Source organism: Apodemus sylvaticus, chromosome 4, assembly GCF_947179515.1.
Source record: "Apodemus sylvaticus chromosome 4, mApoSyl1.1, whole genome shotgun sequence".
NCBI lineage: Eukaryota > Metazoa > Chordata > Mammalia > Rodentia > Muridae > Apodemus > Apodemus sylvaticus.
The window spans coordinates 59,042,155-59,110,277 of NC_067475.1; the positions used below are offsets into that span (position 1 = coordinate 59,042,155).

Here is a 68,123-nt window from a genome sequence, read left to right on the forward strand (position 1 = left end):
ATGGGGGTTGAAGCAAGGAGGCAGAGTGTCACAGTGCCCTCTGTCTAATCTGGGAACGTGGACCCAGGATTTCCTTAAAAGCTGAAAGTGCCTGAAGGTGGACTTGGATTACAAATAAATGTTAATGAGTAGATAAATTTGCAAATGAAGGCTCTAGAAGTAAGGAAGACCAACTGTACTTGGTATGGCATTTCCCTCGGTAGACCAATTCATTTCAGTAATTTAGTTTCAGAGTTGTTTTTAGTCGCTTTGAGTAGTATAGTCTACTTTGAATGCAAAGGTTACAGACTATTCAAGTGATGATTTATAAAACCCAATAAGGAGTATTAAGAAAATAGCTGGGTGTAGTGGTGCATGCCTTTAGTCCCAGCACTTCTGGAGGCTGAGGTAGCTGATGATCTTTTGAGTTCCAGGCTAGCCAAGGCTATTACACAAAGAAATCCTGTCTCAAAAAACAATTCCCCTTGAGAAGCTAGGGGGTTATTTCATTCACATACAGTTAAGCTAACAGCTCAGACTGCTGCTGCTGCTGTTCATACTGCAATCAACCTTCTCGGAAGTCCAGTTCTTAAGAGAAAGATGTAACGGAAGCTCCAAGAAACCACTGCGCTGGTTTTGGAGGGGCAGCCATTCTAGACATCTAGAACATAAGCGTCAAAACAGTAACTTTCAAAGCAGAGCCTTCCAGAAGTAGGTCACATTGTCACCAAAACCACTCACCATCCAGAGCTTACCCAACCATCTGTGTTTTGTAAATGTTCAGGAGATGATCCAGAGAGAGGGGGCCGAGGTCCTCAGGTGGCCAGATTAATTGCTGGTCAGAATTGTTAATGTACGGTAGTGTGAAGAGCACAATTTAAAAAAAAAAAATGGCCAGGCGTTGGTGGCACACGCCTGTGATCCCAGCACTCTGGGAGGCAGAGGCCAGCCTGGTCTACAGAGTGAGTTCCAGGACAGCCAGGGCTACACAGAGAAACTCTGTCTGGAAAAAACCAAATCCAAAAAAACAAACAAAAAAAGGGGGGGGGGGGCTTTTTAGTTCTTCAGTTAGTCACGTGTCTGGTTATCTTGAGTAAATTATGTCATTGGATTCTGGTTATCAAGGGTAGCCTTGGGTGTGTTGAGATTCCTAAGCTATTTCTGTATGTCTAAGAGGCATTTTTACTGTGCTCATCATAGGTATATTTGTGGGATTTTGAAATGGTAAAGAGCAGCAATTTTGTTTTTAAGAACATCCTACTGTGTAACCCAAAGTGCCTCAAACTCATAGCAGTCCTGCCTCAGACTCCCAAGAAGTGGGATTACAGGCTTGGGCCACTGTGACCCACTAGCAACAGCAATTTTTAGAAGTCTATTTTCTTTCTTTCAGAGCCGTCATCAATAAAGGGGATGGGAAGGTCTGGAGGTGGTAAACTACTACTTTCCGCCAGTTCACATAATCAATTTGTAAGACGCAATTTTCCCATTTCCCTGTTGCTGATGTCTCGATTCTGAATACTTGGTATCTCCTGTTGCTAACGCCTGTCATTCCGTATTGGTTATGCCTTGTTGGAGGTTGGCTTAGGAGTAGGTAGTTAACCTAGTGGGAGCTTTACCCTCAGGGCGTTCCCTACCCTGGGTCAGACTGGGTTACCCTTGTGCGGAGCCACTTTGGGAAACAACAGTAACTTTGCTACATGTGGAACTCTGGTACTTTCAGCCTTTCTCATTTTCTCATTGTAGTGGGGCCTGGGGTTGTTTGGTTGTTTGTTGTTGTTGTTGTTTTGTTTCGTTCCAGGGGATTAATAGGTGCGGAAGGCTTGTTTTACATTTGTTATGGTAGCCCCACCCCTTAGTTTGTCTAAGCATATTGGTCAATTTCTCCTTTTTCCTGGTACTAAAGTCTCTGTTAACCATTTATTTCCTAACCTGCTTGGCTCTCGGGCGGTGCTAAAAGTTTTTTTTTGAGGGCTGGTCAATTATGATTTACTAATAAGTAGTGAAGAGTAACACAAACCGAGAGGAGTAAGTATGCAAATGCATAGCTCAAGGGCAAGAATCTCCAACCTTGAAGTATGAAGCCTGTGTGGCCCAGAAAAGTAAGGACTGGGTCTTGGTTGAAGCTTTTGTCCCGCTCTCCCACACGCACACCCCTTTATCTAGAGACACTTGCTCCCCCTCCACCCCCCAACTTTGACTTCTGCCTTCCACGGTGTTGGAAAGCCAGAGCAGGGAAATGGGGGAGGGGGCGTGCCGCTCGCTTCCGTACTGGTTTCTGTCCCTGGCAGTCTGGGGGAGGTGCTGGACGAGCGGCCCCAGTCCAGCTGCTGTCGACCCAGGGCCAGGGCCCTGCCCTTTGCTCTGCAGCTTTTTTAAGTCCCGAGGCTCTGGAGAGTGGGCGTGGGAGTAGCCCTTGCAGAGGCTCCAAGGTCCTCGAGGCTGTTTAGGGGGCCCCAGGCGATAGCCACGTTCGGATCCTGGCTCGCAGCCAGGGGAGGGAGCTTGGGGTAAGGGGAGGGCCCTGAGGGAGGGGTCAGACTCCTTAGGAAAGAGTTAATGCGAAGAGGGGGAGGGGATAGGACGAAGAGACCGAAAGGAAGGCTCAGGTAGGAGAAGGACGGAGGAGGGGAGGCAGGCGGGGAGAAGGTGGCTGGCCCGAGACGTCAGAGGTAGGGGGCTTTTCCCCTTTGCACCCTCACCCCAGACCAGCCAACTCTAAACCGCGGCGGCGACTTTCAGTTTCATTTCCACGGACCCTCCTGCCTGGGCCGCAGCCGCCGCCGCGATGCCCAGCAAGTTCAGCTGCCGAAAGCTCCGGGAGACCGGCCAGGGGTTCGAGAGTTTCCTGGCCGATCGTGGACTGGACCTGGAGACAGATCGTGAGCGGCTGCGGACGATTTACAACCGCGACTTCAAGCCCAGGTAGGGGCCGGCTCACCGCGGGCCCCAAGGCGTGGGGCCAGCGCCCCGGGTGGTGGGGCCACCTTCCCGCCGGCGCACAGGGATGCAGCCCCGGGCCGATCAGGCCGGTCTGGTCCTGGCAGACCTCCTCCGGCGCCTGCCCACGCCCAGCCAGCGCCACCCCTAGCCCGCCCGCTCTGCACAGCCCGGCCAGGCGGGGAGGGGTCGGTGCCCACGCGCGGCTCGTGGCCGCCCGGGCTCCGTGGTGGGGGAGGGGAGCCCCACAGGGAAGGCGCTGCGGGCGCGGGCTAAGCGGGGATCCCCGCCCCCTTGTAAGGAAAGACTGCCTGCAGGGTCCACGCTGCGGGAGAGCTGAAGAGGCCCAGGGTAGGCGGGAGAATCTCTGGAGCTTCAGGGAGAAAAGAACACAAACTGCGTAGGCAGTCAAACCTCCATTAGCACCTGTGGCTTCTCCATGGAGACCCAGGGCCAGGGACAGCCTCCTGGAGGCCCCTTTTCCCCATGGCTGAAGATATTTGGTTTCCTTTTCCTGTTACCACCCAAGTAAAAAATCAAAGAGACTTCTGTCAAACCATAGACGTGTGCTTCAGAAACGCCTCTATCAACAGGCTGCTGCCTTGGATGGAAGAAGCAATTAGCTGGAATGGGTGTAAAGAGGTGCACTAATAAACAGAGATTTCCCTTGCAACTGACCAAAATGCTAGTATGGGTGAGATTTGGCTGCTGTTAAGTGATTTGGGGCGAGGCTTAGACTGGATTAATAATGGTAGTGTGGCTTGAGGTTAGGGGAGAAGGTAGGGGTTGCCCGCGTTGACCAGAATATTACTGTTATCCACGAACATGTCTTGAACAGTAAAAGGCTTGAATGGCTTCTGAAAAACAGGCAAAGGTCTGTATTATGCTGTACATTGTGCTGAGCACTGGGGGAACACACAGATGAAAACTATTCAGCAAACAACTGGGTATAATATGCATACAGCATAGTCTATAGTAAGTCATCCAGCGGGATGAAATGATGCTAAGGAAAATGAAGGAAGGCAAAGAGCACTTACCACAGGATGGATAGTCAACACAGCTCCTCCCACACGATCACCCATGTCCACAAAGTGCCGTGTGGCTCTGGACACAAGGCCAGTACTTTGGAGGTAGGGGAAAGAGAGCCCTTCATGCCAAATACAGCGGATGGCTAGGGATTCATAGAGGACATCTGGGAGTTGTTTACTGAATGGAAACATCACACACCCAGAGCAATTCTTGTTATAATAGATCAGAAGTTTGCTTATGAAAAGAGGAGGGTGGTGAGGAAGTCGATCAGATCTACTGATTGGGAAGTTTCTCACTAAGCTAATTTATCAGGATTATTGTTTATTTTAGACAAGTTTATAACCATACTGGCTGGCCTCAAACTTTGGAACTAAAAGTGGTTCTCACTTGCCTCAGGCTCCCAAGTTCAGGAATAGCAGGTTTGACCTAAACTACCATGCCTGGCTGCTATACTGTTGGATTTTTATCTTTTTTTTTTTCCCTTAAGATTTATTTATTTGTTATATGTAAGTACACTGTAGCTGTCTTCAGACACCAGAAGAGAACATCAGAACTCTTTACTGATGGTTGTGAGCCTCCATGTGGGTGCTGGGTTTTAAACCCATGACCTTCGGAAGAGCAGTCAGCGCTCTTGAGCCATGTCTCCAGCCCCAGATTTTTATCTTTTGTTGTTGTTGGGGTCTGGTGGGTTTTTTAGGATTTATTTTTATGTGTACATGTGTGCACTGTGTATGTGCAAGTGCCCACAGAGGCCAAATGAGGGCATCGATTCCCCAGAGCTGGAGTCATAAGCAGTTCTGAGTTGCTGAATATGCTTGTGCTGCTAACTTGGATGGTCCGGAATCCAGCTCCAGGGAGTGAGCCATCCTCTCTCTGATCCTGACGGGATTTCAGGTAATCTGGGCTAGCCTTGAAATTACTAAGTAGCCAAGGTTGACCTTGAACATCTGATTTTTTTTCCTTCCTCCGACTCTTGGGTGCTAGAATGACAGGCACCCCTCCCACCACAGTGGCATTGCTCCTATTTTTTTCGGTTTACTTTACAGTGCTGGAGCTCGAACCCACGGCCTTGTCCTTGCTAGGCCAGCAAGAGCCCCACTACTGAGCAGCCTCTGTAGCCCTAAGGAAACGTTACCTGTTTGCACTTGTATTTTACCCAAATAAAGCTGGAGACTGACCTTGGCCTTGAAGGACAGATAAAAGATTGAGTGCACAGAGGAGGAAGAAAGCCTAGAGTGTGGGGTTTATGTCCTGACAGGAGACCTATTCAACAAAAATGAGGAATATCTGACTTGAATGTCTTAGATACTGTCATGGTGAGTAGAATGTTCCCAGAGTCCACCAGAAAGCAGAAGTAATAGGCGTTACCGCTGCCCTCCAGACCGAGATTTCCACTTGAATGGTGGCCTGTGCATCCCCACCCCTTTTAATGGGGTCTTTTGCATCCCGAACCTTGGTGGCCGTGAGTTCCTGCTTTCTCTTCTCTCGAGTACTAGGGTTCCACCCATGAGAGCTTTGTGTGTGCTAGGCGAACACTGCTACAAACTGAATTACATCCTCAGTCCTTCCTCTTCAGTGTGTGTGTGTGTGTGTGAAAGAGAGAGAGTTTTGTGTGTGCTAGGTGAACACTGCTACAAACTGAATTACATCCTCAATCCTTCCTCTTCAGTGAGAGAGAGTTTGTGTGTGTGTGTGTGTGTGTGTGTGTGTGTGCGTGTGTGTAAAAGAGAGTTTTGTGTGTGCTAGGTGAACACTGCGACATACTGATTTACATCCTCAGTCCTTCCTCTTCAGTGAGAGTGTGCGTGTGCGTGTGTGTGTGTGTGTGTGTGTGTGTATGTGTGTGTGAGAGAGAGAGAGAGCTTTGTGTGTGCCAGGTGACCACTGCTACAAACTGAATTAACATCCTCAGTCCTTCCTCTTCAGTGAGAGAGAGAGTGTGTGCGCGCTTGCGTGTGCATGTGGGTGGGTGGTGTGTGTGTGTGTGTGTGCTGGAGGGTGTGTGCCTCGAGTCAGATTTAGGGGTGTGGCTAAGAGTGAGAGAACGAAGTTCCAGTGACTCGGAGGAGCAACAATGAACAAATATAAACCTAAAGGGATCGCATTCTCTCTCTCTCTCTCTCTCTCTCTCTCTCTCTCTCTCTCTCTCTCTCTCTCACACACACACACACACACACTCACCTCTGGTCTGGTAAACCTTACCTGTGGAAGCGCAGGTAAGACCCTAGCGTTTCCTCACGGTGCTTTGGATCCCAGCCGGAGCCTCGGTCCAGAGTTGTGGTGTCTGGAATCTGTGGGCTGGCTCCAGGAATGAGTCGTCTCAGCACGTCGAGCCCAACCTTAGCTGTCAGACCAGGGTTTTTAAGTCGTTTTTAGCTCAGGCCTTCAGCACCACTTTATCTGACACTAGGCTTTATCACTCCACACACACTCCAGACTTGGTCTTCATGCTATTTCAGTCAATTAAAATTGAGGCATTCACTGAGTCAGGGCATTAACATTTCACACACACTCAATCTGGGCTGGGTTACATTTGTAATTTCTTTTATATTGCTTACATTTATTCCTCTGTGTGTGTGTGTGTATGTGTGTGTGTGTGTGTGTGTGTGTGTGTGTGTGTGCGCGCGCGCGTGCACGTTGAACTTGGCTCAACAGGTTTGATGGCAAAGCTCCATTCCCCCTCCAGCCATCTCATCTGATCTACTGTGCTCTTTAAACCCAGACCATGATTAATTGATTCTTCCTCTAGATTCTCACAGCTCTTTCTACAGTGGGTATATAGCCTATTTCCAACTAGATGACACTGCATCTCATTAGAAGTCCATTCCTGCCCTCCCCACCACACATTCAAGTCCCCTGCTTTGGAAGTACTGTATGTCTCAGCTCTCAGTCCTCAGCCTAGAGTTTGTATGTAGTAGATGCCCAGTCAGTGCTTACAGAATCCAATTGAATTCTAAGAGCACGGGCTAGAGCAAGCACGTCGCCCTTCTCGGGAGTTCTTGGGATCTTCTTGCTAGGAAGAATAGGAATTTATATTGAATGAACAGAAGGCAGGAGCTGGAGCCTACAGGAGGTGATGGAAGGAAGTGGTTTTGCTTTGTCAGTCTCCCCCACCCCCTCACCCTTTGGTAGGGTAGGGTGGTAAAACAAGGCCCTGTTAGGCTGGTCTGAAACTCATTGTGTAGCCCAGATTGGCCTAAATTTTGAGATAATTCTTTTGCCTCAGCCTTTAGACAATTTCCTGCCTCAACCTCTTGAGTACTACTACTGCGATTACAGATGGAAGCCTTCCTTTCAAACTAGAAGATTGACAGCTTGACCTAGTAGCTCATACCTATAATACCACCATTTGAGCTTAGGAGGCAGGATGATCAGGAATGTAAGGTTGTTCGTGGCATACAGCAAGTTTTAAGCCAACCTGAGTTGTATAAGACCATGTCTCAAAAAATCAAAAGCACCTGCCACCCAACGCTCGGGAAACATCAGAGAAGTGGGGTCAGAAATGTATGAGAGCCTGGAGATAGGAGGGAGGGGTGTTGTGGAATGCTGTCTTCCGGACCCGACAAGCCCATGAACTCACAAGAGGCTGTGTTACATCCACAAAAGTTCAGCATCAGTGGGGAAGGCCCCACTCCTAGCTAAGGGTTGATGGCTGCTGGATAAGGAAGGCTCATTTTTTTTCTTTGGGGCAATGGTAGCTGGTAGGTTGTCCACGTTCCAGTGGATGGCACCACAGGGGGCTTGATGGGTTATGTTTTAGGGTGGGCTGCAGTCTGAGGAGATGGCTCAGTTGCTAAGGGTACTTACTGACAAGCTGAGTTCCATCCCGGGACCTATTTGGTGGAAGGAGAGAACCAACGCCCAAGAGTTGCCCTCTTGCACACCCCTGCTGCTGCTCTGCACATACAATAAAGAAAAGTGAATGTTTACAAAGAAAGAAAGAAGACATGAACTGCAGAGGAAGATGTGTTGGTAGAAAGTTCAGGGAGGTGGAGTTGGGGGGAGGTGATCCAGGTATATTGTATACATGTATGAAATTCTCAAAGAACAAATTATATTATTCAAAAGCAGGGGCTGGAGAGATGGCTCGGGGATTAAGAGCACTTGTTGCTCTCACAGAAGACCTGTATTCAATTCCCAGAAGCCGTAGGGCAGCTCACAACTCCAGTTCTGGGACCTTTTGGTACCCTCCCTCTCCTGGTCTCTGCAGGCACCAAGCACACCAGAGTGGTGCAGATACATATATAGCAAAATACCTGTTCACATGAAATAAAAATAAATTTAAAAAATCAATAGGCAGAGAGGTCAGAGGGTAAGAGCAATGACTGCTCTTCCAGAGGTCCTGAGTTTAATTCCCAGCAACCACGTGGTGACTCACAAGCATCTCTAATGAGGTCTGATGCCCTCTTCTGGCATGCAGGTGTACATGCAGACAGAACAGTATATACAAAATAAATCTTTTTAAAGAAATCAAAAGTAAATCAACGAAATAAGATACTGACATAATAAAGGTTTTAGAAATAAAATACGGGGGAGAGCACCCTCTCAGGCAAAGGGGAAGGATGGTGAGGTGAGGAACTCTGGGAGGGGAGACCAGGAAGGGGGCAACATTTGGAATGTAAAATAAAATAATTTAATAAATTTTTAAAAAATAAAGGCAAGGGGGCTGGAGAGATGGCTCAGTGGTTAAGAGCACTGACTGCTCTTCTGGAGGTCCTGAGTTCAAATCCCAGCAACCACATGGTAGCTCATAACCATCTGTAATGAGATCTGATGCCCTCTTCTGGTGTGTCTGAAGACAGCTACACTGTACTGACATAAAATAAATAAATCTTTAAAGAAAATAATAGGGATGGCTCAGCGGGTAAGAGCACTGACTGCTTTTCCTAAGGACCTGAGTTCAAATCCCAGTGCCCACATGGTGGCTCACAAGCATCTGTAATGGGATCTGACGCCCTCTTCTGGTGTGTCTGCTACAGTGTACTTACATATAATAAATATTTAAAAAAAAAAAAAAGAAAAGAAAAGAATAAAGGCAAACTGAACCAAAAAGGAAAGAAAAAAACGCCATTGGCTTCTCTCATGGAGCCTGGTTTGCTGTCCTCCCTCCATTCCCAGGAAAAACTGCACTATTCTCAGGGCCCTATGTCTGTTCACAGCAGCTCACCAGGCAGTGATGGCACATGCCCAGCACTCTAGAGGCAGAGGTATCCCTGAGTTCAAGGCCAGCCTGGTCTACAGAATAACTTCCAGGACAGCCAGGGCTACAGAGAGAAACCTGTCTCAAAAAACATAACAAAACTAAACTGTCTACCTGAAACAATAGCTATATACTCTATTCTAGTATTGACTCTTGGTTGTGCACACATGCGTGTGCACACACACACACACACACATGAAAGAGGAGGAGGAAATCTAGGTCTGTGTAATAGAGGTTATGCTCAAACTGGCAGCAATCCTCCTGCCTCAGCTCTCAAACGTACTGGGATGCCATGCATGATGGCTCCTGTCTGTAATTCAGTGGTTGGGAGGTAGATGCAGAAAGGACACAGGTTTTAGGGTAGTGTGGGCTACATACCTAGGCTTTGTCTCAAAAATCCTAAATCAAAGCCAAGCCTGGTTTTGATCCACTAATGAGAACTGCAACCTGAATTGGTAAAACTAGATCTTCCTTAAGATCACTTCCAGATCTGATACCAGGTTGGGCTGGCTTTGGCTTTGGCTTTGGCCTTTTTTTTTTTTTAAAGCGGTCATTAGAGCAACAAACAACAGCAGACCAGGCAGGGCAGGTGGTGGAGACTGAGGCTGTCTGCCTAGTCAGGAAAGCCTGCTGAGGCACGCTGATGGGAATAGCTGCAGCTCCTTGGATGGGTGACTAGACTCAGCGTGGGCTGCTACTCAGTATTCAGTACTGGCTGCTGTCGCAAAAGTGAGAAATGGCTGAGTCATACACCTGGGTACTTAGCACAGCACCCAGTAAGTACTTGGAAAAGGGGTGCTGCTGGTAGAGGGGATGTTGATGCCCTTGCAACTACCATAAGGGTTAGCTAGGTTTGTGCAACATGGAGTTGTGAGTGATTGGATCTCTGATTGACCCAGCATGGGAGGAGATAGTCAAAGCCAGAAGTACAGTCAACAGAAACAGAGCCAAAAAAAAAAAAAAAAAAAAGACAGTAGATATGACCAGGCAGGTGTTAGAAGCAATACAGCAGACAAGCTAGGTAAAGTTTATGTACGATGTCATCTCACCATTGAGAATCGATTCAAGTTCAAGGCCAGTCAGAGCTACATAGTGAGACCCTGTGGGCTGTATGACTGATCAAGGAACTAAAAATTTAAATAAGATACTTTATAAAAAAAATTTTAAACTTGCCAGACATGCATGATATGCTTGGTGGAGACAGGAGGATCAGAACTTTGAGGCTATCCTAAGCTACAAGAGACCTAATCTGGAAATTTTTTTTTTTTTAAAAACAATGTAAAAAAGGTGCAAGTTTTTTCGATGTTAGGGACTAGGGAAAGGGCAGTCTGAAACTTGTACTAAAGAGAACAGAAACTTGTACAGCTGGTTTAGGAGGCAGTTTTGAACATTCTGTTGTGCTGGGTCTGGTGGCATATACCCATAAATTCATCATTTGAAAGGATGAGACAGGAGGATTGTGAGTTGGAGGTCAGTTTCTCTCTCCAAATGGAAATTACCTTTTTACCTAAGTTGTACAAGTGTATTTATTCTCTTTGGCCAACCCAGAAAGTCTACTAACAAGAGGGTATCTTGTTTAAAAGTACAAGGGGTGTGTGTGTGTGTGTGTGTGTGTGTGTGTGTGTGATTATTATAACATCAAAAGCTGTGGCAGCCTGCTTCTGTTATCGGAGAACTGACTACACCTTTAAATTAACGCTGTGGTCCTCTCTGCCGCTGTTCAGGAGGAAGATGACATCATAAAGCATTGTCACAGAATGATGCCTGTGTGTGTGTACAGAGTTAGGGGCGCTTATCAAGAATTGGATGTGCACTCTACTTTAGCAAGCGTTTGGAGTGAAGGCCTTTCACACTGTGTCCAATGCTGGCTCGTTTAAATGCCCTAACACTTCCAACGAATATCTTTCATTTCTCCTTGTGCATGCATACTTACACCTGGGTAGGTTCACATACATAGCACCACATCTTCTGTCTTTTTCAATCATGCTTTTCAATGTGGACTCCTCCATTTCAATATCCCATTTCCATTCCTCTTTATATTACACGTATTTAGTGTGTGCTTGTGTAGAGGTCACGGGTCAGCTTCTGGGAGTCAGCTCTTCCCTCCTGCCATCTATATGGGGCTCAGGGATAAACTCAGGTTGTCAGGATGGGCAGCAAGCACTGTGACTTTCAGCCATTTCCTCCAACCTTCTGGTTGGTTGGTTGGTTGGTTGGTTGGTTGGTTGGTTGGTTGGTTGATTGATTGGTTGGTTGGTTAGTTGGTTAGTTGGTTGATTGATTGGTTGGTTGGTTGGTTAGTTGTTTGTTTGGTTGGTTGGTTTTTTTGTTTTTGATGTGTAGCTTTAGCTACCCTGGAACTCTATGTAGTTACACTATGTAGATCAGGCTGGCCTCAAACTTCACAAAGATCCACATGTCTCTGCTCACAAGTGCTGGCATTAGCCTAGTTTGTTTTTGAGGGGGTATCTTACTGTATAATCACAACCTATTATACAGACTAGGCTAACCTTCCATTTGGGGTGGTCTTCAGCCTCTGCTGGGATTATGGGTGTGAGCCACCATGCCTGGTTCTAGAAGGTTCTCTTCTGATTCTTCTCCCTCTCGAAGCTTCTCTCTTCTCTTCCTGCCTGTGTTGGCCTTGACTGTTTGAAGACTACTAGAGCTCTCAGGGGAGGTCCCAAGCACGAGTCCTTGGTTTGTAACTAGTATCAAGAAACTCCCTAGTATTATTAGGTTCTGACCTTGAGTTTAGTGTGAGCCTCACATAACCAGAGCTGCCTTTGGACCACAGGCATCTCAAACCCAATGTGTCCAGTGTAGTCCGTCTGACTGCCTACCTCCTTCCTCAGCGAGAGTCCCAGAACCAAAGTCCTTGGTTTGGGTATTCTAGATGCCTCCCTCTTTCCACTCTCTAGTCTCCCTCCTGTCAGTCACCAAATTCTGCTCATTTGCATTCTGAATATGATCACATCTGCCCCCTCGTCTGTCTCATCACTGCCTCATTCAGGCCTATGGTATCTTTTAACCAGACAACTGCAGTGGCCTTCTTCTAACCAGTCTCCCTACCTACAGTCTTGCCTCCAGCATATCCATCCTCCAATCCTGGTGCCAGAGTGATCTGAAACACACATAGGATCTTGCCACTCCCCTGCTTAAAACCCACCAACTGCAGTGGTTCTGTAACCGCAGGGTAGCCTCTGACAAGGGCTGAAAGTAAGTCGTGACTGCTCCTCCCTCTTCCTACTAATATAAACACTAACAGCAGCAGCTTATGTCAACCAAGCGTTTCTCCCCGTGCTTTCAAATAACTTAACCATCCTTTAAAAAGAAATCATAGCCTCTTCAGTGTTGTCTGAATCGTACCGTTCTCCTTTCTAGGGATGAAGGAGAGAGGCAGAGAAACAGGTATGGGACACAGAGAGAGATGTTCTGAGCCACAAGGACCTAACTGTGCTCTTACAATCGACTGGGCTAATGTAGCCCAGTGATGGGTTACCAAGGGTCACCACACAGTTGCTAGGATACCAAGGATCACCACACAGTTGCTAGGATAGGCTGGAACAACCCAACAGTCCCAACAAACACTGAGGGAGGTTATCACTCCTCTAGATCTTGACTTTGTTCATCAAGTACAACATGCGTTTAGGTCCATCTCAGTCTCCTGGATACTAGAAAGCGAAGTAAGGGCTGATGAACGGCAGGGTCAAGGCCAGGCTCTTTGGCCTGTCAGAAAAAAACTATCTGGCTCTGCCCATCTCTGCCACCTCCTGTCATCCCTTTCTCTGAACGTTTCACTGTAGTACAAACCAACTGTATGTGACACTAACCATCCCTCTCCCTTACTGAGGCCTACTTTGGGCCAAGCACTGGACTAAATGGTTTCCTTCAATGTCAGTGCCTCAAGTAAGCCTCATGGTAGCCCTTAAAGGCAGGTCATCAGTCCCCATCTTATTTGTCTTTGGGGGTAGTGGAGAGTGGGGGTTGGGTTGGGTTGGGTGGTCTTTTGTTTCTCTGTTTTGTTTGTTTTTAATTTTTTGGGTTTGGGAACTAAGGGTTGAACCTTCACAAATGCTAGGTAGCACTCTTAGCTCTCTTCTCCACAGATCTCAATAGTTCAGGAAAGCCAAGTGCGGGTGGGGTGGCCCAGCCGAAGCAGCTGAGGTGCACAGCCCTGTTGTACTTACCCATCCGTTTGCTCGACTTGTGCTGCCTTTGCTCAAGCGATGCCCACTCATTCCTCAGAGACCCGCCCCTGCCTCAGACAGCCCTCGGTGCCCTGGCTTGGGCCAGTGAGCTGCTCTGGGCAGTCAGCAAGTAGGCCCCATCACCACGCTGGGATGGTTGGGTGCTCTCCGAGAGTTCCCCAAGGTCTGGGTCTAGGTCTGGTAGCTTGGACCCAGCCACCCAGCTGCAAGGGCAGTGCCCGGCACCTGACACGCCTCCGTAAGTGTGTGTGTGGAGGGGATTACGCTGAACTCCAGGTGCTGAGCGTGGGGCTCTCTTGCTGACCGCTTTTCCTGTCTTCACCTCTCTAGGCACAAAGCCAGGCTATTTGATCTCGGGAGAAGGATCCTTTCCCTTCCTGCCTGGGTTCCACCTGCACCCTTTGACTTCCGGCGGAAACTGCTGTCCGATCCGCCACCTTGCCCACACTCGGGACATCCCTGCTCTCTCTGGCCCCTTTTCGGCCCTCCCCACAGTCTGGGCCCTGTCCATTCCTGTGAGCCGTCTTTTTCAGCTTCCCCTGAGCCTTTGCTCTTTTCACTGCATTTTTTTTTAAATGTCCCCAAAATAGTTCCCTATTTAAAAAAAAAAAAGACTCTGTTTTTCTCTCTGTCTTCCCTCAGTCTTCCAGCCAACAGCCCACTATTGGACTTTTCTCCACAGTGCTGTTTAAGCCGATTATTTTGTGTTGGAAAGCCCCAGTGCCTTGCTTTAAGTTGTTAAAAATTCCTAGCATCCCTAGCTGGAGTCTCTGCCACGAGTCCCTTCCTGCCTCGAAGCAGGGCTGCGAGCCCCCCCCCCCCCCCAGCACAAAGCAGCCCTCAGGGCTTCCCCATGACCCTTCCCACAGCCACCCTGCCTTCCCTCACTTCCCAGTATCCTCTGCTTCTGGCAGCTATGGGACCCCTGCCCCTGGCTTCTCCTCCATGCTGTATGGAATGAAGATTGCAAATCTGGCCTTCGTTACCAAGACTCGGGTCAGGTTCTTCAAATTAGACCGCTGGGCTGATGTGCAGTTACCAGAAAAGAGGCGAATAAAGCCGGGATCGAACATCAGCAAACAACACAGATCACTGTTGGCCAGGATCTTTCACGACAGGTGCGTGAGTGTACGCCCTGGGAAGGGGCAGGGGGGGCAAGGGAACGTGGGTAAAGCCCCACCCCCTTAAGGGAGGAGGAGAGGCAGGGAATTAATCCCTGGTAGAGGTAGTTCCCAAGCACATCTGACACTTTGTCAAGTTCCTAAGCCTAAAACCTTTCCCAGGTCAATTTCAGTCCGAGGTCCACCCTCACCGTTCCGACTCCCACTCCTCCCCAGGGCTGAGTATCTTCATGGGAAGCATGGGGTGGACGTGGAGGTCCAGGGACCCCATGAAGCCCGAGACGGGCAGCTCCTTATCCGCCTGGATTTGAACCGCAAAGAGGTACTAACCCTACGGCTTCGGAACGGAGGAACCAAGCCTGTCACCCTCACTCACCTGTTCCCCCTCTGCTGGACACCCCAGTTTGTCTTCTACCATGGAGAACAGGACCTGCCATGCCCGCTGGGCCCGGGTAAGTGGCCTTCCGCAGTGCTGTTGGCCTCAGGCGGGCTCTGTACAGTGGGCTCCTCCTTCCTGGTGATGGGGTGCTAGGTCGGGTCGCTGCTTCACTCGGCTACCTTTTTCCAGGTGAAAGCTATGAACTCCATGTCTACTGTAAGACCAGCATCGTGGGCTACTTCCCAGCCACTGTCCTCTGGGAGCTGCTGGGACCCGGGGAGTCGGGAGCAGAAGGAGCAGAGACTTTCTACATTGCCCGCTTCCTGGCTGCCGTCGCACACAGCCCTCTGGCTGCACAGTTGAAACCCACAACTCCCTTCAAACGCCCCCCGCGGCTCACAAGTAACCCTGTGCAGACCAACCGGATCGAGGAGGGAGAGAGGCCCGACCGGTAACTAGCTAGGACTGCGTGGGCACTTGGGAAGACTGAGCCAGGAGACAGAGCCCCCTTCCCCGTCTGCTGGTTACTCCCTCGTCTGGGTCGCAGCCCTTTCATAGCAGAGGAGCAAGTTGCCAGAGTAGCAGATCCCAGCACGGTGTGAAGACTCTTCAGGGTTTACCCTGTGGAGGGAAATGGCCGTGTGTTGTAGGCCTTTTCCAGGGGCCCTGGCACTCTCTTCACACACACAAAGTTATAAAAGGATAAACATTATGCCATGTGTGAGAGACCCAGGATTATATCCCCAGCATCACACCCGATCAAAAGGCCATATAGATGCATGCCTATAATGCCACCACTAGGAACTCAAAAGCAGCAGGTCAGGGTCAACCCTGGCTATTGATGGAGTTTGAAGCCAGCCTGGGCTATATAATAACCTTTCTCAGAAAAAAAAAAAAAAGATGTCTGAAAGATTATATACCAAAAAGTTAAAGTTGACAGTCCCTGAATGAGAAGAATGTTACTTATTTGAAATATATTTCTTCAGAAGAAATATATATATATATTGCTTACATTTGTGTATTTTTAAGAGTCGGGGTATGTAGCCTAGGCCGGCCTGCAACTCATAAACCTTTAGCATTCTTTTCTACTGCTAAGTGTTGGCCTATGCCACCAAATCCAGCTCACAAAATAATTCTTTTAAATACTCCCAAGTATTGGGTTTTACAAAAATGAGAGTGGTCTAACCTATCACCAGGCAGCCGCATGAGCTGGGGAGTCCCGCATCCCTAGGTGGCTGCTGACCACACCACAGAAGTCAGTAGGCATGTCTCCTGCAGGCTCCATGGGGCATGTCCAGAGTCTTTGAGGATGAGGTGTTTCTGTGTTTAGGACGTGCTTTCTTCCTCCCACAGAGCCAAGGGCTATGAACTAGAGCTAAGCTTGGCCCTGGGGACCTATTACCCACCCGTCCGCCTCCGGCAGCTGCTCCCTACCCTTCTTCAGGGACCAAGTATCTTCACTTCCCCCAAGGAGGTTGCCGAGATCAAGTGAGTGCCAGCGCTTGTACAATGTGCTCCCGTGTCTTTCTATGAGCGCCTCCCTGTCTGTGCTCACGGACTGCTTCACCTGGAACAGTCCTTAGCACCCCAGCATGTTCAGTGTGGGTATGAACAACAGGGTAGAACTCCAGAGGAGCGGGACTGTCTGCCTCACCATGGTCCTGCTGCGACTCAACCGTCCTTACAGGGCCCAGCTGGAGACAACCCTGAAATCCAGGAACTATGAGGTGAAGCTCCGGCTGCTGCTGCACCTGGAGGAGCTGCAGATGGAACATGACATCCGGCACTATGACCTGGAGTCAGTACCCATGACCTGGGACCCTGTGGACAAGAACCCCAGGCTGCTCACACTGGAGGTTAGGCTCGGCCTGCCGTCGGGAGGGTGGGCCCCTGCCAGTCAGCTTAAAGGAGGTAACGGTAAATAGGCCAGCCCAACAAACATACAAGAATGATTCCTATTTCAGAGGGTATGGACAAGGGGCAGGGTGAGATTCCTGTTCCCCAAAACATGCCAGATCAGGGCAGTGTGTTTTCTTTTCTTTTCTTTTCTTTTCTTTTCTTTTCTTTTCTTTTCTTTTCTTTTCTTTCTTTTTTTTTTTTGTTTGTTTGTTTGTTTGTTTGTTTTTTGGATTTGTTTTTTTTTTTTCCGAGACAGGGTTTCTCTGTGTAGCCCTGGCTGTCCTGGAGCTCACTCTGTAGACCAGGCTGGCCTTGAACTCAGAAATCCGCCTGCTTCTGCCTCCCAATTGCTGGGATTAAAGACGTGCGCCACCACCGCCTGGCGTGTGTTTTCTTTCTACTTTATTTTAGGCAGGGTCCCATGTAGCCCAGACTAGTCCTCTTGTGTCTACCACCACAGTGCTGCGTTTATAGACATGGCCCACCAAACTCAGTTCATACGGGTAGTGGAATTTTATAATCTAGATTTTTGCTGCTGGCTATGTGACATTGATGAGTCCCTTGTTTTCCCAGCTTTATTAGATAATTCTGAGACCCCTTGCAAATGTTTACATTTTGGTTTTTAAGATCTTACCTTTCTATCTATTTTGTGTGTATACAACATATATAGCATACATGTAGAGGTCAAAGGACAGTTTGCAGGAGTCCGATTTCTCTCACCATCATGTAGGTCTCGGGTCAAGCTTAGCAGCAGACACCCTGCCCCACTGAGCCATCTCACCAGCCCTCATATTTTGAATATATACACACAAACTCAGACTCACTCATGAGAATGGATTAATGCACAAGAGTGCAGGTAGGAAGGGAGACAGCTAAGATGATGAGGTAAAGGTTATTACAAGGAGTGTGCACCAAGGTGCTAAAGGCAGAACTGGAACTGAACTGACCAAGAAGCAGCTAGCAGGACTGGGGACAGTGGCAGCATGTTAAAATCCTACTCTGGGGTTCTTGGGTTCCTTGTCTAGATGCCTCTAGCAGCCTGTGGTCCTTTCCCTGATTCGTGCTTTGCCTTGTAGAGGAAAGCTGGGGTGAGTTGGAGCTGTGGGGCCACAGCCTGGGGCTGAGGCCCTCCAGTGGTCACCCACTGGGTGCAAATGCTTGCTTTTGTTCATACCCTGCAGGTCCCTGGTGTGGCAGAGAGCCGCCCCTCCGTGCTGCGGGGCGACCACCTTTATGCCCTCTTGTCCTCTGAGACCCAGCAGGAGGACCCTGTCACCTACAAGGGGTTCGTGCACAAGGTAGAACTGGACCGTGTCAAGCTGAGCTTTTCTACAAGGTGAGCGTTAGAAGAACCAAATCAGGGAAGCAACCTCCTGGCTGTCGGACGTATTGCTGTTGGAGAGACTAGGACCCTGGGCAGAGAGTTCACAGGCTGTGTGAACTGCTTCCTCTCCCAGAAAACTTTGTAGGACCTTTTTGGGGAAAAGGGAGGGAGGGGGATTATGGGAGGTAGAGGGGGTCCTGATTTTTTACTACCCACTCCCCCTAACTACAACTCTGCCACTTGATTCTTTCCCAAAGCCTCCTGAGCCGATTCGTGGATGGGCTGACCTTCAAGGTGAACTTCACCTTCAACCGCCAGCCCCTTCGGGTCCAGCACCGGGCCCTGGAGTTGACTGGGCGCTGGGTGCTGTGGCCCATGCTCTTTCCTGTGGCCTCCCGTGGCGTCTCGCTGCTGCCCTCAGATGTGAAGTTCAAGTGAGACTGTGGGCAGGGAGGGGCCCTGGGGCTACTTGGGGTGTATGGATGTTGGGAATGGAGTCCTAGGAGCCTCTTGAGATACTGGATGGCTTCAAGTTCCTATTCCTGGACCCTTTGCCTGCCAGGCTGTATGATCGGAGTCTGGAGTCGAACCCTGAGCAGCTGCAGGCCATGAAGCACATTGTGAGGGGCACCACCCGGCCTGCCCCCTACATCATCTTTGGGCCTCCAGGTACCGGCAAGACTGTCACATTAGTGGAGGCCATCAAACAGGTGAGGCTGGAACATAATCCTGAGGTCTATACTGGCTTAGGCAGCCTCCAGCATATGTCTGCAACTGTACTGCCTCCTACAGTACAGAAGCTACTGAATGTTCCTTCACTTGAACTGTCACCCAAAGAGGATGTAGGGATTAGAGTCATGATGACTGTTGAGTGTTGGTGTGTATATATGCAGGCATGAATTTACTGATTTCCAACACTAAGGTGTCATCAGGACTAGCAGGCATCTGGGAGGCAAAAACAGTCTGAGTCGCCTGTCACAGAACATGTCTACCCAGACTATCTTTTTGTCTCAGGTAGTAAAGCACTTGCCCAAAGCCCACATCCTGGCCTGTACTCCATCCAACTCAGGGGCTGACCTCCTCTGTCAGCGGCTCCGGGTCCACCTGCCCAGTTCCATCTACCGGCTCCTGGCCCCCAGCAGGGACATCCGAATGGTGCCCGAGGACATTAAGGTATGTAAGGAGGGCCAGGGGACAGACGGTGGATGTCTGGGAGGGTCTCAGAGCACTTGACAACTTGTTGTGTGACTTTGGGTGGGTCAGGACCCCTCTGGGGACTTCAGTTGCAAAGGGAGGGGAGGCAGGTAAATAAGTGGTCCAGAGCCAAGGGGGAGACATGAAAAAGGGGAGAGCCAGGCTGACTTCCGATGCTTTTGTAACCCATAGACCTGCTGTAACTGGGATCCTAAGAAGGGAGAATATGTGTACCCTGCTAAGAAGCATCTGCAACAGTATCGGGTCTTAATTACCACCCTCATCACTGCCAGCAGGTAAGTAAAGGATGTGTGTATTAAGTGCTAAGAAAAGTATTCTAGGGAAAGAGGAAGGGCTTCTGAGGGCAGGGTAACCTGAAGGGCCAGAGTTCAGGTGTGGTAGCTGAGTGCCTGGGAATGACCCCTGCTTGGCCTGACACTCCCAGGTTGGCGTCAGCCCAGTTTCCCATCGATCACTTCACACACATCTTCATCGATGAGGCTGGCCACTGCATGGAGCCTGAGAGTCTGGTGGCCATAGCAGGTGAGGGGGCTCAGGATGGGTTCCAGGCACAGCACCCCACACTGATTTGGTGATCCCATCATTTGACCTTTCTCCTCCTGCCTCCCAGGGCTGATGGACGTCAAGGAAACGGGCAATCCTGGAGGGCAGCTGGTGCTGGCGGGAGACCCTCGGCAGCTGGGGCCCGTGCTTCGGTCACCGCTGGCCCAGAAGCATGGACTCGGTTACTCCCTGCTGGAGCGTCTGCTCACCTACAACTCCTTGTATAAGAAGGGCCCCAATGGCTATGACCCCCAGTTCATCACCAAACTGCTCCGCAACTACAGGTATCACCGTCCCCCCCCTGCTGCTCATCCCATGCCACCAAAGTGACTGTTAGCTGGAAAAGTGGGGTCTCTTTGTAGCCCCCTTTACAGCTGCTTGTTTTAGGACTTAGCAGGTTTTTGGGCCAACGGTTTATCTGCATATTGAAGGTCATCGGACCAGAAAGTGCCTGAATGGATCTAGGTTTCTACACAATCGAACAAGAAATGAGAAAGTCGGGGAGCATACAGCTTTCCTTAAAAACATTGTTGGTTGAATCACATAGACAACTGAGGCCTGTATACTTGTGGTTTTTATTTTTTGTTTGGTGCTAGGACTTGAGCCCAGGGCCTCACACGTTGCTTTCAAGTATCTGATGTCCTGATGTACATCCCCAGCTCTGTTTGTGTTGCCCACGCTGATCTTAAGTCTTGGCTCAAACAGTCCTGCCTTAGCCCCCGAGTAGCTAGGACTGTGGGTGCGTCCCACCCACACCAGCTTATGTGCTTTGGCGAGTTGTAGACGTGAGTGTGAGTCTGGTAACTGAGGGACTGGACCCACACTCAGCATCAGAGGCTTACAGAGAACTTGTGTTCAGCACCCACGTCAGGTGGCTTAGCCTCCTAACTCCAGTCCCTGGAGGATCTGACACCTTTGGCCTCCTTGGTCACACGCACACATCCACACACAGACACACCCACACAAAAATCATAATTAAAAATAATAATAAATCTTCTAAGAGTTTGGTAAATGTAAACTGGGCTGTGCCTGCACATGCCTGCAATCCCGGCGTTTGGACGTTGACTGAGTCAGGGAGGACTGAGTGTTTAAGGCTGAACTGTGCTACACAGTAAGATGCTGTCTAAAAAGGCAGGGTGAGATGGGTGGGTAAAAGAATAGCTATACATACCTAGTAACCCAAGTTGGATCTCCCAAACCAGTGAACTCACTTGGAAGGAGAGAATTACACCCATGGCATAGCATGACTGTCCACGCCACTCAGTGATGATTGTAAAAGTTCTGTAGATGCTTTTGTGTCAATACTTAATGGTTTGGGGGTATAACATAATTAACAGTGGTGATAATAGATGATAAAACTTAGTCCGGGCAGTGGTGGCACATGCCTTTAATCCCAGCACTTGGGAGTCAGAGGCAGGCGAATTTCTGAGTTCGAGGCCAGCCTGGTCTACAGAGTGAGTTCCAGAACAGCCAAGGCTACACAGAGAAACAAACATACAAAGATAAAACTTAAATCTGAGACTGGGTCCTAATTTCTTGGTTCCTTAAAAGGAATTTAAAAGGCTGCTTATTAGAGCCGCCTTGGGCTTAGCTGTCTGTGGCTCGCAGCCGCTGACACCAGTGAATGTTCCTGGGCATGGCTGGAGGGCCAGAGGCTGGGGTGGGGAGCCCATGAAGCAGAGCTCCCTAAGAAGTCTTCCTTTGACCCTGCTTTCTCCTCCTGCCACCCAGGTCTCACCCCACCATCCTGGACATCCCTAACCAGCTGTACTATGATGGAGAGCTGCAGGCCTGTGCTGACGTGGTGGATCGAGAACGCTTCTGCCGTTGGGAGGGGCTGCCTCAACAGGTGAGGCCTAGCAGGGCAGGGCTCCCTCCTGAAGGCACAGGGCCCTCCCTCTGTTCTTCTGGCCTGGAACCCCTGATTCCCTAGCTGGATTGGAGGGTGGGAGGCAGGGAGATGAGCCTGAAGGTTTCCTTCCATTTCGTGGTGTCCAGGGTTTCCCCATCATCTTCCACGGTGTAATGGGCAAAGATGAGAGAGAGGGCAATAGCCCATCCTTCTTCAACCCTGAGGAGGCTGCTACTGTGACATCGTATCTGAAACTGCTCCTGGCCCCTTCCTCCAAGAAGGGTAAAGCCCGCCTGAGCCCCCGAAGTGTGGGCGTCATCTCCCCGTACCGGAAGCAGGTCAGGCTCTTAGTCCAAAAGTCCTTCCCTCTTTGCCCGCCACACCCTGGCCAGCTGCCTGCCTCTGCCTCCCTCTTGTGTGAGGATGATGGCATGAGAGAAGCACCACCTATCCCTCCCTCCAGGTAGAAAAAATCCGTTACTGCATCACAAAACTTGACCGAGAACTTCGAGGACTGGATGACATCAAAGACTTGAAGGTAACGTAACTCCCTCGTGTGCCCCTTATCTCGACCTGTGCTGTGTCCTGTCCCACCGTTTACTCAGAGTGGAACTGGGGTTTCCCCCAGGTGATTCTGAGGTGGAACCTGGCAGCCTGCCCGTTAACAAGCACCCGTGTCTGTCTGTTATCAGTCAGGTGTGTGGCCTCTGCCTAAGGATAAAGTCCAAACTCCCTCAACCAACCCCGCCTGTCATGTGATAATGCCTGTCTTGCGATATCATCTCGAAGCCTCCTCTGTAGTTTAACTGTTCTGAAGGGGTGACTCAACATTGATGCAGGTTACAGAAATTTAATAATGCCACTTCTTGGGTCCCACCCAGCCAACTAGCATAGCAACCTGGAGGCAGAGCGAGGGCTCTAGTGGGGTTTCTGTTGTTAGTGTTTTTGTTTTTTGTTTTTGTTTTAAAAAGATTCACAGGTGATTCTGCAGTGTGGAGCCAGGGTTGAAAACGGCTGCTTTATGACTTACTGGCCTCTCCCTTGGAAATTCTGACCAAATTGGTGGCTCTCTCGGGGGATGAGAACTCTACTTGTTCTTTGTGCCGCCGTTTGCTTTGCTTTGAACAGTTTCCGGGCCCCTCCTCGCAGCCCCCCCATAACTGGCTCTGTCCTTCAGGTCTCCACAGCAGGCCTCCTGTTCTCTTCCGGGCTCTGCGATCCTCTTACTCATCCCCAAGTACCAGTACTCGTCTGTACCTCCCTGGCAGCTTTGTCCCCTAGAGCAAGTCTGTCACCGCGGTTCCTCTTAGGCCTTTCTGATCTAAAGCCCTGCCTCTGCACTCTAGGTGGGCTCTGTGGAAGAGTTCCAAGGGCAAGAACGCAGCGTCATCCTCATCTCCACCGTCCGAAGCAGCCAGAGCTTTGTACAGCTGGATCTAGACTTTAACCTCGGTTTCCTTAAGAACCCCAAGGTTTGCAGGCTCGTGGGTGGCGTGAATCCTTCCACGGGGCCTGTCCCTTCTATGACATCACTGCTTCTTCCTTCCAGAGGTTCAATGTTGCTGTGACCCGGGCCAAGGCTTTGCTCATCGTAGTGGGCAACCCCCTCCTTCTAGGCCACGACCCGGACTGGAAAACGTAAGCATTCCCACCCAGCCCATGTAGTGGCTCCTAGGGACCACGAGCCCCAATCCAGGGCAGGAGTGTCCTTACTGCGCACTGGGTTACTACTCCCTTCATGCTCAGATCTGTTGGTGTTCACAGTGTCTGCCCTGTATTAGTAAGTGAAGTGGAGCAACTCTGCCTCAGATGTAACAGTGCTGAGCGGGTGCCTCCAGACTCCGCTCCCCAGCAGTTTCCCATGCGTGCCGATGTCCTGTACCCCACAGATTCCTGGAGTTCTGTAAAGAAAACGGGGGATATACCGGATGCCCCTTTCCTGCCAAACTGGACCTGCAGCAGGGACAGGACTTGCTCCAAGGTCTGAGCAAACTCAGCCCCTCTACCTCAGGTACAGATGGGCCATGGTGGGCCAAGGAGGTGAAGTTTGGGAAGAGGTCAGGAGAACCAAGCATGTCTCTCTTCTCCCTAGGGCCCCGCCATCACCAGCATCTCCCCCAGGAGCGGGAGGGTGAAGGGGGCTTGCCCTTACAAGTGGAGCCAGAGTGGAGGAATGAGCTCTGAGGACAGAGCCGCCTGCCTTCTCACACCAGCCAAGCCTTACTGCTGCCTGTCCCTGACCCAGAGCCCAGCTCACCTGTCCCTGCAAGAGATGGGAAGGCTGGGAGTTTACAGCCCAGACCATTCTGCCCCTTCCTCTGCTAGGGGAGACCACCCAAGCTGCTAAAACTTGGAGGATGGGGGAGGAAGAAAGCTTTTACCCTCTCCTTTGCAGTCCTGGGGACTGAACCCAGAGCCTCAGATCAGCTAGGCAGGCACTCTACCGCTGAGCTGCTTCAAGAAAAACAAAATGCTGTTCTATGCAAAAGCCTCTTGCTCATGTCTCATCAGCCTGGTCTTGCTTCCTGTGCCCCCAAGATGACCCCCCAGGAGGGTATCTGCCCAGAGCCACGCCACTTCATAGCTCGTCTAAGGGAGGAAACCCAATGGACAAGGAAGCCACCCACAGGCTTCTATGTTTAGCCAATGGTACAGACCACTCCCCTCACCCACCCAGGCAGTCAGCCAAACATGACCTCATCGCTTACTCTAGACTCCACCCTGTCCCCTGCTGCCTCCGCCCCCAGTCCTGCCTCTGCAGACTGGGGCCCAGCCTAGCCAGCAACTTGGAAATGAAGAGAAAAAGATGGGACTCCAGGCTCACAGCCAAGGTAGGCCAGTAAAGACAGGAAGCTGCCACACACGATGCAACCTTTGACCTTTATTCATGTCCTGCCTTCCCAACAAAGTCAAATACAAGGCTACTACCCAAAGCAGAAACCCCAGTCCCTACCCTAGACTCCTTCAGTGAGCCGAAAATATATAAAGTGCTGGTGTGTAATATGGGGAAGGCCAGAGGGACTAAGAGCTCCACCCCTGGACTAGAGCATAGGGAGGAGGAGCCCTGCTCAGGAAGGGAAAGGCTCCAGCCTGGTTCCCAGAGGCAGGGAGGAAGGGCCTAGCAGGCCCCACTTGGGGCTGGAGAAACTCATGCAGTCCTGGGCAGAAAGGAACCAAAACACTGGCAGCATGGAGTCCTACAAGGATGGAGTTGGGGGGGTGGGTAATTTGTACCCCTGTGAAGGGAAAGGTGGGAGGTTGAGGAGGCTTTGGGGAATTCAGAGAATGGGACAGCCCCTCCGGCGCTTATTCTTCCGGACCTGTAGGCCCGCCCGAGTGGCCATCTCAAATACCTCCCGCACTCCTTCCTTAGTCTTGGCTGAACACTCGAGGTAGCCAAAGGCACTGATCCTGTTTGCCATGTCCCGGCCTTCCTCAGATCGAACCGGCTCCTGATAAGACAAGACACAGGGTCAAAAGAAGGGCTAGCTGAGCAGAGGTCCTAGGTGCAGCTACCACGGGCAGTATCCAGGCTGGAGACAGACCAGGTTGCCATTTCAGAATTCTGCCTGCTCCCTCCTTCCACTCAGCCTTACCCGGACAGTACCCATTCCTCCCCTGGGCAAGTGCCTAATGCTCAACGGGCTCCCTCCTCTCTCTCCTCAGCCTTCTAGTGCTGCGACCCTTTAATACAGTTCCTCATGTTGTGGGGACCCCCCCCCCATATAAAATGATTTTTGTTGCTACCTCATAACTGTAGTTTTGCTACTGTTATGGTGTAATACCGAATATGCAGGATATCTAACATAAAACCCCAAAGGGGTCATGTCCCACAGGCTGAGAACTGCTGCTCTAGTCTATCTTCATAGCTACCAGAATACTTTACTAACATACTGACTGGACGTCTCTCCCCAGTTAAAACTCTCAATTAGCCTCCCAAAATAAGCTTCCTTCATACCGTCCTCTAAATAAAAGTCCACTGGCTAGAGTCATGTAGCAAGTCTTTGAGTTCTTCCACGCTGTGTACAAGGCCCTCCCTCCCCAGGGCACACCCTCATTTTAGGATGTGGGTGAGGATGATTCTTAGTAGCCCCAGCCATAAAAAATAAACACCCTTGGGCATGTTGCTTACTCAGGACCCTTCTAGTTCCTCCCAGCATTGGGAGGGGAGGGGACAGCCCGCTAACACTGGCTATCAGCTGTTTGCATCTCTGCTGGAAAGTTCCCCAAGGAGCCTGCCCCACCGCAGGCCGGCGCTGCCCCGCCCACCTGTTTCATCTTGGCCAGCTCTCTCCGTGTGTGCTCATCTTGCCTCAGGTCCTTTTTATTCCCCACTAGGATGATGGGCACGTTGGGACAAAAGTGCTTCACCTCTGGGGTCCACTTCTCAGGAATGTTTTCTGCAGAGATATCCCCCAGATGTGTAGATTTAACAAGAGAAGTTAGGTCTTCTACAGCAGTCCTGGAGTCTACTGAACAGGCAGTACCTCGAACAGCTCAAAGCCCCTAGCAGTGGACCCCACCCCACCCCAAGGGCCACTGTCTCCATAGCAAAGGAGACTCGCAGGGACCTACATGCTCCCAAGACTCCTCCTCAGCCTCTGAAGGTGGCCGGTACCAAATACTCTCTGTCCCTCCAAAGTCTTACCCAGGCTGTCGGGACTGTCGATGGAGAAACACATGAGGATGACGTCAGTGTCCGGGTAGGAAAGCGGCCGCAGGCGGTCATAGTCTTCCTGCCCTGCCGTGTCCCACAGAGCAAGCTCCACCTGACACACAGGGCTGTTGAGCAGCTAGCCCGAGGGCCCTGACCCTACCTCCCCGAGGCCCTCTGAAATCACTGGGTCTATAAACTAGCTGAACATCTTTTTGCCACTCACTACGTGCTGGGTTGTATTGATCAGTCACAAAACCAATGATACACTTTTCGAAAAATCTAAGATGGGTTTGATCTTTGTGTAGTATGAGCGGCTGCCGTCAGTCAGCAGCGTTTAGTTCTCGGGGCAGCCCTTTGGGGGAGGTCTTGCCCTCACTCACATTTTGCAGTGGGGAGAAGCTAAGCCCGGAGGCAGAGGCGGAGGCAGGCAAAAGGGACTTGGCTCAGATTCCAGAGCCAGTATGTGGTCGAACCAGATAGTACATCCAGGTTTGCTAGGGCTACAGTTGCACTTCCTAATTTCTGCTGGTTCCAACAGGGAAATAAAGATATGGGTGGGTGGTAAGAAAGGACATCCATGGGCCCTATGATAGCGACTGGGGAAACAGGGACATCCATGGGCCCTATGTGACTGGGGGAACAGGGTCCCCAGGCAGAAAAGCAAGAAATTCCTGTCCTTCACCTGCTTGCCGTCCACTTCGATGTCAGCTATGTAGTTCTCGAAGACGGTAGGGACATAGACCTCTGGAAACTGGTCTTTGCTGAAGACGATGAGGAGGCAGGTCTTCCCACAGGCACCATCACCTACAATCACCAGCTTCTTTCGGATTGCAGCCATGGCAGAACCTGGCAGGCAAGAGGCAGTGGGGATTTGAGGAGAGGAAAGCCGGTAAATCCAAAAACACTTTCCTAGCCACCCACCGTTCAAGCTTGCCTAGAAACCACAGCACCCAGCGAAGGAAGGGAAGGGGGCTTGCCAAGGCATGTTCTTGCCAAGAACCAATCCTGTGGGCAAAAGACCTTGGAACGCTGGTCAGGACAGGTCTCCTGGATGCATTAGAATTGATCAGGAGGAGTGCAGGCCCCAGAACACCTAAGAAGCCCTCAGGTGTGGCCCCGAAAGACCTAGATTTAGTGGCCTTGCCTATAGGATTTTGACAATATGAATAATCACTAAGTGCAAAGTAGAACAGATTGTCCCTCAATAGCAGTCATGCCTGCCTGGTCACAGAAAAAGCCAGCTACAGGTGTTAGAATTAAGCAAAGAACACTCGTAGAGCCCGTAGGTGTCTGTCTCTCCCTGGACACGCACATACTTTGTCAAGCATTTGGAGAAAAATCTTCAGATCTCCAACTGCCTGTTAGGCGGATGGTGGCCTTCCCATTTGCAAACAAAACAACAACACTCTTCATTGGGGGCAGCACATATGCATGTGATAGTCAAAGAACAACTTTGTAGTCAGTCTACCTTTGCATGGGTTCCTGGAATCAAACTCAGGTAATCATACTTGCTTAGCAAGCACCTTTGCCCACTGAGCCTCTCACTGACCCCAGGGCTTCTACTTTGACAAAAGTAGGAAACTGAGGCTCAGTAAGATTTAGACAAAGTGCAGGGATGGTTCTCAAAGCAGGGCTCTGGGATCCCGTCTATCTGCCTGCATGGCACTTCACAGGTAAGAACAGAAGCAGAGACGCTAAGCCAGAGGCCAGTGGAATGACCCACCCCTTCCCTTCCCCAAAGTCTCAAGTCACACAAAGAAGGCTCAGTCTTGGCAGCTCACAGCCGAGGCCCCCCCTCCTGGGCCTGGCAGCAACACTCCGGTCACTCAGCCCCTGACAGGGGACAATGACCACACTGTGGGGAGCCACACATCTATCACGCTATTGCTGTGACTGAGCTAAACCCACTTGGGAATCACCTCCACCCACTCTCCGGATCAGCCCCTTCCTCCTTGTGACCAGCTGACCCCCAGGCCCTGCAGACACCTCCCTGTGACTCAAGGTAAGGAGTCAGCTTCTCAGAGTTTATGTGTGTCCTACACCCTGGCACACATGAACAAACAGTTCATACCAAGGGAAGCTGGCCGGGTCAGTGCAGTCTCCAGGCCTACACAGCTTGGAAGGGATAGTGCCAGCCTGCCAGGCGGCTATAGAGGAGAGATGGAGCTAAGGCTGTGGGGGAGGGGGCCAGAGCCTGGGCTGGGAGGAGCCTCAAAAGAAAAGACAGTGAGGATCAGTCTAAGCTTCTGACCAGGCAGGGAGCAGTTAAGAAGGGGACAGTAACCTGATCTCAGCCCCAAACTTGGCTTTTCCTTTCAGTCCCATATCCTGTCTGGCTCCGCTGAACTCCTCTGCTCCCTACATACCACCACCTCAAACCCTGGCCAGTGTCTGCCTTTTAGGAAGCAGAGTACTCCAGCCCCAGGGTGATTCTTTTCAGCATCAGGCTCCTGGGTGGTTCCTCCCTCCCCTACACACACACACACACACACAAACACACACACACACACACAAAACTGGGATCTGAGGAAAGAGGACATGAGTCACAGAAAATTTATAGGAGTTGAGTATGCACGGACACACTTACCAGCCCCCACCTCAAGGGATTTTCCCTAGTATCCCCAAAAGACTGGGAAGACGGCATTCACTCTGCTGCCTATCTCCTTCACCGGTGAAGTCTGAGAGGTATACCCAGGTAACCCACAGGATTTCTTCCAACTGCCCCACCTACTCCCATTAATTCAACCAGTCTAGCTGTATACAAGCTGGCTGTGACAGCCCCAACCCAGGGTGGGCAGTGTCGACGTATCATGATCACTGCAACGCTAAACACGAGTCACATCCTCATGCATGTGCCACGGCTGTCCCACAGTAGCAATGCGGCTGGCTGGGCATCTGATGGTGGGTGGCTGAGGCCGGAACTTCGTGACTGGGTTAGAGCCCCTAACTCAGAAGATCTTGCATCTAGGCTCTGTTTAGGCCAGAATAATTGAGGACTCAGGCCAAGCCAGGACATTAGGCCCAGGGCCAAAATGGCATGAATGGCCTGGCTAACACTCCCTGTGAAAAGAGACTCCAGAGGATCTGCCCCACTAACCCTAAGAGAGACAAGAAGGGCCCAAGAGGGGTCTGGAACTTCTGTGACCTTCCCTAGGTCAGGACACTAGCCCTTCTCATTAATCTCTTGATTTCCCAGGTGATCCAACAGGCCTTTGTACTCTGCTCCCCTGAGATCTAGGCGAGGAATCATTCTTCGGGCAACACCTTTTCCTTAACTTTAAAGCCAGAAGTGAAGGAAGAGCTGGGCCTCAGCTTTCCGCCCAACCCCCTAACACTCCCAAACGTCCCCAAAGGGTAGGAGGCAGAGTTGGGGATTGGGGTGTTTTGTTCGTTTTTTGGTTGTTTTTGGTTTTTTTGTTTTGTTTTGTTTTTTCCTTCACTCTCAGACGCATATACACAACACAGGATCGGGATCTTAACTCAGGTCAGCTCCAAAACCCTTCTAGGGCGGCGTCCAGTCCCGCCAAGCAGGGGCAGCCCCCAATGGTCACATCCCACCCATATTCCCGCCATTCCCCATCCCAGGCCAGAATTCCCACCCCTAGTCAGCCTGAGGCCCTGTTTCTTACTCCCCGCCCGGAACTGGAGCGTCTGGGTTGAGTTGCTCACGGAAATCCAAGTGTGTCCCTGGCCCAGCTAGGGAGGTCCGGAAAGGCAAGACTCAGAAAGGGATGGGGCTCTGGGCTCTGGTTTGAGAGCTCAGGAGACGAGAGCGCCTGCCCTGCAGCTCGGGGCGCTCTCCCAAGCTGGCCCGGAACCCCCTCCTGAGCCGCTCCTGGAGCGATCCGGGAACTGGGAAAGTGCTCTCCTCCGAGGTCAGTTCCCACGACGCCTCGCCACCCACCAGTTGGGGCCCCCGATACCTTCTGCTCCACCGCCTCCAGCTGCGCGGCCGGTGCCGGAGGCTCAGACTGACCCGGGCCCCGCCCCACTCTCCAGCACCGCTCCGGGGCGGGTCCGTCAAGGGGAGGGGGATCGACGGGGGCGGCCCTTAGCTTGGCCCGCCTCCGCTCCCGGCCCTGGCCGGCCGGAGAGCATCGACGCTGAGGACCCGGCAAGGGGCGTGGGACAGGAACTGGAGGGAGCTGGAGGGACCCTGCCCGGAGATGTCTGGATTGCTGGGTGGTGAGCGGGCGGGTGGGACCCCGGAGGACTGGGCCTCTGCCCCACTTCCAACCCGTGGGGGGCGGACCTGCTTCGGGAAAGTTGAGCGGTTCCCAGGGTGGGGTCAGCGAGGGCCACTGCTGCCCTCGCGTGGCCAAGCAACCCTCGAAGCTCCAGTATCTCCTACACCCGCTCCGTGACCGAGGGGACGGGTTGTACAGAAGCTGCCCACTCTCTTATCCAGGAATCACTGCAGTAAGTGCCACGTGACGCTGTCCAGAGCCTTGGAGGCCTTTTGTGATCTGCAGTCCCCAGTCACCATCGCCTTACAAGTCCCTTCCTTCCTTCGCTGGGAATTTCCCTATGTCCTGTAAAGAGCACACTCCTGGAAGTGCTTCCTTGTCCTCAGCTGGAAACTGACCTCATACTCCTATTGTATTGTTGTGCTGTTGATCCCAATCTGACGTGTTACTTACCTGATCATGTATCTCCTTCCTTATAAAGGGCCAAAGAAGTGGGTGTATAAGGAAGTCTACCAATTTTTTTTATTTGCTAGTGCTGGATACTTTTAACACTCAGGTCTCTAACTCTGGAATAAGTTCGCCCGTTCCCTTTTGCCCATAAAGAAAGTGAAGCCCAGAGAAGTGCTTTCCCCACGATTTGTGACAGCAGGAATTTACAGTGATGCGAGCCACGATAACACGGGAAGCAAAGGCAGATGGATGTCTATGAGTTAGTTCCAGGCCAGCCTGGAACTACATTGAGAACCTGTTGCAAAACTCAGTCAAATGTATACTCAGGCCTGTGAGGCACCCAGGCAGGTACTGGCTGCCTGCTGGCTGCCATGCTGCCCCTCCAACTTGCCCTCTGCACTCTCCAATCAACCAAACCAAGGACTGGCCAGAATATGTGCATGTTATAGGAAGTCTACTGTACATGCAGCGGGGCTGGTGGCTCATGCCTGTAATCTCAGCACTCCCGAGGGAGCAGCGTTACCACAAATTCCAGGGCAACATAGGCTGTGGAGTGAAGCAGTCTCAAATCCAGGCAGAAACATACGTAGGCACTCGCTCAGGATTGGAAGCACGGACCAACCATACATTAGATAAATCAGATAACTGAGGTGAAGGGCGCCTTGGTCACCAGGCCTCTGAATTCATTCACTGGTTGAATGTGAACTGAAAGCTATCTACTAGCCATGAAACTCTGCCTTCAGATAACTTACAGTCTAGCCCAGAAGTGGTGGTGCATGCATTTAATCCCAGCACTGTGGAGACTGAGGCAGGAGGATCTCTGTGAGTTTGAGGCTACCCTGGTCTACAGAGATAGTTTTAGGACAGCCAAGTCTACACAAAGAAATCCTATCTTGAACAAAACAAAAATAAGCAAATAAATACAGTCTTACTATGTAAATTACACAGGCAATCGAACCTAGCTAACAGTTCTTGAAGTTTTATCACACGAACCTTGCCCGCCCCACCCATGCCATGTTTAGTTCTTACAAGGCAGAATTGTTATCTACAGTTACTGAGACATGGAGACTCAGAGGACTTAGTGTTTGGGAGTCAAAACACTCAGACTTGAGAGTCCCTGCTCTTGGGGCTGGAGAGATGACTCACGGGTTAAAAGCACTGTCTGTTCTTCTAGAGGACCTCAGTTCAATTCCCAGCACCGACATGGCAGCTCACAACTGTCTGTAACTCCAGTTCCAACACCCTCATACAGACATAAATGCAGGCAAAACACCAATGCCCATGAAACTAAAAATATTTTTTTTTAAAAAATAGTCACAAAAAAAAAAAAAAAAGAGTCCCTGCTCTTAATAGCTAATTTCCATCGGTTCCTCCTCCTACCGACAGTTATAGTCCTGGAGGTAAAGGCTTGGGCTGTAGGGTACTCCGTCCTGGAGAACAGATGAAACAGTCAAGAAAAGGTAGTGTGGGACATAAAACAAGTGAGGCATAAAATAAGAGTTTGGAGGCAGGAGGGTGGTAAAGCTAGAGAAACAGTAGCTGGACCAGGCGGTGGTGGTGCATGCCTTTAATCCCAGCACTTGGGAGGCAGAGGTAGGCAGATTTCTGAGTTCAAGGCCAGCCTGGTCTACAAAGTGAGTTCCAGGACAGCCAGGCTATACAGAGAAACCCTGTCTCGGAAAAAACAAAGCAAAACAAAACACAAAACAAACAAACAAAAAAGCAGTAGCTAGACCACATTATGAAGGTTCTTAGATGCCAAGCACAGGACTTTAACCTTAGTCCTGTTCTGGGCATAACAATGAGTCACTGAACTTAGGAAGTTGATGTAATAAAGGGCTAATGTGGTGATGAGAAAGGCAGAAAAGAAATAAAGGTAAATATGAAACAACAGTGTAGTCACACAGTGTAGTCACACATCCCTTAATAGAGATAAGAATTGTTGCTAGGGGACTGGAGAGGTGCCTCAGAGGTTAAGAGCACTGACTGCTCTTCCAGAGGTCCTGAGTTCAATTCCCAGCAACCACACGGTGACTCACAACCATCCATAATTCGATCTGGTGCCCTCTTCTGGTGTGTCTGAAGAGAAGTACACTGTATTCATATAAATAAAATAAATAAATACATCTTTAAAAAAAAAGAAAAAGAATTGTTGCTAGGGAATTTCATCATTGTGTGAATAGCAGTAAGTGTACTCACACAAACCAAGATGGCCCAGCCTAGGACACAGCTCGGCTACATTGTATACACCACCATATAGACAGCGGTTTCCAGAATCACTACATGGAATGCTGCATGACTGAAGTAGCCGAGAACTGTGAGATACACAAGCCAGGTATGGTCAGCTGGTGCATCACTAACTTGAGCAGCTAAGATGGTGCCCATTGAAAGGATGCAACAGGAGAATTATTTATGGGGGAAATCGTGAATTCAGCCTAAGGTGTGTGGACTGGAAGTGCCAGAGCTCTGTGGAAAAGATGGCCAGGAGATAGCTGGCATGTGTGGGCTCAAAGCTCAGCGATGGTTTGTGCTGGACACCCAGGCTTGACAGATATCCACAGATGGGGCCACTCATGGCAAGTGTGTGGCATGGGAAAAGGGTGCAGCAGAAGCACCTGGGCAAGCCGCAGCTTCAGGAATGTTCTGGTGGTCTTTCCACTACCCACTTTTCAGGTTCTGGTCAAAGCAAATAATGACACACACGTTTATCCATCTTGTTTATTTGCCAGTTGCTGTAATCTTGGATCTAGTGGGCATCCCTTTGTCAAACGGCCACTCGAGAGTCAGGGGCACAACTTCCGTGTTTGGGCAGAAGGAGGGTGATAGTGGAGAGGCTGGAGTGGCAGTGAGAGGGAGAGGCCTGGGCCCATCAGGAGTAACTGCTGCCTGGCCCTCCCAGGGGGATGACGAAGACCGAGATGTCATCCCCGGAACCCAGCTTGTTGTTTGGGAGACGCCAGCCACGGTCCCGGGGGATTCCCCGGGCCCCCAGGACCAGAGCTTGGGCCAGAGCTGTATACCTGCCAGGAGTACATGTGTACATTCATGTACCGATATGTATATGAGAAGACAGATACACAGGCCCATATATGGGTCTCCGGGCTTTGTTTCCCTTTGCCCCTTCTTTCACCAGGACTACCCCCCAACACCTTGCGAGGCAACCCCCTACCTGCTGGGATCATTGGGCTCATAGGATGACAGCACCCTGTCCACAGTGGCAGCTACCTCAGAGTCATTGGTCACATCCCACAAGCCATCTGTTCCCAGGACCAGCACATCATCTGGACAGTGCTCATACTGTGTCAGATCATACACTCGGACCTGGAAGGGTGGAGCAAGAGAGGGCTGGGGTGTTAGGAGGGGAAGAGGTTGGAGATAAAAGGCCCTGGGTAAAAGCCAGTTGGAGCCTCCTAAAGGAAAGAAGCTGTGCTCACTTCAGGAAAGCAGGACAGGAAAGGCTTGATGGGCAGAGTAGAGCTGCAGACCTTAAGGTTGTGGTCTCCCAAGCCCCGTGTCACCCCAATGGTAGCCATTACCCGGGCCTGAGAAAATGAGAAAGAATGCTGCTATTTAGTTCCTTTCTCGGATTCACCAAAACCGTAGAAAATCTTCCCACACCTACTGCTTGGTGAAACCCCCACCTCCCTGGACAAGCAATGACGATGGGTCTTCCTGCCCTCTCCCACCTCTACCTCAGGGTTTTACCTTTTTGCCCTCCCCACAGACCAGAGGCAACCTGAGATCCTCCAGCTCAATCTTTTTGTAGGCCCTGAGGAGGGAGGAGCAGAGGACGGCTCATGCAGATGGCAAAGCCCCTCCCCCTAGAACGGCAAGCCCCACACACCAGCCCTTCCAGCCTTTCCCAGCTTCCAGCCTGACCCAACCTCTAGCTCCCGCCTTGGTGCTGGTGCTTTACCAGGGGGACCGGCCCAGCTCTGAGGGAAGTTACCAGCCAGTCATATTCTGGTCCCTGTACAGCATCCTCTGTCCTAGTTCCTTGGGCTGAACTCTTCGGGGAAATTCAAGGTGGGTGAACTCACCGCCCAGCAGTTCTGGTTTCAGAAAGCCCTGAGGTTGGGAGGGGCCAGACCCACTGCATTCATATCACACCCCATACAACATGTAGCTGTTAAATCATAAGAGATCCTTAAAGTTTACTGCAGGCCATACACTCCTCTAACAGTAACGTGAATGAACTCGTTCACCCCTCACCACTGAGTAAGGAAACTTGTCAGAAGTCACACAATTAGCAGCGTGGGGGGTGGGGTAGGGGAAGAAGCACTAAGATAACACCCTTATCTTTGTTATTCTCACCCCCTCCCACCTCTGACTCTACTTCCTTCCCGGGGCTACAAAGACAGCCCAGGCTCCTTCCTGCTGCATCACCCCACCAGCTCACCCAGCACCCCACAGTCTGCACAGCACCTTCCCAGGAAGTTCCCAGTGGGAAGCTTTGAGAGGCTTAAGAGGAAAGACTGGGGACAGGGACTTTAGCCCCGACTTACAAGCAGCTGAAGACGCTGGCGCTCCGTCTCTGGGGTGAACTCCCGGGACATTGGAATGATTTCACCATTCCGGACAATGATGGCCCTGCCCAGGGACAAAAAGGATTTGGACCTGGCTTTCTCAGGCTGAGTGGAGAATTCCATGAGCAGGACCAGGCCCTCCCCATAATGAACCTGATGATTCCTTGCCTGGGTCCCCATCTCTCCATCCCCAGTGGATACGGCCAACCTTCCTTACATCTATCATCTTAATGATCACTGCAGTTTTTAATACTTGACCCACGCCTCACTCTGCCTTCCCCTCATCCTGGGGAGTGTCGCCCCTTACATGGCCACTCTCAAACCCTCTTTCCACTCACCTGCTGTCGCCTGCATTAGCCACATACATCTTGCCTAGCAGGTACACCACCACCAGTGCACAGCAGCCCCCTTCCACATGGTGGCCACGCCGCTCCCGAGCCATCTGCTCATCCTGCCAGGTGAGGAAGGGTCAAAGGGGACAGAAAACCTGCAACTCATAGTCACTCTACTCCGCCCCACTCCAGGTCGGTGTGAAAGAGAAGAGGACCACACAGGGTAACAGGACCAAGCTCTGCTCAGGCTCTGAAGGGCAGCGTGGATTCTCGGGTCCACCCATCCACCTCCACCTCACAGTGCTGACTAGAGTGCCCACTTAGCCCATCATTGGCACAGGCCACCCACTCACCATGAGCTGGAAGGCGCTCTCAATGGCCCCTACAACCAGACTGTCATGGGTCACTTCCTTCTGTGGAGACCAGCCGGACTGAGGGCTGACCAACTGTGAAGGTTTAGAGACTCCAGGGGTTCTCGGAGAGCATGGGAGACAGAGGGGCGGGGGCAAGGGGTCCTGAAGTATGTCTACTAGATCCTTTAGCTGTTCCCGGATGTGGCGATGCAGGAGCCGGGAGGCCATTTCAGCTGCTCCTCCACCAGCGTGCCCATCAAAAAGGCCCCAGTAGTAAAAGCAGAACCCCTGGTGAAGAAAAGTTGGAAGTCAGTAGGGATCGAGGGTGACAGAACAAGCCTATAAGTGGCCATATAACCATCACACGGGAGAGCTGAGTGTGATATTAAGGCAATTTAGATTTATTCACTTATTCGTGCACAGCCTACTGTGCCAAGAGAAGGAGGAGCCAAGTTCAAAAGATGAGGAATGCAAAGATCAGTACTGATTAGTTAAATCATCCATAAACACACGAGCATTTACATATGAAATGGATATAGTAAACTTTCCTAGCAGAACTAATCAAATCGAAGCCACTTGGGGTTTCCTGGGCAGAGGTGCCACCACCTAATCTCTCCGGAGATTAGGGAAGGGGATGAAGTGTTACCTGGTTATGGCCAGGCTCCCTGGGGACCCCTGTAATGCTCTTCCGGCTTTCCACATACACGACCTCGCAGCAAGCCTGGTCCTCATTGTGTCTGCTCTTACCAGCATTGATGACCCTGCCAGGCCAGAGTGTCCCACACCAGGTTAGACACCAGACTAGGTCCTGGAATAACCCCCACCTCAGACTCACACACACACACACACACACATCCTCTCCTGCTCGCTGGCCAAACTGAAAAAGGTCACAGCTGCCTGGGCTCCAAGCCAGGGGGAAGAGGAGAAGGCAGGGCCAGCTAGAAGCACTGTCTGGTGGCAGAAGGCGCAGCCTCAGAGAAAGGCCCGCAGCAGTAACTGCCTGCCTCAGTTCCTCCATCCTTGGCAAAGGAGACTTTCCAGAAGGTGGTGCTGGGGGGCGGGGGCGGGGGCTAGGGGTCAGACAGGAACAGTAAGTTTTACTCTCTGCCAGTCAAAATTCTACATCTCATCTCCAATCTCAACCAGCTCAGACATGGATTCATGGGCACATTCACCCTCATCCTGAAACGACCCAGTGAAAGTTCGGTCCTTCTTTGAGTGGGGAAGTGCTCCGGCCCAAATAGGGTATATAGATCCTCCAGGACTGGGCAGGACTCTCTTAGCTACAAACCCATTTCACGGGGGAGGGGGGGACTAAAAGAGGAGGTGCGGGGCTACCCACCACCTCCCTCCACGACCTCAGTGTCTCCGTCTCCCTGGTGGCTTGGCTTGGATTTCCCCAAAGATGATTTAAAAATATACAGGTTCTGAGAGCACGCTGCCTCTCGGGCTGTGCCCTATCAGCACCTATCTGTCTACAGACCCCTAACCAAAGGGAACCGTCGCTCTCTGCGGGCGGACCCCTCCCCCGCCCGGGAAGCCAGAGGCCTTCTGGTGTCGCGGGCTATTTCTGGGTGTGGAGGGGGAGGGGACCGGTAAGAAGGACAGGGAACTGGGGCGCTGGGGCCAGGAAGCGGGTGAGCGAGTCTTTCCACCCGCGATCTCCCTGGCAAAGGGAACTAGTCCTTCTTAAACCTCTCCCCCCACTTCGCCTGTGAACCGCGGCCCGCAACTGGGAACCCGCCACCTCATCCTTGGCGGTGCTCCCTGCGCCCTCCGTGGGAGGGGACTGTCCTGAGCCGACGAGGGGCAGGGTGGGTAAGGTCCTGAAGAAGGTTGTGGAGACTGCACCCCGTCCGGGGGATGGCTGGGAGGGGTGCAGGTTCCTGGGATGGTTCCCGGAGAGTCGTGCGGCGGGGGACGCATCCCAGAAGCCGGGATGCGTCTCCTGGGAGAATGGGAGTCCCATCCTCATCTGGGAGTTCCGGGGGCGCTCACTCGGCATAGCCTGTGCTCCAGGGCAGGCGGCGACCGGTGTCTGGGGGGCTTTGCACAGCCCGGCCTATGTGGTCGTCGGCGCGTCGCAGCCCCCCGGGGCTCAGCTGCAGAAAGGTGGGTCTAGAGAAGCTCACTGGAGGCTCCGCGGTCTTCTGGGGCCCGCCGACCTCGATCCTAGGCTTCCCCCGGGGGCTCTTAGGTGTTTCTTGGGCGGCGGGAGGCGCCGAGGTAGCGTTGGGCAGATCTGGGGACTTGGAGCGCTGGGAAGAAGTGCCACCCGAGCTCACCAGGTGCGCCACGGCCGAGCGCACCCGGTTTAGCATGCTGCCTCCGTGCCCCGCCCTCGGCCGTGGCCCCGCCCCCGGAGAGGCCCCGCCCCTAAGGCGCCAGGTGGGCGGTGCCCGCTCTTAGTCCTAGACAAGCTTACCCAGGCTCTAGGCTACCTCTGAGCCGCCCCACCCGCTCCTCGCCTATTCTCCTCCGCATCCCTACTTTGTCCCGCCAGAGTGTCAGAGGGGAAGGATCTGTTGTGGGAAGGAAGAGGAACGAAGGAAACACTTCAGCCGTGTTGTAGGTTAGACATCCGCTAGATTTAATCCGCTAGAATTTGTCCATTATGACGAGGGTGGGCGAGGCAGCCACCTCGCGCTCGGTTCGGGGTGGGCCAGCCAGTATGGAGAGTTATGGAGCTGATGACTTCAGAGCGAAACATCCTCTTGGGTGTGAAGAACTTGGTGTGACAACACTTCGGGTTAGGACTGCAGAACAGAGAGCACAGAAAGCTGGTGCGAGTCGTGGTGCTAACCAGGCCTGGCAGCCGACTACCAGGCACCTGAAGGCACTATTCTCTCTAAAGGTCACCTCCACGTTCGAGAGAACAATTGTCACATCCATCCCACTTTCTCAGAACCGTACCCCCCCCCATATTTAGACTTCTGTTGGCCAGTTAGTAAGGCTAACGACATAATAAATAAATACGATTAGTGAGGGCTTGCTGCACACTGGGGCACGTTCTAGTCATTCGGTCACTACACAACAACCACGCAAGCTAAGCTACGCCCATTTTACAGATGAAATAGGAGCAGACAGTCTCCTGTTCTTTTACTAGACTTGCTAAGATTCACGCAGCCACTTAGAGATTCATACCCATGTCAGAACCTGTTACAGATACTGGTTTCTCTGGACTAGGAAAAAGGCGCAGAGGGGAGCGGGACTCCTAAATTCCCACCCTCTGAGGTTGCAAGCAGAAAAGGGATTCTGAGCAAGTTCTCTGCCTACCGCCAGGGGGAGGCAAAGGCCAGGCGAAAAGCTTGTCTGGGTGGCAGGAAAGCCCACTATGTCCCGCACAGATGGGCTGTTTGTCTGTCTTCTCTCTAGGGAAGGATTATTGTCCCGACTCAGAAAGAATCCTGTTCTTATACTTGGACTTAGAGAGTTGATCACTCTCCGCTCCCTCAACTCTCCCCAACACACAGTTTAACAGAAGTCAAGGTGCTTCTCTGAGAGAACCACGGACTCCCTGTCCTTAGCTGAGCCTCCGCCTCAAGGCACCCAACTGGCTGCTTCCTGTTCATGTCCTGGGCTAACCTGTGCCTCCTTTCTCATCCAGTTCTAAATAAAAATCCCACAGTGGTCATGCAAAGTACACACTTGCTGTAATTATGTCTGAGTTGGGGGAGGGGGGGTCAGAGCAAAGAAAAATGAAATCACCGAGGTGGAGGTGGGGTGGACTGATAAAATCAGACTCAATGAGAGCGGCAAGGGCAGCCAGGGACAGAGAGCATACATCCTGCCGCTATGAGTGTTTTCTTCCTGTTCGAGAAAAACTGAAGCCAGCTGTCTGATAAATAGCATAGTGTCAGTGGGAAGCCAAAGACTGGAGGGAGGAAAAAACCTTTAGTTTCATTATTCAGTGTTTCTGGGTCAGTTTACCTATATCACCTTTCGATGTTGTCCAGCTTCCGGGCTCTTCACAGCACCTACGGTGTGACTGCAGAGATGGGCCACAGGACTAGGCTCTGTGGACCCCTGGACTCCAGTACCAGCTCATGGACAGGGATGCCAGCTGCTCCCCTGACTCTGGAACCCTCTGGCTCCCTTCCATAACCAAACTCTAGGACTCCCGCGCATCTGAACCCTCTCCTAGTCCTCCTATCAGACCTCTCCCTGATGAAAGGACCTCTCCCTGAGGCAATAGAGAGCTAGAGCCAGGACAAAGAAGGCAGGAAAAGCACTTCTTTCTGAGACGAGTGCCCTGCTAGGAGCCAAAAGGCACTCCTCCATTACAGAGGAGTAGGGGGAGGGGAGGGACAGGGCATTCTCAGAACAAACATGGCGGCGCTCATCTAGAATCCCAGGAGCAGAGGTAGACACAGGATGATCACAAGTTAGTGGCTAGCCTGAACTACATAGTAAATTCCAGGCTAGCCAAGGCTTACATAATGAGACTTTATCTTAAAGAGGTAGGGGGATGGCCTAGCAGGCAAAAGTGCTTATTGCCAAGTTTGATGACCTGAATTCAATTCTCAGCACCCTGGAAAGAGAGATCCAGAGAGGGAGTGGAGAGACAGACAGAGGGAAGAGCCCCTCCCCGCCCTCCACCCCTCCCCGCCCCCTTCCAGGCTGTGTGCCCAGGATGCAGAACCAGGCTCCTTTATTTCTCTGTCTCTGTTATGTCCCCAAAGCTTCCTCACTCTAACAGGTGCACACACCTCTCCTGTGAAGAGGCAGGGTCTCAGCACACTTCTGCCCCCATGTTTAATGAATCCAGAACACGAACCTGCCATATTTCTGTCATTGGGACCATCGACTGTCTTTCCGATGAAGGTACTAGGAACCTCAGATTTGGTTTCCGAGGTGAGAGTCACACCCTTTATCCACGGGGCGTTCACCAGCCTCTTGACACCTCCAGCCCGGTTCTCCACCCTGGTACTGCCCTTGGTTCTCCCAGGAAGGAGGGCAGCACTTCTGTGCTGGAAATGTTTACCATCCCTCCTGGGTGGCAGCCGGGAGCCCCTGTGGCAAACAAACAAACAAACCTCTGCAACTTGAGAATCTTTCAATACAGTGGTCTGTTTCCAGTGCCTGGGAACACCTTAAAATAACACTTGACTGTACTAACAAAGAACCAGATTTACACACACACACACACACACACCACCTCTTTTTCTCTTTCTTTCCTTTGAAGATATGGTCTGGCTGAGTAGCATTAGCTGGTCTGGAACCTTGTGTAAACCATATAGCCCAAACTTACAGGCAACTTCCTACCTTCCTATCCGCTAGCCCTGCTGTGCTTGTGTTTGTTTGTTTGTGTTTAGGGGGTTGTTTGGGTTGGGTTGGTCTGTTTGTATATTCGTTTGTTTGTATGTTTTAGATAGGGTCTCACACTTATCTACGGCCTTGTCTCCCAAGTTCGGGAATTACAGATGAGAAACCCTGTGTCTGTGTGGTGTGAAGAACTGAATCTTAAGATTTAATGAGTTCAGATTTAAATAGCAGCCTACTGCTGGTCTGGGTGAAGACTACTCCCAGCCCCAACGCCCACCCCGATCCCAGAATACCGCCTGCCTCCCTGAACTACTGGACTAGGGGCCACATTCCTAGAAGTTTTAGTGAGCTGCACTAATTGATGTGTTTTGCCCAAGGAACTGTCCATGAAAACAGAGTCGGTGGGCTTCTTTTCCGGACTCGCCTTGCGCCACAAGAGGCCGCTGCGGGCCAGCTGTGCCCAGGTTCCCCACAGAGCGCCCCCACGCTGTGATGTCTCGAGGAAGGCGGCGGTGCCTGCAAGGGCTGGAGTAGCAGAACGGCTCCCAGTCTAGCGGCTGCGCGCTCCTCAACCTGCAGACCGAAAGCTCGGGAGGACTCGGCCTAGCCACGCAGAACTGGTGGGTGCTGACCCAGAGCATCTAGGTGCTGCAAGCCGGGGAGTCCGGCTTAGCCAGAGCCTCTGCTCTCCTCGGGAGCAACAACTTAGTGACGCTCTACCGCGGACAGAGCTCAAAACCAGACAACACCTAAGCTGGCCGCTCCCGCGGAGAGCCCGCTTTGCGGAGTCTAGATGCCAAGCTCAGAAGCAGCGAGGACCTCAGACCGGAACCAGGGCCACTGCTGTGGAGCAGGTGGGTACCAGGAGTAAGAACAGATTCTGGAGGGGGACAGAACTAAGCAAAAACAAGGTCAAAGGTTCTTGTTGACCTCTTGTTGCTATGGAGGCTCTTCTCCCAGACTCACCTTGGCACCTGAATTAAGGATTGGGAAAACAGCCCAAGGAAACTGAGGCAGACTATGGATGCAGATGAACAAAGCCCAGAAACTTCCTTCTCCGGTACCTTTCCAGGAAGGAAGGAATGAAATGCCAGAGATTCCAAGTCCTTTTCCATCTTCCCCAGGTTCACTGAGCATTGGCGTGCCTAGGAGAAATGCGTGAGTTGGATTAGACACTGTTAGAACTCAACCAGAAATAGGATGTCCCCAAGAGAAAAACAAGCGGCAGGAGACCCAGGAGAAAGGAGCTGCATCTAGAAGGGTGAGGATACACCCATGCCCAGGGGATTGGCACCTTCCGCCTCCACCTGCAGTCCCTTCTCTAGGCCCTCCCTGAGATCACCAGCAGTGTGTTTCAGTTTTACGTCTCACTGGGGACCTTTGGCAGAGAGTGGAGAGGCTCTTGTGGGCTGTGCACGGAAGCAGAGACCTGTTGCACTGCTAGGCTCTGAGAAACAGCAGCAGAATGAAGCCTGTTCCAGAAGAGTCCAGGAAGCAAGGCTCAGGATGGGTTGGTTAGAGGTGGAGGCACAGAGAACTGGGAGACCTGGGGGTCTCTTCTGGGACAAAGCTGGCAGATTCTGCGCCCTTCTCTGACCCTAGCTCTGTCCCAAGACCAGAAAGATGACAGCACTGATTCTTAGACACTCCCACCCCTGCTTCACTCCTAGGAAAAAGCAAGCCCAGCCAGTCACTCTTCTCAGAGTCACGCCCCACAGATCTCTATAGTCTCAGGAAGGAGGGTAGGGGGCAAGGACAGATTCCCAGAGCAGAAATGGCTGCCTTTGCCTTGGGAACAGCCTAAGTTGGAGTTCTTTAGTGCTGGGCCCCTTCTCTTACTCTCTTCTAAGCTTCCTCTTAGCCCCTCCAGGGGTCTGGTCTCTCTCTGTTCTGAACAACCTCCGCATTGCTCCCTCCTTGCCCAGGTGGAATGGGTCTGAGACCAGCAGATGAGCAGACCGAGGCCTAAAGACCCCAGGAACGGTGAGTGAGACATCTGGAGATGGGAATCGAGGAGAAGACAGCGCCCCCTCACCCCAACCTCTCACATACACATATATCCAGGGAGTAGCTGTATTCTTTTTGGCCCCTGGTATTCCTAGAACTGTGCTGTCAATTGCTGGGGACAGTGACCAGGCTAACCCTTGACTTCTAGGACCTGTGGCCTCCTGGAGTGCTTCCTGTCCCCTTCTGTGGCTAGTTTCTCTCAGCTTCTTTGTGCTTCTAGTTTTCTGGTTTCCCTCTGATTCTTACCCACCCTCTGGTGCAGATGTTAGATCATTGGTTCATGGAAGAAAGGAGGGAAAGAGCACATGGGTCTAGGGCAGGCTTCTGGGTCCCGTCCCACGGCAGCCAGCCTTGGGCAAGACAATCAACTTCTAATCTAGGGGGGTTTCCTTCCGTGTATTTATTTGTTTATTTATTTTCATGTGTGTGCATGATTATACACGTGTGTACCCACGTGAAGCCAGAGGAGGCTCATTTGACAGAGTCGCTCGCCCTGCTCTGTCACTGACAGAGTCGCTCGTCCTGCTGTCACTGGTCACTCAGCTCCACTCAGGCAGGGCCTTTCACTGACTCTGGCTCTAGGCTGTCCAGCAACCCAGCAACCTTTTTACACAGTCTAGCTTCTCACATCTGTGCTGGTGTGCACATGCGTGTTCTTACTCACGGAGCCATCCCCTCAGCTCTGCGTTTTGTGTGTGTTTGTTTGAGACAGGGTCTTCCTGTGTAGCCCTGGCTAGGCTTGGAACTCACTGTGGAGATCAGGCTGGCCTCAAACTAACTTTCTTTCTTTCTTTCTTTCTTTCTTTCTTTCTTTCTTTCTTTCTTTCTTTCTTTCTTTCTTTCTTTCCTTCTTTCGTGTTTTTTTGAGACAGGGTTTCTCTGTGTGGCCCAGTACTCACTTTGCAGACCCAGGCTGGCCTTGAACTCAGAAATCTGCCTGTCTCTGTCCCAAGTGCTGATATTAAAGGTGTGTGCCACCACTGCCTGGCTGGCCTCAAACTTTCAATGATTGATCTGCTGTTGCTTCTGCAATGCTAGGATTGCATTTGCCATGATAACAAGCCTACATTCCTTTCTTTTATAATTTTAAATTGTGTTCAGATTGAATTGTGCTGCTGCTACAGTCCCATGATTTGAAACTTAAACACGAAAAAGAAAGAAATTGGGTGTGTGTGGGGGGAATAATTCATCTTCTTTCTTACAACTTCTAGCCAAACAAAGTTTCCTTTCTTAATGGCAAATAGAGCTGGTATATACATATTAAGCAAAACACACACACACACACACACACACACACACATACACACACGTGTATACACTGTGTATGCACCAGCCCCACCCCCACTTGTTGCTTTTTTCCCTCCTGTAAGACTGGTTTCTCAGTAGAGTCTACTGTATACGGCTTTACAAAATTCCTCGATGGTTTTGGTTTTCACCGTGTTCTGTTCTGTTCTATGTTCCCAGCCACCTGGAGGGAACTGCATTTTCAGATTCTCCACACTCAGCTCCTCCCCCTACTGATGGCTGTTTGGGGTGTATCTTTGTATGTAAAATGTATAATAGCAGTCTCCCGTGCAGTGGGATATCACCGAGAGCGCAGCTCCTGTCAAGAGCTCAAAAAGTGGGAGTCAGCGAGTCAGCATCGTTGTCCAGTTCATGGCACGGCCCTTAATTCACTCTGCGAGATCTCTGCAATGTCTCCTCCACAGACCCTGCCTTCCTGCTCCTTGAGCCCTCTCTGTCTGTCATCACATCCTACAGTGGCATCCAGCCTGGCCACAGGCTGCGTGGAGACAAGGTACGCATCCTGCCTAACCTTGGGCCGCATGGAGAAGCGGCTGCGCGGGAGAGCGGAGGGAGAGTGTGCTTCGAAGAGCAGGGTCTGTGCTTCTCTCCACAGAATGACTGAGAGGTCCACCAGCAGCTGGAGCGCCGGCGGCTGGGTGCTTGCACTGTGCCTCGCCTGGCTGTGGACGCGGCTGGCCTCTGCTTCCTTGCAGCCTCCCACATCCACAGGTTTGGGGAAGGTGGTGACATACGGGGAGGGGTTTTATAGAACGTCTGGAGACCTAGAAGGCACTCCAGTCCGTCCCACAAAGCAGGCAGATCTCTGGGGCAGAGTGAAATCTGCAGGTGTGACTCCTCCAGTCGGTCGTTACCCAGGAAACTGTCCTCTTCCATGACCCAGTCTAGAGAAGGCCTGGGAAGGCCCACTGGTACCATCTCTTCCAGGGGGAAGGTGTTCTGCAGTGAGGCCCTCGGGCCGAGGCTTAAGTCTAGTCTCCTGGCCTAATTCTGGGGTTTTCCTTCTGGGATGGCTAAAGCCTCTGTAAGCGGATGATCCTCCCCCACGCATTGTAAGCTCTGGGGCCCTTGCCCTCACCCTGAGAAAGTGGAAGGTGGGGGCTGGTGTGGAACTCCAGCTTTCAAAGAGTCATGAGCATGGCCTCGGAGCGGGCGGGGCGGGACAGGGCGGGGCAAGTGATGTGAAAGTTTCATCTGTTCCTTTCTCCCTTATTAGCGTTCTCTCTCTCTCTCTCTCTCTCTCTCTCTCTCTGTGTGTGTGTGTGTGTGTGTGTGTGTGTTTGTGTGTGTGTGTTTGTGTGTGTGTTGAAGGTAAGATCCCAGCCTTCATCTCTGTGCTCGAAAACACTACCCCTGGGTTGCAGTCCCGGCACTGGATTTCTCTTAAATGGCTTTTCCCTGAGCAAGGAGGAGGGAGTTGAGGGCCTGCAGCAGGGTAGGAGGGAGGGAGGAGGGCAGGGTTGGAGGCCTGGGTCTCCTGATCTCATAACTTCTGGCAGCATCCGTCCTAGGGAAGCAGGGCACCTGTGAGGTGGTTGCTGCCCATCGCTGCTGCAACCGGAACCGCATTGAGGAGCGCTCCCAGACGGTCAAATGCTCCTGCCTCTCTGGCCAGGTGGCTGGCACTACGAGAGCAAAGCCCTCCTGTGTGGATGGTGAGTGAGAGGCCAGGCAGGCCCTAGGCAGCCCGGGCAGAGCAGAGATAAGAAAGTCGTTTAGGCCTGGCCATCTGCTGAGGATCTAGTTACATAGACATCTTAAGGCTTGCCTTATCTGTCTCAAGTGGAGAGGGCAGACATGGCCCACCCTGTGTCATAGAGAAAGCAAGCTCTTGTTACCGGCCATATACATACCTGCCACCTGGCCCAGTCCCTCACCCCGGCTCCACTGGCCACACACTCCTCTAGGGAGGTCCCCTTCCACAAGTCTGTTCCTGTCAGCCTGCTCTGTGTGGAACATGTGATCCCTGACACCACACACCCACTTCCTTTCTGTGCACACGTACGTTCTCACGCTCTGGTGGCATCCAGATCATCGCCATACCTGTTCCCCATGCTCACTAGCTAACAAACCAGCTTGTGCACGCCTGGATGTGGCTTGGGTACTAGCCCATATCCACTAAGGAGGGCACTGAAGATGGTACCTCTGTGCTAACTACAACTGCCCCTAGCGTGGTGCCCTCCTCCCCCTGTGGTGGGATGCAGTGATGAAGTTGATTGGGATAGACCCCAGTCCTTAGCCTAAGTACAGTGCTGCCTCCTCGGACAGCCCGGTGGGGGAGGACAAGGAGATGGTGGAAGCCGAGGCCTGTGGTGTGGGGGAGGGTATGCCTCATTCACAGACCAGAACATAGAGCCATGCCCGCCTCCTGCCCCACAGCCTCCATCGTCCGGCAGAAGTGGTGGTGTCAGATGGAGCCCTGCCTGCCAGGGGAGGAGTGTAAGGTGCTCCCGGACCTGTCAGGGTGGAGCTGCAGCAGTGGACACAAGGTCAAAACCACCAAGGTATTGAGATGGACGGCTCATCCTTCCTTTCTGGTCGTCCTTTACCTGGGGTAGCACAGGGGCCATGCCCTGGAGGGCCAGGCTGGCAGTGTCATAAGGTGGGCATGGGAGTCATGAGAACGCATTCCGGACAGTCTTCTGGGCACTGCTACTGGTGATGGCATGTCCGCCTTGGCTTTTTCCTCTTTATTTCCCATGGGTTTACCCCTAGAAAATATCAGGCCCAGAGGTACACATCTGTAATCCTAGCACTTAGGAGCAAGACCAGGAATTCAAGGCTAGCCTGGGCTACATGATACTTGTATTCAAAAAAACAAAACTAAACTAAAAACTAAGGAAAAAATTGTAGAGAACTGAGGAAATTACCTAGATCATTCAGGGGGAAATTTATCCTTCTATCTGAATTCCACAAACTATAACCACTCTGCCACCTTACCTCAGACTGTCCCCTGTCACCTACCCGACTCCTACACCTCCCCTCCCGCTCCTACTCTCTGCACTTCCTGCCCGCTCTCCTCTAGTCAGATTGCTCTGCCCTCAGTGACAGCACCTAAGAAGATCATTATCGTCCCAGCTTGCCACCAGCCCCACAAAACAAGGGGTAATTAAAATTTTATCAAACTCGTTAGCAGTTCCATGTGTGCCATGGCTAATTAGCTGCATGTCATTGCCACCATTGTCTGTGCAAGTGAGTGACATTTCCTGGCAAGCCAAGGAAGGCAGTGTCCCCACTCCCCAGCCCCACCATGCACGCACAGCAAGCAGGCTAACAAACAGAAGCAAAAACACTTCTAGGGTTCTGAGGAACATGGAGGTTTTCATAGAACACACAACACCGGGAACTTGAGCAGGGAAAGGTTTGAGGGCTGGAGAGATAGCTCAGTGGTTGGGAGTACTTTTTGCCTTTACAGGAGACCAAGGTTCAATTTCCAGCATGGCAGCTCAGTACTGTCTGTAACAAGGTCCTAAAGGATCTAATTTTAGGATCTAATACCCTCTCATGGCCTCCTTGGGCACCAGACACACATGTGGTGCACAGATGGTCATGCAGACACAATACTCATACACACAAAGCTGAATTCATGTAAGTGTGAGGAGGGAACAGTTGGCAGCCCGTCTGTAGGCAGAGAAGGGGGACAGGCACTCGGAGAATGCTTCTTAAGACTTGCAAAGTGGGACCATCACAGAGCGAGGGACATTTGCCATACGGTTACAGGCCCGAAAGGCAGATCGCTGCCTTTGTGATTTGTGTGGTGACTCAGAGGCAAATGGCAGTGAGGCTTGCCTGACTGATGCCAGTGTGGGCAGCCAGGCCACATGGGCTCAGCTTGGATGGCTTTCTGAGACTGGCAGCAGTGACCTCTAGGTGACTTTCCTGTGCTGGGGCTCTCTGGCATGCTACAATGGCCAGCTCCCTATTGCTTTCTCAAACCTTCTTCTACCTGATCATTTGCTTTCTAGGTCACACGGTAACTCTCGGAGGCCATGCTTTAGGCAGGACAGCCTTGACTGAGCACTGGACTGAAGAATGGTCTCCGGTCACCGGACAGCACATAGGAGGACTCAGTTTCCTGGACCTGTGTCCATGTCAAATGTGACACAGACCTGCCAGGACCCTATTAGTCAGTCACGCTGTGAAGCACCAGAAATGCTTCAATCTTTGAGAGACCTGTGCTCTCCTACGAACAAAGTCAACACACAAACCTATCCTTAAGGAATATCTTGTCAAACTGGGGAGTGGATGACAGACAATTTCAACAGTTTAAAGGGTTTGGTACTGTGGCTTCTGAGCTACCTGCAGTGGGTGTGGTGGTGGTGGGGTGGCGGTGCATGAAATTTACACAGATCTTCAGCCATCCCCTGATCACAGGATACAGAGTCATGAGGTCACACCAATACCTTCCCATCCTGGCCTTCCCATCAAACCTGCATCCCCAGTAAGATGCTAAGGTGTGAGAGGAAAACACTGTCCCCTGATGCCAAGCCAGTGGGATATCTTTTGGACTGTACTAGAAATTGTAATGATGGAGAGCTCTTCAGCACAGTAGGGCACAGCTCACAGCCTTTGCTGGCCACAGGGCAGACAGGATCTCAGTCAGAATCCCCCCCCCCCCCCCCCCCCCCCCCCCCCCCCCCCGCCAAACTTCAGGCATTTGGTTGCTTGTTTTAATGGACAAGAAAACTGAGACACAGATGGATGAAGATGATTTGCCCAAGATCTCTCAGCTTCGGCTTCCAAAACACAGATGTTAAGATTCCAGCGTAGGAGCCAGGCGGTGGTAGCGCACGCCTGTAATCCCAGCACTCTGGGAGGCAGAGGCAGGCAGATTTCTGAGTTTGAGGCCAGCTCACTACAGGGTGAGTTCCAGGACAGCCAGGGCTATACAGAGAAACCCTGTCCAAAAAAACAAATCAAAAAAAAAAAAAAAAAGCCTAGGCCTTACATGTGATTTTATCTAGACAGTAAGTCCCAGAAGACACTGTACGGATAGCACCAACGGGATTCTTGGGAGATGGGACTTTGACTACTGGCATTTTGGTTGAGGCCACTGATTTCCCATTCCCCCTCCCCCCCCAAAATCTAGAATATACACACACAAGGCAGAGTGGAGCTGTTTCTCAGTCCCCCAAGTTCAAACAGGCCCCATGACAGCCCAGAGGTCCCTCAGCCCAGTGGCAGCTGAAGCAGTGTGAGCAGGTATCCCATCAGCCCTCTGACTCTTCTCTTCCAGGAGCTTCAGGTGTCCCCCCCACATAGGTACTGGCCAGAGGGCAGAGGGGCAGGCCAGAGGCCAGCCCAGTGCTGCAGGGAGGGCTTCAGGAGCAGGCTGGCCTCCAGGCCGGCTTGGGACTAGCATGGTGGCTTACTTACTCTTATCACCAAGGCCTTAAGGCTTGGTGTATGTTAGAGACCAGCCTGGATGATGGTCCCTGAGAAGTGACAGTTTACACTGGAGTCTCCGTGACCCCCTCTCTGCCTGTTTCCCTAGGCATTTGGCTAAGACTCTGATGTCACCCCACCCCAGGGCAGGTTTTTGTTTTTGTTTAATGAGATGAACTGTAATGCTATCTTTCAAAGGCAAGCCTCTGTCAGGCTCTGCTTGTAGCAAGGTCACACACAGGTCAAGGTCACCATGGCTGTCTCGGTCTCCTCCAACATTGAAGAATGGAGGCTGGAGAATGTGTTAAGTCTCCTTGACATATTCTTTGTTTTGTTGTTTTGTTTCATTTTGTTTTTAAAAACATTTCAGAATTGTCAATGCTGTCTTTAGCCGTAGGGATGGAAGGAAATCATTGGTGCCCATGTCAGGTTTGTCACCCTTCCCAGGGAACACTGAGGGCCTGGGATGGCCTCCCAGCCTCCTGGCTCACCCTCTGTACCATGGAAACCTGAGCACAGGGCTGGGGCTAGGCTGGGGCTAATGCTCAAAGAGAGATGGCTGAGTGAATTATTTAGGTTAGGGCTTCAGAGCCAGACAGTGAGAGGCCGCTTTCCTGGAGGCCAGAGGTAGGTTCTGGAGGTCAGTGCAGCGCTCAGTGACAACGCACAGAAGGAAAGGGGGACTCTCCGCTCACGCTCACTCCTTCCTGGACACTGTCACCCCAGGGTCAGCCCCCCCTGCCCCCCAACCCCCCACCCCATGGCTGTGTCATCCACACGAGAACTGAGTTAGAGTGGAGCTGATGTGTCACAAGCTCCCCCCTCCCCCACCTGCCTCAGTGTTCTCATTCTGCGCCTTCCCTGACCCCCACTAAAGTTGCTAATTCATTGTTAAGTGTTCCGAGTCTTGCCCCTCCCCCCTGGCCTAGCCACGCGTTTATTGGGTGAACTCTGAGCTGAGCGGGTACCTGTATATTTCCAGGAAAGCAGCACATGAAAAGCTCCGGCAAAGAAAAGATCCAGACCCGCCCCCCCCCCAACTCCGCTCCCCAAATTCTGTATCCAACTGAATCCAAATCTGTGTAGGTTTTGTAGCTATGCAAAGAACAGTCTAGAAATAAATGGAGGGTTTGTTTTGTTTTGTTTTGTCTGAGTGTAGGGGTTCCTTCTCCTCGGAGAGAGCATCTCAGATCCCCTGAAGTTTGGTGGGACCCCATCCCTTCAGCTGTGCTGGCTTTAGGAAAGCAGGCAACTATTAAATCACGTGACTGACTTCTGCTGACCCCCTGGCAGTTTCACTAAGTGACATCCTGATTAATGACCCCAGAGAGCTCCACAACATGGAGTCACACATTAAGGCTACAGCTCCCTAAAACCAGAATTATAGTTGCAAGGGGGTTTAGAAGCCAACTCTTTTGATTTGCCAGCCTAGGAGAGGGTAGCTCAGAAAGGTTAAGTAATTTGCCCAAAGTCACACAGCAAGCTGGTGGCATGTCCTTGCTCAGTGACGCAGCACAGAGTTCTTTCTGCTATTGTACATCCCGTCGTACCCCGGAGCGGATGAGAACTTAGAAGGAGAACAGGGTTCTTAACTATGAGAGTCTCATTCTAGAGTCGCCCAACACCGTGAGAGCCAAGGCCAGGGGGAAGAAGAACAGGAACCCAGAGTGGTCACACACACATGGGAAAGGAAGAAGGCAGATGGGCATCACCACTTCAGAATTTCACAGAGCAAAACTGAGCATGGCTGATGCCACATGAAGGGGACTGGTCTCTGTCCTTTCTGGAGAGGCAATGTGGAGCATTGTCAGTCCTTGGCAAACTGGGCGTGGTGGTGCGTGCCTATAGCTCGGGTACTCAGGAAGCAAGCAGGAGGTGGCAAGATGGAGGCCAGTCTGGACCTAACAGAGACTCTGACAGAAAAGGAACAATGACAACAGAAAAAGAATGGAAAGTCTCCCAGACCCTTGAAGCCGTCCTGAGAACCCAGGTTTTATGTCCTGTGCAGAGGATTGCAAACTAAAGCACGTGGGTTACTTTTTTTTTTTTTTTTGCAAATAAAGTTTTATTGAAACATTCTATGCTCACTATTGCCTGTGACTATGTTTGTGCTATGAGAGCATATCTGAGTCATTGTGAAGAGATCACACGACTCTTGAAACCTAAATAAGTCCATGGAAACTTTTTGCCAGTCTTTGCAATAGTGTTTTGCTGTCGCCTTCTGCTTGTGAACAACTGGAGGTTGACGGCTCCATTGGATCCCAGCATTTGGGGAGATTTTGTTTTGTTTTGTGTCGTGTTGTTTGACCCTGTGCCTGTGTCCCCCACCCCCCCTTTTTTTTGTTTGTTTTGGTTTTGGTGTTTTTGAGACAGGGTTTCTCTGTATAGCCCTGACTGTCCTGGAACTCACTCTGTAGACCAGGCTGGCCTCAAACTCAGAAATCCGCCTGCCTCTGCCTCTCAAGGGCTGGGATTAAAGGCATGCGCCACCACCACCCAGCCTGTGTCCCCTAAAATCCTTTCCATTGCCTCTCGTGATGTCTAACAACAACCACAGACATGAAGTCTAAGATGGAGTCTGAGAGGAAGACGCAGAGCAGACGGACACCTCTCAGATACTTCCCAGCTCACATGAATCCAGTTGTTCTTTTCCAAGTTCATTCAACTACTGTTTCTGAACTTCAGGAAGATAACTGCACACGCACCCTCAGGTAAAGAAGGGACTGTGCATGCCTGTGAGTGTTGGCGTTTCTACATCTGTGGGTTTTAGCATCACCATGACCTCGAGCTAGGATGATATTCAGAACGTGCAGAAGCCAGCTCAGCAGCAACACTAAGGAAACAGACAGCTGACCATGGTGTGCTGGCTGCTCACAGCCCAGGACAGTGTACATCCCTCTCTTCCTGTGTGGCTGAGATGGGGCGGGTTCCTTTTCACCCCCGCCAGTGTGGGTAGCTAAGCTTGATGTCCTTGGGGTGTAATTTGTCACCAAGTGTGAGTGTGGGGTGGGCGCAGGCCCAGCGGCTGCTGGACTCCGGCGGCTGTAAATGTATTTGGAGTTGATGTATGACTGGGCACGTAGAGAAGTAGAGAACGACTTTTCAAACTGCTCTCCAGGGCATAGATTCCTTTTATCCTCTTCAACACCCTCAAAGCCATTATCATCAAAATCACTCTTGTTTTCTGACATGACACACCCCAGCACCCCAGTCCTTCCCAAGCACAGACTGGAAGACTGTATAACTCTGATTCATTCAGGTATTGGATTGTTTGTTTGTTTGCTTGTTTCCAAGACAGGGTTTCTCTGTGTAGCCCTGACTGTCCCAGAAATCACTCTATAGACCAGGCTGGCTGCGAACTCACAGAGATCTGACCGCCTCTGTCTCCCAAGTACTGGGATTAATTTTTACTTTTTAAAGACTGGATCTTACTATGTAGCCTGGGTTGACCTTAAACTCACGGCAACCCTCCTGCTTCAGAAACTCTAGGTTTGTCTCCAGATGTGGAGGACATAGACTTCCATTAGCTTCCTTCTAGAACTCTAACAGCTGGCTGGCATGCCTGAGTTCAGAAGTTTGGGCTATAGCTTTTTCTGATCCTCTGCCTTCCCAAAGACTCTCATCCTCCCAATTTCTTGAGAAATTGTTGCTATAGGTGCCAGAGAGATGCTCAGTGGTTAAGAGCACTGGCTGTGCTTCTAGAGGACCCTGGTTTGATTCCCAACACCCACAAGGTGACTCATAGGCAACTGTTCCAAGGGATGGGATCTAACTCCCTCTTCTGGCCTTTGCAGGCACTGTATGCAAGCATACATTGTATAGACATGTTCAGACAAAACGCCCATACATACACAAAAATAGTAACATGTTGCTGTGATTTGTTCCCTTCAAGACTCATGTTGAAAATTGATTGTGGATTAACACGTTCTCCTGGGCATGGCTTTAATAGGCTTTAAGGTGGCCATCTTAGACATTGCCACTGGCCCTTCCCCTCCTGGGGCTCTCACCAGATGTTGGGAAGATTCAGGCTCAGTGCTCTTGGGCTTTCCACCTTCCAGAGCAAGGGCATCCTATGGCATTGAAGCCTGCAGTCAGGGACCGAGCAAATGTTCGTTGTTTTGTTTTGTTGTTTGAAATAGGGTCTCTACATAGCTCAGGTTGGCCTGGAATTCACTCTATAGCCCAGGCTGGCTTTGAACTTTTAGCAATCCTGCTGCCTCTTTTTTCAAAGGGGTGGGATTGCTGAATGCATCACATCTGGCTTCTAATACTAAGTCTTGATACCTGTTAGGAAAGATTACCAGAAACACCAGAAACAGCTTGCTCATTGGTAAGCCCAGCTGTGCACATTCACACACACACACACACACACCATACACTTCCCACCCCCAACGCCCTTAAAGGCTTTACCTTTAATACAGGTCAGGCTGCCTTCTGTTTTTGTTTGTTTGTTTGTTTGTTTGTTTGTTTTTTGGATTTGGTTTTTTCAAGACAGGGTTTCTCTGTATAGCTCTGACTGTCCTGGAACTCACTCTGTAGACCAGGCTGGCCTCGAACTCAGAAATCCGCCTCAGGCCGTCCTTCTAAGTGGACCAGGCAAATAGGATGTAACAAATACTCTACACATCCAGGCAGCATACAGGAATCCAGAGAGTGGTAAATAGGTTCTGTAGAAATAAAGGAGCTTCTCGCCCTGAAAGATTTGTTGGAGGGGCCTGGGTTGCCCAATTGTCCAGAACACATTCAAATATCACTCTGAGGTAGAAAACAATTTGCAGTCTGTGGCTTCTACAAATAAGAAAGTAAAGTGTTGCTCTTTGGAATTTTGGGGGGTGGTGGCAGCATTGAGTCAGGGTCTCCTATATAGCCCCCATCCCACATACACACTGGCCTTGAATTTTGGGGAATTTTCTTGTCTCTCTTCTGAGTGCTGGGATTGTGGGTATGTGTAAGCGACGGTATAGTGGAAACCACCAAAGTAGACCACTCTGTGTGTGGAAAGAAAGGTTTATTCAAACTTCAAAGGTCTTCGAGCTGGGCAGGCGTGTCCTTGACAGTTTTAAAGAGACAGGTGCTGAGGCAGGAGGGAGCCTGTAAGCTAGAACAGCCTGGAAGCTAGTGTGGCCGGAGAGGGGCCAGAAACTTGAGGACTTCAATGTTCCTTACTAGTGTATGTTAATAGGAGACTAGATGCCCCATTGTCAGAGGTGTCTTCTGGAGGGGCAGATAAGGAAAACATGGCTCCTCCTGGCAAATAGAAACCCACACACTTGATATGTTTCTGAGGACTGCTGATTTCAGGCTTCTGTTCATCCGCTAGCAATCCTTCCATGTTCCTTGTCAGAGCCCAGCGTAAGCCGAGCCAATCCTTTAATATGACATTGTCGGTGGCACTGCCATTTTCTGGCTTGGGGCTCACTTTGGCCCTAACAGTGTGCACCCCCATGCCTGGCACCATCTTGGGTTTTGAAAGTTGTGTAGACTTTTTGATTTTTTTCAAGGCAGGGTTTTTCGGTGTGGTCCTGGCTGTTCTGGAATTCGTTCTGTAGACCAGGCTCGTCTCAAATTCACAGCGATCTACATGCCCCTGCCCCTGCCCCTGCCTCTGCCTGCTGGAATTAAAGGCTTGTGCCACAACTGCCTGGTGATAAAACTTTTTTTTTAAAGTAAAAAATATAATAATAATCCTGATCTGGTTTATGGATGGTTCTGGATAGTTTGCTATTTTAGGTATTACTGGAAGGAAAATAGCTGTATCACTGCTGCCTTGTCTGTCAGGGGAAACCCTAAAGGATAATGGCAAAGAAAACCTCCAGTATGTCAAAGTTGAATGGGACATATCAGTGCTAATTTTGCCTGGGAGAGGCCAGAGGTGCCTGCATATGCTTTATTTCATTGTGCATGTTAGTTTATCGATTTGCATGTGGTATGTGTGCATATGCAGGCCAGGGGGTGACAGCAAGTATCTTCCTCTGCTGCTCTCTACTTTTTTGTTTGTTTGTTTGTTTGAGGCAGGGTCTCTCACTGAACCCAGGGCTTATAAACTGCCTAGCTGCCTTGTTATCGAGTCTCTAGGATCCTGTCTCTATCTCCCAGTGGGGAATTACAAGAGTGCTTCCAGGGGCTGGAGAGATGGCTCAGCAGTAAAGAGCACTGACTGCTCTTCCGAAGGCCCTGAGTTTGAATCCCAGCAACCACACGGTGGCTCACAACCATTCGTAATGAGACTGACGCGCCGGGCATGGTGGCACACGTTTGTAATCCCAGCACTTGGAGGGCAGAGGCAGGAAGATTTCTGAGTTCGAGGCCAGCCTGGTCTACAGAGTGAGTTCCAGGACAGCCAGGGCTACACAGGCTTCACACACCCTTTTCTGGGGTGTCTGAAGACAGCTACAGTGTACTTACATATGACAATAAATAAATCTTTAAAACAAACAAACAAAATAGTGCTGCCATGTTGGGGGCCGCCCGAACGCTCCTACGTCTTCCATTACAAGATGGCGCCTACTTCCTGTTCTTGCTGAGCCGTAAACAGGCTGAGTGCGCATGCCCAAGCAGAGTTTCCCGCCACTGAGTCTCTGCCTACCTCGTGGCGTCATATGGGGTAATGAGCCGCAGCCAACCAGGGTACGCCACATCCAAGGCGGGAGGACTTGCCTATATAAGACTTGGGTTCGCGCTCCCTCGGGGTCTCCGCCATGTAAGCTTATGCTCTTCCTCTCAAGAGGCATAAAGCGTTCTACAGAAGGATCTTAAGTGTGCCGCGTCGTTCTTGCTGGCGAGACGGTAGCGCGGGACAACTGGTGCCGAAACCCGGGAAACACGACCAGACCATCGTCAGCACCACCGGAGACCCCTCGAACTCGGGGTGGATTCAGAACTGTAGGTGAAGTCGCCCAGAGAGGTATGTCTTTTTTGGACTTTGGGTTGAATCTCTCTCCACCTTGGGAAGGCAGTCTTGAGGCCTTGGTCTTTGTCCTGAGAGCGTTCCTACTTTTTCTGATAGTTTCCTTTTGCATTCATAAAGGTTGGTGTTAGGTGTGGTAAGGCCGACGTAGATAAGCGGCGGCACCTGAGCCCACGCCTCAGTCTCTCATAGATAAGGGAGCAGCGTGCGGTCCTTTTACCTTCTGTTTCTCGCACCGGTAAGACGGACGTAGATAAGCCGCGAGTGCGCTCGTCCCAATCGGTTGTGGCTGCCTTAGAGGCTGTGCTGAAACAACGAGATATCAAGATTGCCAACCAAACGCTTAGGAACTTTGTACGAGAGAGGTAGATCGAGTGGCTCCCTGGTATGTCTGCTCCACGTCGTTGACCTTGGTCTCATGGAACAAGTTAGGTAACACGACAGCAATATGGAAACTCATTAAAAACTGCTTGGAGGATAGGGACTGCCAGACTGCCGTTGCCGAGGGCCGAAGTGTTCTCGAAGAAGTCCAGGACAGCATATCAGAAACTGAGCGCAGTGAGAGGTTAGGTGCACTAAGAAGAAATGGGCCCAGAATAAGGAAAATGGACCTCCTGGAAAGTCTACGGACAAGGGAGAGTATTTTAAGGAACCTAGATATAAGGAAAATGGACCTCCTGGAAAGTCTACGGACAAGGGAGAGTATTTTAAGGAACCTAGATATAAGGAAAATGGACCTCCTGGAAAGTCTACGGACAAGGGAGAGTATTTTAAGGAACCTAGATATAAGGAAAATGGACCTCCTGGAAAGTCTATGGACAAGGGAGTGTATAAAAGAAAAGTTATCTGTGTTTGTCCCGGTGCACCGACTGTTTGTCTATGTGTACGTTTATGTCCTCTCTGTTTTTGTGTGAATGACTGTTTCATGTTAAAAAGAAAAATTGGTAAGGATTTCATCTGCTGGCAACCTCTTGAGCCAGCCGCAGTTTGTGTGAGGACTGATTTAAAGCTGTGCCACAGTAGCACAGCTCACTCACCCAAGAGGCAAGCATGGCTGGGGAAAAAGCAGCTTTTAAAAGCCCAGAAGCCTCAATTTTTGGAAAAAACTTTGGTTTGGCTTGTGAAATTCGTGTAATCGCTTTATACTTGTTTCTAATTGGTTTTAATGGTATAAGGCTTTACATTTCTTGACTAAAGAGTTATAAATTAATTGGGTATGATTTAAAAGATATAGTGTTAGTAACAAAAAGTTAGGTTAAAGCTGGTAGTTTAGGGTAGTCGCCATTTTTAAACAACACGTGGCATGACGCAATCCAGGAAATACAGGCCTTTGAGATGCTCCTAGATTGGCATGGTGTTTTGTGTGAATCTTGGCCTGGAAATTGGACTTACAAAGATTAAGATTTAAAATAATGTCTCTTTAATAAGTTACACTGGCAGACAAACCTTGTGTTGTAAATATGTGTTTGCCATTGATTTTAAAGAAAATAGATTGTTTAAAATTGGGATTTGCTTCCAAAATTGCAATTGTGCTCTAATATTGCAAGAAAATATTGAGTTACAATAAAAATCAGTGTCATTGGCTGCAGTTTTCAGTTTGCAGGCTCATAATTCTTAACATCTTGTAATTAAGATAATTTTGAGAGTGATACAGCTATGGGTTTTAGAGGCCCATTGCCACTTTTCCACAAGTTTATAGACTACAATGGTAGGAGCAAAATTTAACCCCCCAAGATTAAAAAGGAGATCTCAGTGGAAATGTATTTGATATCAAGCAGGTTCCTTTGACCATGGAATTACTGGTTTCTTTTGTTTAATCCTCAAAACGTCCTTGTAGGTTTGGGTCTGGTCTTAGATAAAAGGCTCAGATTAGAAGATATTTACATTTGAGGAATCTCATACAATGTCCTTGCCAAGGACTCAAGGTGGATCCTAGGGCAGATAAAAAAAAATTTACATTTGAGTTAATGCAAAATTTAGAGCTGCCTCAGGGGAAGCTAGTGAGGAAGTTTTGAGAAATTGTTTCTGCCTTACAGGCCCCACCTAGGGAGTGTTTGGCTTAAAAAAAAAAAAAGTTTTTGACTTGTCCTGGTGTGGGTTAAAATGCAGTTCAAATCTATGAAAGGTCAAGGAGGCTATAAAGGCATTAACATTTGGCCTGTCTACTCCCTACAAAATTATTGTAAATTTAAAGGGTTGGTTTTTTGCTTTACATTCTGATAATTATAAAAGCATTTGCTTCTAATTTTAAAGAAACAACAAAGCAATTTCATTAGAAAGTTTTTGCCTCAAGGAATGGCTAACAGCCTTACGTCCTATGAGAAAAAATGTTTGTCTCTCTTTCAATACAAGAGTTAGTATCTTACATTTTTCAGTGTATAATGTTCATAGAATGTTTGTTACAGGCCCTTGCTCCTAACTATGGACTTTTAAAATTTTTTAGGTAAATGGTTTTCAAAGGTTGTTAAGATATATTAATTGGCTTTATCTTATATTTACCTTATTTTAAGCTTGCCACAGGAGGTCTTAAACCTCTGTTTTCAAGAAAACGTTTGTTCCTTGCTTTAAGCAGCAATCAAATTAATTATTATTAATGGTTGATCTATTACATGGCAAGCCTTTTTAGGCAAAATTAATTGTTATCCAAAAGAATTTGTACTCTCAGATCACATGTTTATTCCTTTAAGTTTCTCCCTGCTTCAGCACAAATACTATAGCAGCTATTTTTGAGATGTTAATAATCAAGCTTTTAATAATAGTAAATATATATATATAGCTCATGGTTTGGGCGGAGTCAGAACCCTCACCTTGCCATGACCATTGCTAAGACACCCTCGGCGCCCCCTCCTTATGAGGCGCGCCATGGAACCTTCTCTTTCCTACCAGAGAGGGTGAGGAGAAAGCTCTGGATGTCCTTTCCCGTCTTTGAAAGCCTGGAGAACACTGATCAGGCGTATGCCCCAGTGGAATATAGTAGGATTAAAGAACTGGCTGAGGCCGTTAGAAAATATGAAGTCTCGGCCAATTTCACATTGGCCCAGTTAGACTGGCTGGCAGGGGACGCCATGACACCCACCGATTGGCAGACGGTGGCCAAGGCCATGCTTCTCAGCATGGGGCAGTACAGGATTCCGGTCCTCTCCACGTAGGGCCCCCATACAGGCGTGAATCCTAGGGGGATTTCTCCACTACAGGTCTGGCAGATGGATGTCACCCACCTGCCCTCATTTGGGAGACTCCAATAAGTTCATGTGTCTGTAGACACATGTTCTGGCATTCTCCATGCCACACCTCTGACGGGAGAAAAAACCTCCCAAGTCATTCAACATTGCCTCGAGGCATGGAGTACCTGGGGGAAACCTAAATGTTTGAAAACTGATAATGGACCTGCTTACATCTCAAAAATTTAAACAATTCTGCTTACAAATGCAGGTTATCCATATCACAGGTCTGCCTTATAACCCTCAGGGACAAGGCATTATCGAGCGAGCCCACCGTACGCTCAAATCCTACTTAATAAAACAAAAAGGGGGAATAGCGGAGGATTTACCCCCTATACCAAGGGTTGCTATAGCAGTAGCACTCATTACTATGAATTTTTTAAATTTGGACGAGCATGACCAGACTGCAGCAGACCGACACTGTTCAGAACCTGACAGGCCAAAAGAAATGGTCAAATGGAAAGATGTGTTGTCTGGTCAATGGAAAGGCCCGGATCCTATTTTAATAAGATCCAGGGGAGCTGTTTGTGTTTTCCCACAGGGGGAAGATAACCCATTCTGGCTGCCAGAGCAACTGACATGGAGAATTCTGACTCCTGAAGATGACACCTGGACGGATCCCACAGAAACTACTCCTGGCCCTTGAAATTGGTCTGAAGGCTTCGATGAAACTCTCGAATCCTTGCAGGCAGCAGTGTTGGCTGTCAATTCGACTCGAGTGGACCTGTTGCTGACAGAGGGACTCTCTTCCTGGACCACTTCAACCTTTTCTTACTTCAAGGAATGGGTGGGGGTGGGAATGTTTGGCATGGCTGTCTGCTGCGGGTTGGTGTTACTGTTATGGTTGGTCTGTAGGCTCAGAACCCAAAGTAAATGAGACAAAGTGGTCATTGCGCAGGCACTTGCGGCTCTGGAGAATGGAACCTCCACAGAAGTATGGCTGTCAATCCTGAGGCAATAGAAAGCTGGCCCAAACAGCTCTTGCACGCCTGGAGTTAAGCTCATTGCACATGGCAGAGTGTTGGACTGGCGCCTGGGGAAGGTTGTTGAACGAGGTATCGCATGGAGGCTAAATCACCTCCAGGAGGCATATCGCCCAGCATAGGGGTTACCTGCCCAAGTCTCCCCTCTCCCAAAAAACGGCAGAGGACAGGTCGAGGATACCCCGGACATAGCAAGGAGTCTAGGGGATATCCCCGTACATGGTCTGATTTCTCACCGTATATGGTCTGACTTTTCACAGGGAGGGACGATCTCTGTCTCCACCTTCTAACCAGGTTATCTGTTAGCCCTCATAGTAAATCAAAAAGGGTGAGATGTTGGGGGCCGCCCGAACGCTCCTACGTCTTCCATTACAAGATGGCGCCTACTTCCTGTTCTTGCTGAGCCGTAAACAGGCTGAGTGCGCATGCCCAAGCGGAGTTTCCCGCCACTGAGTCTCTGCCTACCTCGTGGCGTCATATGGGGTAATGAGCCGCAGCCAACCAGGGTACGCCACGTCCAAGGCGGGAGGACTTGCCTATATAAGACTTGGGTTTGCGCTCCCTCGGGGTCTCCGCCATGTAAGCTTATGCTCTTCCTCTCAAGAGGCATAAAGCCTTCTACAGAAGGATCTTAAGTGTGCCGCGTCGTTCTTGCTGGCGAGACGGTAGCGCGGGACACTGCCACGCCCAGTTGTCCCCTATGCACAGGCGCGGAGGATATGAACCCCGCCTTCCTGCTTGCACAACGAGCGTATTACCACCGAGACATCTCCCAGCTCCCCTTACGTATCTATCTTAAAAATATTTTTATTGTTTTCTTTGTGAGTGTGTGTGTGTGTGTGTGTGCGCCCGCCCGCACATGCTTGTAAGGAGGACAGAAACATCATATGTCCCAGGAGCTCGGGCCACAGGTGGCTGTGACCCACCCAGTGTGGTCAGTGAGAACCCTCTGGTCCTGAAGAGCAGTCCCAGTACAAGCTGAACCATTTCTCTAGACCCCTTGCATACATACTTTAAAATCATGCTCTCTCTCTCTCTCTCTCTCTCTCTCACACACACACACACACACACACAGAGTTAACAAACAATTAAAAAAAAAAACTATACAGAAGCAGTGTGAGATTTCATCCAGAACCATAAAAATGGGCAGCATTCAGGCCTAAGGGCGAAGGAGCTCCTGTGAGCAAGTTATGCACACCTTGCTCATTTTGCCCCCACAGAAACCTGTGAAACAAGTGTTATTAACATCCGCTTACAGGTGCTGCTGCTCAGAAGAGAAAAGAACCATGTGCCTTAGTTGGCAGTCACCCTGCCTGGAAACACAGAAAACACCAGGAGAAAGCAAATGGACGGGGCTGGGCAGTTTCCTACGTGAGAGCCAAACCACAGGTTTTGACCTAAGCTGGTTGTGATATGCAGGACCATAATCTAGGACTCAGGAGGATGCTCTGTTGGGACCCTTGCCACGCAGAAGGAGGAGGGAGGAAGAGGAGAAGGTAAAAGGAGAGGAAAAGGGAGAAGAGGAGGAGTGGGAGGGAGGGAGAAAAGGAGACGAGAGGAGAAGGGAGAGGGAGAGGAGAAGGGAGGAAAGGAGGAGACATCGACTGCAATCCAGGTAAGAGTTTGGAAGCCCTCCAGTCTAGAGGACTGCTCGATTGCCTGGGGCTTGGAGAGGTGGGGAGCAGGAAAACCAGTGACCCCCCAGTTTGGGTCTTTCTCTTCATTCTCTTTCTTCCACAATCACAGAGGCACCTTGGCCTCACGTGCAGATCTGTGTACTGTTTGGGGAACACTCGCCAGATCCCACTGCCTTTCCACTAAAGCCCCTTGTATGGCTGTCTTTATACCAAAGGGAACACTGAACAGGTAGATGCTTTGGTTAGTGACCTTTACGGAAGCTACAATTCAAATCTTAGGCAGGAAGGGGAGTTTATTGGTAGACTATGAAGTCTAGAGGCTTAGATGGCCTGGAATTTCTGAGGCAGAAAGGAAGACATGTTGTTAAGGGCGACTGGGCCGCTCTAGTGGACGGAGGGTCCTTGGCCATTATTCCTGTCCATTGGTTTGTAGGGCTTACTTTTTCTCTAATGCAGTGCCGAGTTTCTCTTTAACATCTGTTTGCGAATGGACTCCCAAGCCATGTAGCTGTGTTTCAGCCAAAGCCAGCCTAGGTGAGGACAGATCCTCACGGAGTATCTCTTTAGGGATCCCCATAAGAATTGAGAGATGGGGGGCTGGAGAGATGGCTCAGCAGTTAAGAGCACTGACTGCTCTTCTGAAGGTCCTAAGTTCAAATCACAACCATCCATAATAAGATCTGATGCCCTCTTCTGGGGTGTCTGAAGACAGCAACGGTGTACTTACATATAATAAATGAATAAATCTTAAATATATATATAAAAAAGAATTGAGAGACAGATATTCAGAAGGTGGCTCACTTAGATTTGCAGGACCGATCCCAGGCTCTTGGAAATACTGGAGCTGACAGCCTCCTAAGTCCCACCACACAGACTTCAAGAAAGCTCACCAAGGGCAGGCATCAGTTGCCAAGAGGATGAGTACTGAGGGTTTTTACTGTTGTTCTGAGGTGAGGAGTTGGGGATGTGAGTGGTCTACACTTTCGTGCATGTTCCTGTGTGCACATCCATGTGTGCATGTTCCTGTGTGCACATGCATGTGGAGGCCAGAAGTCAATACCAACTGGCTCCCTGCCTTATGGTTTATGTGTGTGTGCATTTGTGTGTGTGTGTGTGTGTGTGTGTGTGTGTATCTCACTGAACCCAGATATGGACACCCCAGACTATATGGCCCGTGAGCTCCGGGGACCCTCCACTCTCAGCCTCTCCATCAGTAGGGACACAAGGGCAATCTGGTTTTTTGTTTGTTTGTTTGTTTGCTTGTTTGTTTCTTAATGTGGGTGCTGGAGAGTTCAGTTTAGGTCCTCATGCTTGTGCGGAGAGCACGTTAGCGTCTGAACCCTCTCCCCAGCATGTTGACTGAGGTTTGTGTTTTGTTTTTGTTTTTTGGGTTTTCGAGACGGGGTTTCTCTGTACCCCTGGATGTCCTGGAACTCACTCTGTAGATCAGGCTGACCTCGAACTCAGAAATCCACCTGCCTCTGCCTCCCAGAGGGCTGGGATTAAAGGTGTGCGCCACCACCACCCAGCTGTTGACTGAGTTTTAATGGCTGAAGTGACCCAGAACCATTTTCAAGGCTAGAGTGCTGAGGTTTTACTCTCTTGATCCTATGAGGAAGGAGGGTGGTGGTGGTAGAGGGATGGGGGTGTCCTCGCCTCTTCCCCTAAGGAAGACGGCTGCTTAGCCTTTGACTTGCCAGTGGGATCTGCTTCAGTTGCTGATTGCTAAAGAATAAACTGTTGGTAAGCTGATTGCCCATCAATAATCTTTCCAGAGAGAGAGAGAGAGAGAGAGAATCTTTTAATTAAGTTTAAATAGAAACAATTGGTTACAAGCAAAAGCTTTAGAAACAGCCCCATGCCTTCTGTTAGGAGTCCCACAAAAACAGCAAGTTACACAATTATAACATATACCCAGAGGTCCTAGGTTAGACCGGTGCAGACTCCCTGACTTCAGTCTCAGTGATCCCCTATAGGTCCAGGTTTGTTGGTTCTGTGGTCTGTTTGTTGTGATGTCCTGTCTCCTACACGCCTTCCTCCCCTTCAGCAGGATTCGCTGATTTCCGCCTAATGTCTGGCTGTGGTCTGCACCTGTCTCCATCAGTCGCTGGGCGGAGCCTCTCCTGCCAGGCTTCTGTCTACAGGCACAGCAGAATATCATCAGGAATCATTTCTATATTTTTTTTCTGGACGTGTTTGGTTCTGTCTTAAGTCTCTGGGCCATGCAGCCTCTGGTTTCTGGTCCTTGAGGCAGTGTCTGAGGTGGGCTCCCTCTTGTCACATGAGTCTCAAGCTGGACCAGCCATTGGTTAGCCACTCCCACAATTCCTGTGCCACCTTTACCCCAGCACCTCAAGCTGGCAGGACAAAGTGCAGGTCGAAGGTTTTGTGGATGGGCTGTGTCCCAGTCTCTCCACTGGAAGTCTTTCTTGCACCCTTGTTCTCTTACTGGATTGCCTCATCCGGCCTTAATATGAGGGGAGGTAGCTAGTCTTCTTGCAATTGGATAGACAGTTTTTGGTTGATATTCCTGGGAGACCTGCCTTTTTCTGACTGGAAAGCCAAGAGGAGCGGCTGGGGGTGGTGAAGGGAAGAGACAGGAAGGAGAGAAGGTGGGGAGAAACTGCGCTGGGGATGTAATAGAGGAAAGAATAAATTAATACATAAAAAAGAAACAATTGGTTGCAACTGTAGACTATAGTCAATTAAAAGGTGTCAGAGAAGGAGAAGTAGGCCTGGATGGGATGGATACAGACGCAGGATCCGGGGAAGTTAAGAGATGTGTGTAAGATTTGGGGAGGGAAATCTCTCCCCATTAGGAGAGAGTCATGGCTGTTAGATGACTTAGTCTTCTATGAAGACTAAGCTGCCCTCCTTCCCACTAGCCTGTGGGGTTAGACTCTCCCTCCCAGGGATTCCTCCCGCTTTGCCCCCCCCCCCACACCTTACCCCCGGGACAGGTGGGGCAACCTCGGGTCGATGAAAGGGTCGCAGTTGAGCGCGGTCCACCCCAGGCCTCCGCAGCAGGCGATGCTTACTCTGTTCTGTGCAAAGCTCTAGACTCCGGGCGTCTGGATGCGCAGCGCCCCCTCGCGGTGGGACCAACCTACTGTCGCAATCGTAAAACTCAGCACAAGTTCTGAGGCAGCTCCCAGCTCAGGGTCCAGAACCGCTCCGGGTTCAGGTCCAACTCCTTTCAAAGTCCGGGGGTGGGGTGGGGTCGGGGTGGGGCTCCTAGAGAAAGTTTTCCCGCAGCTAGGTCCAGGCCCCTGTCGGTAAAAAGAGATACAAGGGTGTGTGCTGATGTCTGTTGAAATGCATTTTACATGTAATAAAATACTGTTATTTGAAGCGGATGTTTAGTTGAGTTTTCACACTCGTGTGTAGTACTTCCATGATCGGGATTTCATGTTGGAGCCGAGGACTCTGATGGTAGAGTTTGTGCTTGCTTATCAAGCACGAATCTCAGAGTTTCTCCCCACAGCAGAAGCCTAGCTTGTTATAGTGCTTGTTTGTAATCCCAGTGCTCAGGAGGCAGAGACACGGAGACAGAAGTTCAGGGTCATTTTCAGCTACGTTGTGAATTTAGGGCCAACCTGGGCTACTTAAGACCCTGTCTCAAAAAGAAAAAACAATTTTTTTTCTCTATCTCTCAAGAGTTACCAACCTTACCCACCTGGTTACCAGGCAACCACTAGACTGATGGTCTCACTTCCCGGAAGGCAATCAAGGTAACTCCCCACCGGCGTGCCCAGAGGCCCTCTCTCAAATGATTCTAGGTTATACTAAATTAACACTGTTACCGATATCAGTCTTTGTTTTGAAACCAGGATAATGCTGGCCTCAGAAAAAAGTAGAAAAGTTCTCATTCTGTTTCTACATTCTCGAAGGGCTATATAAAACTATTATTTCTTTTTTTAGTAGGTAGAATTCATTTTTGAAGCTATCTGACTTTGACTTTAATTTTTTTAAAATTAGTATGTGTGTGTGTGTGTATCCTGTATGTAAATACATCACATGCATGGCTGATACCCTTGTAAGGTAAAAGAGTGTAGAAACCCCTGGAATCAGACAGACGTGGGCCTCCGTGTGAGCGCTGTGAATCAAACCAGTGTCCTCTAGGAGAGCAGTAATCACTACTGGGCTACCTCTCCAGCCCTGTTTCTTTCTTTTTAAATTTTTGTAATTTATTGTGTGTGTGTGTGGGGGGGGGGGTTGCTTGCATGTGTATCTGTGTACCCCATGCATGCCTGGTGCCTTCAGAACCCAGGATGAGGCGTCTGATCACCCTGGAACTCGAGTTACAGACGTTGGGGAGCCACGCCTGTGGGCGCTGGGAATCTAACTGGGTCCTCCAGAGAGCAGCCAGAGCTCCTAACCACTGAGCCACCTCCCCAGCCCTCAGATTAATTTTTAATTGTTATAAAGTTGAGCTGCTCCAACTTGTTCACTGAAGCATTTGACTTGTACTAAAGCTTTATATCCCCACATTTATATTTAGAAAAACAGCAAGACCTCTTGTCTGTCACTAATTTTCCACTTATAATATACACTCACTCGGAGGCAGGCAGATGGCCTTAGCAGGTCACAGTACTGCTGCCAGGCCTGACAACCAGAATTTGATCCACAGAATTTACACGGTGGAAGGACAGTACTTGTGTCCTCTGACACAATGCAAGGTGTCCCTCGACCTCCGCATGCTGCTGTGTTAAAGAATCATCTTCTGCACTTGTCCCAACGAAACACGCTAAATATTAATGAAACAAAGAAATAAAAGGGAAGGACCTGGCTGGGTGTGGTGGACCAGAAGGTTTGATGGTTTGACGTAGATAACCCGGAGAACATAGCCAGAGGCAGCAACATCCGAGAAAGTCCAGAGTGAACACGCCCTGAGCCTGACCACGAGAGGAGAGAGGGGAAGGGAGGGGAACCAGTAGACCAAGAGGCTAGGAGGCCCAAAAGAGGAGGGGCAGCCAAAATGTCTGGATGATATAGGGAAGGGCATCTGGGGGGAGGGCAGCCCAGCCCCTGGGCTGGGGTTTAGGGTAGGGGATGGGTATGCCAGGCAGAAGGACCCTATAACAGGTAGGACTGAGGGATGCTGGGAGAACATGGTAGCCAAGTCGGCTTTGATGTGAGATAAGGCACCTCAGCCATTTGTCCCAGGTTTGAGGCCCAACAAATAATATTAATTGTATTATATACTTAAACACTTTTTAGCC

General features: G+C 50.5%; 4 protein-coding genes and 1 long non-coding RNA gene across 12 annotated transcripts; 3 read left to right on the top strand and 2 right to left on the bottom strand.

The window, feature by feature from the left end:
- Positions 1–2,171: 2,171 nt before the first annotated feature.
- Positions 2,172–24,451, top strand: Mov10 (Mov10 RISC complex RNA helicase). 6 transcript variants are annotated; one of them, XM_052179571.1, is made up of 21 exons: positions 2,172–2,486; positions 2,719–2,901; positions 14,268–14,471; positions 14,637–14,926; positions 15,043–15,304; positions 16,207–16,341; positions 16,541–16,709; positions 17,934–18,088; positions 18,334–18,510; positions 18,639–18,786; positions 19,091–19,249; positions 19,463–19,566; positions 19,716–19,813; positions 19,902–20,118; positions 21,566–21,683; positions 21,833–22,024; positions 22,150–22,224; positions 23,033–23,158; positions 23,236–23,324; positions 23,576–23,697; positions 23,779–24,451. In XM_052179571.1, exons 2-21 carry the CDS (start codon positions 2,765–2,767, stop codon positions 23,868–23,870), a joined length of 3,069 nt encoding a protein of 1,022 aa, XP_052035531.1. In that variant the 5' UTR covers positions 2,172–2,486; positions 2,719–2,764; the 3' UTR covers positions 23,871–24,451. The 6 variants fall into 6 exon arrangements, with proteins under 6 accessions (XP_052035531.1, XP_052035530.1, XP_052035533.1 ...); XM_052179570.1 differs by having other exon boundaries at positions 2,173–2,486; positions 2,684–2,901; XM_052179573.1 differs by having other exon boundaries at positions 2,371–2,486; positions 14,691–14,926.
- Positions 24,452–24,547: 96 nt separating this feature from the next.
- Positions 24,548–30,379, bottom strand: Rhoc (ras homolog family member C). The gene is made up of 5 exons (XM_052179574.1): positions 30,267–30,379; positions 27,026–27,189; positions 26,335–26,455; positions 25,956–26,086; positions 24,548–25,138 (listed from the first exon to the last, which is right to left on the bottom strand). The coding sequence occupies exons 2-5, from the start codon at positions 27,179–27,181 to the stop codon at positions 24,965–24,967; spliced, it is 582 nt and encodes a 193-aa protein (XP_052035534.1). The 5' UTR covers positions 27,182–27,189; positions 30,267–30,379; the 3' UTR covers positions 24,548–24,964.
- Positions 30,380–30,400: 21 nt separating this feature from the next.
- Positions 30,401–30,987, top strand: LOC127682863 (uncharacterized). The gene is made up of 2 exons (XR_007977438.1): positions 30,401–30,528; positions 30,752–30,987. It is a non-coding gene; the product is annotated as an uncharacterized LOC127682863 (long non-coding RNA).
- Positions 30,988–33,695: 2,708 nt separating this feature from the next.
- Ppm1j (protein phosphatase, Mg2+/Mn2+ dependent 1J) lies at positions 33,696–38,526 on the bottom strand. 3 transcript variants are annotated; one of them, XM_052179577.1, is made up of 10 exons: positions 38,190–38,526; positions 36,838–36,952; positions 36,192–36,479; positions 35,845–35,957; positions 35,486–35,570; positions 34,930–35,048; positions 34,686–34,749; positions 34,415–34,522; positions 34,206–34,301; positions 33,696–34,000 (listed from the first exon to the last, which is right to left on the bottom strand). In XM_052179577.1, exons 1-10 carry the CDS (start codon positions 38,510–38,512, stop codon positions 33,902–33,904), a joined length of 1,410 nt encoding a protein of 469 aa, XP_052035537.1. In that variant the 5' UTR covers positions 38,513–38,526; the 3' UTR covers positions 33,696–33,901. The 3 variants fall into 3 exon arrangements, with proteins under 3 accessions (XP_052035537.1, XP_052035535.1, XP_052035536.1); XM_052179575.1 differs by having other exon boundaries at positions 34,150–34,301; XM_052179576.1 differs by lacking the exon at positions 34,415–34,522 and having other exon boundaries at positions 34,150–34,301.
- A 6,838-nt stretch (positions 38,527–45,364) lies between these two features.
- On the top strand, positions 45,365–48,794 carry Tafa3 (TAFA chemokine like family member 3). The gene is made up of 4 exons (XM_052178542.1): positions 45,365–45,490; positions 46,285–46,423; positions 47,148–47,272; positions 48,734–48,794. Exons 1-4 carry the CDS (start codon positions 45,365–45,367, stop codon positions 48,743–48,745), a joined length of 402 nt encoding a protein of 133 aa, XP_052034502.1. The 3' UTR covers positions 48,746–48,794.
- Positions 48,795–68,123: the final 19,329 nt, after the last annotated feature.

Excerpts from the sequence above, each read along its gene's own strand:
- Mov10 (XM_052179567.1), top strand. The coding sequence starts at position 2,536 with ATGCGAAGAGGGGGAGGGGATAGGACGAAGAGACCGAAAGGAAGGCTC. Across the intron at positions 16,710-17,933 it reads CCAGGCTGCTCACACTGGAG|GTCCCTGGTGTGGCAGAGAG; the intron begins GTTAGGCTCGGC and ends CATACCCTGCAG. Across the intron at positions 18,511-18,638 it reads CCCTCAGATGTGAAGTTCAA|GCTGTATGATCGGAGTCTGG; the intron begins GTGAGACTGTGG and ends TTTGCCTGCCAG.
- Rhoc (XM_052179574.1), bottom strand. The coding sequence starts at position 27,181 with ATGGCTGCAATCCGAAAGAAGCTGGTGATTGTAGGTGATGGTGCCTGT. Across the intron at positions 26,456-27,025 it reads TCGAAGTGGACGGCAAGCAG|GTGGAGCTTGCTCTGTGGGA; the intron begins GTGAAGGACAGG and ends CCTGTGTGTCAG. Across the intron at positions 26,087-26,334 it reads CGACAGTCCCGACAGCCTGG|AAAACATTCCTGAGAAGTGG; the intron begins GTAAGACTTTGG and ends ATATCTCTGCAG.
- Ppm1j (XM_052179575.1), bottom strand. The coding sequence starts at position 38,512 with ATGCTAAACCGGGTGCGCTCGGCCGTGGCGCACCTGGTGAGCTCGGGT. Across the intron at positions 36,953-38,189 it reads TGGAGCACAGGCTATGCCGA|GGTCATCAATGCTGGTAAGA; the intron begins GTGAGCGCCCCC and ends CTGGCCTGGCAG. Across the intron at positions 34,302-34,414 it reads TCCTGTCCTGCTTTCCTGAA|GTCCGAGTGTATGATCTGAC; the intron begins GTGAGCACAGCT and ends CCACCCTTCCAG.
- Tafa3 (XM_052178542.1), top strand. The coding sequence starts at position 45,365 with ATGACTGAGAGGTCCACCAGCAGCTGGAGCGCCGGCGGCTGGGTGCTT. Across the intron at positions 45,491-46,284 it reads CATCCACAGGTTTGGGGAAG|CAGGGCACCTGTGAGGTGGT; the intron begins GTGGTGACATAC and ends GTCCTAGGGAAG. Across the intron at positions 46,424-47,147 it reads AAAGCCCTCCTGTGTGGATG|CCTCCATCGTCCGGCAGAAG; the intron begins GTGAGTGAGAGG and ends CCTGCCCCACAG.